General features: G+C 46.2%; 2 protein-coding genes across 2 annotated transcripts; both read right to left on the bottom strand.

Annotated features, from left to right (window-relative positions):
* Positions 1 to 10,906: 10,906 nt before the first annotated feature.
* Positions 10,907 to 22,214, bottom strand: LOC142249124 (CUB and zona pellucida-like domain-containing protein 1). The gene is made up of 5 exons (XM_075320720.1): positions 21,810 to 22,214; positions 20,826 to 21,019; positions 19,829 to 20,196; positions 14,123 to 14,379; positions 10,907 to 11,171 (listed from the first exon to the last, which is right to left on the bottom strand). Exons 1-5 carry the CDS (start codon positions 22,177 to 22,179, stop codon positions 11,038 to 11,040), a joined length of 1,323 nt encoding a protein of 440 aa, XP_075176835.1. The 5' UTR covers positions 22,180 to 22,214; the 3' UTR covers positions 10,907 to 11,037.
* On the bottom strand, positions 22,209 to 47,009 carry LOC142249993 (IgGFc-binding protein-like). Its single transcript, XM_075322056.1, has 4 exons — positions 46,922 to 47,009; positions 27,926 to 27,964; positions 22,315 to 23,054; positions 22,209 to 22,214 (listed from the first exon to the last, which is right to left on the bottom strand). The coding sequence occupies exons 1-4, from the start codon at positions 47,007 to 47,009 to the stop codon at positions 22,209 to 22,211; spliced, it is 873 nt and encodes a 290-aa protein (XP_075178171.1).
* Positions 47,010 to 72,089: the final 25,080 nt, after the last annotated feature.

A 72,089-nucleotide genomic window follows, 5' to 3' on the forward strand; every position in this document is an offset into this window, starting at 1 on the left:
CTACCACCAGCACTCACCCGCCCCAAGGAGAGTTAAATGAGTGGCACCAACAGCTACACGTGGGCACTGACGATACCCCTACACATCACAAAGAAGGGGTGTACAGGGTGGTGCGGGAGTATGAGCAAGTTTTCAGCAAACATCCATTAGACTTTGGGCAGATTAAAGGGGTCCAACACCACATCCCCACCGGTGAGCACCCCCCTATCAAAGAGAGGTACAGGCCTATTCCCCCTGCGCATTACCAATGCGCCAAAGATATGTTGAGGAACATGAAGGAGGCAGGGGTTATTCGGGACAGCTGTAGTCCCTGGGCCGACCCGTTGGCACCATGCGGATGTGTGTGGACTACCGAAAGATTAACCAGATAACGCATAAAGATGCTTATCCACTGCCCCGTATCGAAGAGTCTTTGGCCGCACTGAGAACTGCAAATTACTTCTCTACCCTTGACCTCACCAGTGGATACTGGCAAGTGGCAGTGGCATCGGAGGACCGGGAGAAAACCGCCTTCACCACCCCAATGGGGCTCTGTGAATTCAATAGTATGCCGTTCGGGCTGTGCAACGCCCCTGGAACCTTCCAACGGCTGATGGAGTGCTGTCTGGGACATCTAAACTTCGAGACCGTCCTGTTATACTTGGATGATGTGATTGTTTACTCCCAGACGTATGAAGCCCATCTTGAGCACCTGGCCGAGGTGTTCACGTCCCTTGCTAAATACGGGATGAAGTTGAAGCCCTCCAAGTGTCACCTGCTGAAACCCAGAGTGCAGTACCTGGGGCATGTAGTGATTGCAGAAGGTGTCGCCCCCGACCCTGAGAAGATCACTGCCATCCAAGGCTGGCCGAGACCAACCACAGTGAGGGAAGTAAGGCAGTTTCTGGGTCTAGTGGGGTACTACCGGCGCTTTATCAAGGGGTACACGAAGATGGCTGCCCCCATGCAAGATCTCCTCGTGGGACAGATCAAGGGTGGTAGACCCATCGGAGCCCCGCTGGTGTGGGAAGAAAGGCATGAGGAATCCTTCTGCCAGCTGAAAGCGGCCTTGACCGGAGAAGAGGTCCTAGCGTACCCTGACTATGGCTGCCCATTCATCCTATACACAGATGCCAGCAACGTGGGATTGGGGGCAGTCCTGTCCCAGGTCCAGGACGGAAAGGAAAAAGTGATTGCTTATGCCAGCCGAAAACTCCGGCCAACCGAAAGGAACCCTGAGAACTACAGCTCCTTCAAACTCGAGCTCCTGGCATTGGTATGGGCTATCACCGAGCGGTTCCGCCACTACTTGGCTTCAGCAAAATTCACTGCTTTCACGGATAACAATCCGTTGACTCACCTGGACATGGCCAAGTTGGGCGCGCTGGAGCAGCGGTGGGTGGCCAGGCTAGCCAACTATGACTTCACAATCAAGTACAGGGCTGGTCGTGTCAACATTAATGCTGATGCACTCTCTCGGATGCCCCACTTGTCAGAAAAAGGATGTGAGGATGACGACCTCGAAGAGATCGAGTTGCCTGCATTTCACCAGCCACCAACTGAGAAGGTACATGTCCACCAACAACGGGTGAACCTGGATCCACTGCCCAGTCAGGAGTGGCAGGAAGCTCAAAACCAGGCGCCGGCTGTCCGCCTTGTCAAGACCCTGGTGGAACAAGGCGCTGTTGGAATGGACCTTGCCGCCCCAGCTGAAGCCCAACGCTTGTGGAAGGAACGGAAACGCCTGTATCTACATCAAGGGAAGCTGTACCGTGAGCTGATCAACCCGAAGACTCATGAGAAAATCTGTCAGTTGGTTGTTCCCCAAGCTGATGTGGCCACTGTGTTGCGGGCATACCATGATGGTGCCGGACACTTCGGATGGAAGAAGCTGGAGATGCTGTTGAGAGAGCGGTTCTATTGGAGTGGGATGCGGGAGTCTGTGGAAGCCTGGTGCCGAGAGTGCGGTCCTTGCACGCTGAGGAGGAAGGACGAAGCCAGCCAGAGGGCGCCCCTACACCCGATCATCACACATCAGCCACTGGAGCTGGTCGCACTGGACCATGTCAAGCTCACCCCCAGCTGAAGTGGGTACGCCTACGCGTTGACCATAGTAGACCACTATTCAAGGTTTATGGTGGTTATCCCAGTCAAGGACCTAACTGGTCGCACTGCCGCTAGAGCGTTCCAGGCTTATTTCTGCCGACCACATGGATACCCAAAAAAGGTGCTTACTGACCAAGGCCCGGCTTTTGAAGCAGAGGTGTTCCATGAGTTCTGCCAGTTGTACGGCTGTAAGAAGATCCGGACCACCCCTTACCATGCCCAGACCAACGGCATGTGTGAGAAAATGAACCACTTGGTCCTGGGACTCCTCAAGACGTTACCGCTGGAAGAGCGGAACCTGTGGCCAGAGAAGCTACCCGACTTGGTCGATATGTACAACAACATCCCTTCCAGCTCAACGAAGTGCACACCAGCATATCTGATGAGGGCTCGCCCCGGCCGACTGCCGGTGGACCTGGAAATGGGATTGGAGGCCCCAGAAGCACTCCCTTCGACAGCTGAATGGGAAACTCGGCGGAGGGTACAATACCGGCAGATTCAAGAATATGTGGAGAAGAACTTGAGTCGGAGTCGGGAACTGCAGGAGCAGCGCTTCAATCAAAAGGCGTCTGCAGGCCCTTTTCAGCCCGGAGATGTCGTGCTGAAGCGGAAGAGGAGAACCCACAAGCTGGATGATCAATAGGAACAAACCCCGTACGTCATACAGCCCACGGGATGGGAAGATGGGAAGGCCTACCAAATCAGTCGTGACCAAGGGGGCACTTTGGCCACGGTTTCCCGGGACCATCTGAAAAGGTGCCCACCAGCCTTAAGAGCGGCGGCTGAAGTACCGGTTCCCCTACCAGTAGAAAAGGCAAAAGAGGTGATCCACACTGCAATGGGAGACTTCCCGGCGGACTGGCCTACACAGAACGGCGCGGTGATTCTTCCTGTGATACTGTTCCCACAACCCGTGGATGAAGAAGTGATGGAAGCGGTCAACCGTGAGTCAGTGCCAGTGCCCAGGGATGAACCTGTACCCAGCTCCCCTATGCCTCCGCCTGCCCCACACGATAGCAGGGAGGAGGAACTGATTGTTCCCTCTACCCCACTGCCCAGCCCTACTCACACCGGACCCCGGAGGTCCACCCATCCCAACCTAGGTAGACCCCCACTTAGGTACAGGGAAACCGTCCTTTAAAGGGGGGGGAGGAAATCTGAGTCTGTGTTTGAAAAGTTTGAAAGTTTGCAAATGTTGAAAATGAAAATGATAAGTAAATGGAACCGAACAGTTACCTGATTGTCTACCGTGATTGGGAAAACTGACCGTTGCCGACACCGTTGTCCCCGTGGGGACCGCTTGAAAAGTTGCATAGAGAACTTTCTATGGACAAGCCCGTGAACTTGCAGGGCAACCACAAACGTTAAGTGGAATGTAAATAAGTTGAGTTACCGTTACCGTTTCCGCAATTGCCGCCTCCGGAGAGGCAGATTGGAGGGAGGGCCCGCAGTAGAACCGGCTGGGGCCCAGCCACCACAGGAACCGGTGGCTACCCTCTGGAGGGGAAGGACATATCCCGCTCGGGTAACTTGGTGCAGGACTGGGGTCAAGGGGTGCTGCCTGTTTTCTTAGGGGCAGCATCAGGGCCAGGTTGCTTGGGTGGGAGAGAGCGGAGACCGTAACCGTTAACCGTTAAAACCGTAACGTTTAAGAAATGTGCCTCCCGATGTGGGATGATGTTTTTCTACTTGTATATATGTTACCGTTTTTTATCTTTACAGAAAAACAAAAGGAAAATAAAACCGGTGTTGGACGGGCAGCCCGAGGACGGTCTGCGTTTTGCTAAGGGGGAATGTGATGCCCTGGGCAAGCCAGGGGTCACAAGTCATAACACCACACGCACCCCACATTCCCTGCAGGGACAACTAGGTCAGACCAGAAACCCTTGTTGCCTTCCTCCAGGGGCTGATGTCCACACCAGGGGGTGGGCCAGGCGGTTGGCTCCGCCCACCGAGGAGTTCACAGCCCTGGAGGCGGGAAAACCAGGCAGTTTAGCTCAGGCAGAGCTTGAGTGAGGAGTAAACAGTTGCAGATAGAGTTTGGAGTTGAAGGAGAGTAGAAGGAAGTGGTAGAGGAGCAAGTGACAGTAGTGGAAGTAACAGGAGAAAAGTGACAGAAAAGAAGCCTGAAGTTGGTCCGGGTGTGTGCCCCGGACTGAGACAGCAAGGTTGACAGACGGCGGTGACCGTCTGCAGGAGAGATTGCTCGGAGGTTGCCGAAAGGACCGTGGACGGGTGGTGGCCCGGCGGTACCGGAGCGGTATACAAAGAACAGTCAGCACCAGGGCAGGGGCCTTTCGGATCCCGGCAAGGCTAGGAGTCGCCATAATTTGCCAAATCCGTCAGTGAAGGGGACCATTGGGTCTCCCAACAACCAAGTCCCGATTGAAGGCAACAGTCCGACCGTTAAGGGGAGACACCGCCACCGCCAAGGCACCAGTTTCCCAGGGCCAGCGCCTGCGGGCAAGAGTGGGGCTCCTCCGGCCCATATCCAAGTCGGGGAGCGGGTTACCGGTGGGAATCCATCGCTACCAACGTTGAACATAGGTGCAGGGAAGGGACTGTCACCGTTAACTGCAGGGAACATCAACACCGCAGCCGTCCGAGGGAACCGTCCAACCAGCCGTTTGTTTACCGAGAACTTTGTCATCATCTTTTGGCTGAGTGAGTACCTCCGTGCCGTGCGGCACAGCGCTGCCCCTGCACCTCCACAGGCCCCATAACCCGCATGTCCACCATCCCAACCCCATCACTGGGCCCCGGGACCTCCAATCCCCTACCCACGGAGGGGAGAACTAACAACTTTGCTGCTCCCTGTCACCGCTCCCGGGATCCCCATACAGAGCAGCGGTGGTGTCCCTACAATCACCACAACCGTGGGTGGCGTCACGGACAATAAACTATCCCCACAACCAAACCCCTTTCACTCAAGGGCGAGTAGCGCCGCTCGAGTCCCCGGGATCCGGCCCATCGCTCGAGCCACCGAGCAGCAGCAGGCCGCGGCAGCAGCGGCAGCCGGACCCGAGCAGTGGGAGAACGCAGCGTCCCCTCCTCCGTCCGCGACATGAGCATAGGCCACCGATCCCATATTATGTCACTTCATTACTAGACCAAATATACTGCTTTTTGTTGGAGCAGGAAGGTCTAAAAATTGATTACAGAATAGTTGTGTGTGTCTGTGTGAACACCGGCCTCTAATATCGTGTTCCACATACGACACCACCGCCCTCTGCAGAGAAACACACGACTGACAGAAAGGAGACCATGGCCTCAGTCATGTCATACACTGCTGAGGTAAAAGGAAAGCTGAGTTTTGATTGGTCGCTCTGGTAAAATGAAGGCTAAGCTCTGATTGGTTGCTATGGACAATAAATACAGTTTTACTGTAAGACACTTCTGATAAATGCGTCGTCCTGTACAGACTCTGGCAGGGGAACAGGCCTATATAATCATACATATGCTGCAATTCCTCAAATTACTAACATCACCACTGTTATGAACTACCTAACCGTCCCACATGCAGGAGGACAGTCCCAGATTTGAGGAGCTGTCTGGGCACTGGCGGACACAGACAGGAAAGGGCCCCTTTGTAAGAACAATATATGGGCCCCTACAACCCAAGAGCTCAGCAAAAAGCACAGTTCCACCTGCTTTGGAAGTAGAAATGGGCCCCATAACCTCTCGGACCCGTGTGCGGCCGCACAGGTTCGACCAATGATATGTCCGCCCCTGTGTCTAAGAAGTGTGACGCCCTGGACTAGCCAGGTAGTCACAGATAGCGCCCCGCATAACACCAGTCCCTCACTAGGTAACACCAGCCAACCACATTAAACCGTAGTCACCTCCCTCAGGGTTTGATGGACACACCAGGGGGTTGGTCACGCCCACCGAGGAGTTCACAGGTCCTGAGGCAGGAAAACACAACAGATCGGTTTTGAAGTTCAAGTCCAGCGGCAGGCCTGTGCCCAGGTCTGCAGCTGTCTATCAGGTGTCTGGGTTGGAGCCCAGGCACCTTTGGCTAGGAGGCATACGGTGGCCTCAGCCTGCAGGAGCCAGGAAGACGGCTAGGTGGAACCGTGGTGGACCGGGACAGGGTAGTGGCCCACCGGGACTGACCCGGGGAACCGACCCGGAAACCGGAGCACAAAGGGAGGTACTCAGACCCTGAAGCTAGGTCCAGAATCTACTGGGGACTAGCTAATTAACTGATTGAGGCTAGGACTTTAGGTCCTTTCCCACCCAAAGTCCTGACTGAAGACAACAGCCCAACGAGGGGGATAGAAAGCCACCGCACAGGCAGAGAGATCCCATGTGCCAGCATTTGCGGGCAACGGGCTCTCCCGACATCTACAAAGCCGGGGAGCAGACTCCTGACGCTGAAGCGCAGGCAGCCCACATCACACGACACGTTGCAAGAGAAAGGCAGAGACCACCAGCCGGGTGGGGGACCAGACGCAGCTGGCTGCGGGCACCGACCACCATCATCTTGGTTTACCAGAGACTTGTGTGTGTTACTAATCGTGAGTACAACAGTGCCCTCCGGCCACACACCTCCCTGCACCGTCCATCACACAGCACCTAACGGGTCCCGGGACCACCATCCCTACCCACGGAGGGGTTAACATGTTGCTGCGCAACATCTCCCCCGGGTGCCCAGTAACCGCTGCGGTGGTGTCCACCTTCACCACAACCCGTGGGTGGCGTCACGAACTTAACACACGGCTCCGGCCATACACCTACATCCCCTTTAAAAGCGCCAGTCCCCCTTCAGACCGAAGTGGACCATGGGGCCCCCGTGTCCGGAGACGCTCGAGCAACCACCCGACGAGTCCGGACCCGAGTGGCTCGGTTGCAGCCGAGTGTGGGGCGGTACAGAAGTCAGCAGCAATAAAGTGTATCTGAATCATTAGGATGTCGACGCAATTTATTATAACGGTGAAGTTGGATGGTGCCAACTTCCTGCTCCACCATTCACCTGATCCCTCTCAGGCTGGCACAGGAGGAGCGGTGGCATCAGTACATTGCACCTCTTGGTCCAAACCACACACAGCACAGAACAGAGATCTTCTCTTCTTATCAAGACAATCGGGCTAAATGTGTATTTTATTTGCCATTGGAGTGGAATAGACGGACTCCATACTGGGGGGAAGAGGGTTCTGTGGGTGCATTATAAAGTGTGTGGAGCATTATTGTGTGGGGGGGCACTGCAGGGGCATAATTGTGTGGGGCACTGTGAAGGTATAATTATTCTCACCAAGTATCCATGTGGCTTTCATATTGCTTCCGGCTCCGCTCTTTAAAGCTTATTAATATTCACTGCTTCCCCACCCTCTGTGACAGCGTCTGTGATTGGTGGCAGTCAGACTTCCGGTGTGCCAGTGTCTGTGATTGGGTGCCCTCACACACTCAGTCTGGGTCCCAAAGTGGAGTGTAAAAATTAATAAATAATTGGAAAAAATGGTGTAGGGTCCCCCATATTTTGATACCCAGTGCAGATAAAGCAGACATCTGGGGGCTTCAGCTCTCAGCTGTGTGTGTTACCTTGACTGTGTATCAAAATACGAGGGACCCCATGCGGATTTGTTTTAATTATTTAAAAAAAAAAAAATAATGTGGTGTCCACCCAATGTTGATACCCAGCCAAGATAAAGCAGACAGCTGGGGGCTGGTATTCTCTGGCTTTTGGAGGCCCATGGTTATTGGGCCCGCACCAGTCTAAAAATAGCAGCCATCATATGCACTAATCCTGGTGCTTACCCTCCACATCACGATTGCCATGGAGCTGTGGCCATCAAGGTAATATAAGGGGTTAATGACAGCTGTGATTTGTCAACAAGTCACAGCGGCCAAGAAGCCCTGGATTAGTAATATGAAGCGCTCTGCTTCCTTCCATTCTTTATCCCTGAAATCAGATACATCATCTACCCATTTAAAGTGTATTTTTTATCATAGGGCCAACTATAAAAAAACCTGAAAAGTGCATGCTATTTTTAATACAAGAAAAACTTTATTGCATCAGAGTCTTCCAGATCACATAAGATAAGCAAAAAAAACAAGTTAAAACAAATGTACCTGATTGAACTCAAAATGTAATATGTCAGTGCACATACATAATACTGTTAGGCCTCTTTCACACGTCCCTGTATTTAATGCATGTGTGATGGTCCGTGGGGGAGGTCAGTGTGTTTGTCCGTTTGTATATTCTCCGTTTGCTGTTCCTTTGCTATCCGTGTGACATCTGGATAGCACACAGACAGCATGAACTTGTATACTTACCTGTCTCCGGCGCTGCTGGATCACTTGCTTCCTGGTCTGTTGACAGTGCTGTGAATATTCATGAGCTTAATGAGTGTGCCCTGAAGCAAGTGTTACAGCAGTGACGGAGACAGTTAAGTACGAGGGGCTGCTGATAAGTCTTTGGATTTGTGATCTTTTCTTTGTTTCTATGGTAACAAATGTTACATCACATGAAAGTCTTATGTGTCTAATATATGTTTTCAAAATTTTGTGTTTGTTGGTTATGGCAACAGTGTTCTATGCATGCGGGGGAAAAAAATGGCGGAGTCTAATGCAATATTCACAGCAACTGAAAGCAGAGGATTGAAAATATTCTTGTTTCTGCAAGGAAAGTCCGCGAAGGATATTCATGGTGATATGTCACAGGCATTGGATGATCAATGCCCTTCATATTCCACAGTTAAAAACTGGGTTGCCAAATTGAAAATGGGCCACTTCAGCACCAATTATGAGAAACGTCCTGGAAGACCGAGAGTTGTTGTTCCAGAGATCGTCGATGCTGTACACAACCTCATACTGGAGAATTGACGAATTTAAGCTAAAGCAATAGCAGACACCATGGGTATTTCCCATGAATATGTTTGTGTCATTACCCATGAACATTTGGACATGAGGAAGCGATCTGCAAAGTGGGTCCCCAAATATTTGACAACAGATCAGAGAAGCAGCGAGTGAAATCTTCCCGGTCCATTTCTCAGCGTTTCTGGACTGATAAGAACTTCCTGGATCGACTGGTCACTATGGATGACACCTGAATTTATTTGTATGACCCTGAAAACAAGGAGCAGTCAAAAGAGTGGAGGCACAGTGGTTCTCCTCGTCCAAAGATGTTCAGGGCGCAAAAATCAGCCACTAAGGTGATGGCATCTGTGTTCTGGGATAAGTAGGATGTGCTGCTAGTGGACTACCTTCAAAAGGGTGCCACCATCAATGCAAGGTATTACATTAAAATTTTGGAACAATTGAAGGCAGCTCTAAAGGCCAAAAGGCGCAGCAAGCTGTCCAAAGAAATCGTGTTCCTGCAAGACAACGCCTCCGCTCACACTGCATAAGTTACCATGGCAAAACTGGCAGAGCTGGGCTTCCAGGTGGTTGACCACCAACCTTATTTACTAGATCTAGCTCCCTCCGAACATCATCTGTTTCCAAACCTAAAGAAACACCTCAAGGGACCAAATGTCACATCATTTCTAATGCCATGGCTGCTACGGATGCCTAGTTTGAGGCACAACCGAAATCCTTCTTTTTGCTAGGCTTACAGAACTTGGAAGACCGGTGTAAGAAGTGTGTTGACATCAGTGGAGAGTATGTGGAAAAAATGTAAAGTGTCATCATCCTATCTCGTTTCTTTCCTTGTAAAGATAAAGACTTATCAGCAGCCCATGATTTTTATTTTTTTTTAAGTGACATGTTTTCTCCGGTATATGTCACACTGATGTCACACGGATCACATCAGTGTGCGTTTGTGTGACACCCGTGCTGTCGCCGGACATGTCGCCGTGTGAAGCCCACGGACCTGCATGGGCTCTACATGGACCATGTTAAAACACGGACGTGTGCGCAAACCCATTGCATTTAACAGGTCTACGTGTGTCTGTGTCTCCAGTATGTGTGGAAACGGACACCACCTGTAACGGAGATTTGGAGGTGTGAAGAAGGCCTTTATAGTACTAACAATGAAAATAAATGTGTGTTATAAATACAAGAGTGAAATAACAAATGGATGGATGGATAGATAGAGGGATAGATAGAAGGATAGATAGCTAGATAGAGGGATAGATAGATAGATAGATAGATAGATAGATAGAGGGATAGATAGATAGATAGATAATGGATAGATAGATAGATAGATAGAGGAATAGATAGATAGATAATGGATAGATAGAGGGATAGATAGATAGATAGATAGAGGGATAGATAGATAGATAATGGATAGATAGATAGATAGAGGGATAGATAGATAGATAGATAGAGGGATAGATAGATAGATAATGGATAGATAGATAGATAGAGGGATAGATACATAGATAGATAGAGGGATAGATACATAGATAGATAGAGGGATAGATACATAGATAGATAGAGGGATAGATAGATAGATAGAGGGATAGATAGATAGATAGAGGGATAGATAGATAGATAGATAGATAGATAATGGATAGATAGATAGATAATGGATAGATAGATAGATAGAGGGATAGATACATAGATAGATAGAGGGATAGATACATAGATAGATAGAGGGATAGATAGATAGATAGAGGGATAGATAGATAGATAGATAGAGGGATAGATAGATAGACAATGGATAGATAGATAGATAATGGATAGATAGATAGATAGATAGAGGGATAGATACATAGATAGATAGATAGAGGGATAGATAGATAGATAGATAGATAGATAGAGGGATAGATAGATAGATAGACAAAGGGATAGATAGATAGATAGATAGATAGATAGAGGGATAGAGGGATAGATAGATAGATAGATAGATAGAGGGATAGATAGATAGATAGAGGGATAGATAGATAGAGGGATAGATAGATAGAGGGATAGATAGATAGATAGAGGGATAGATAGAGGGATAGATAGAGGGATAGATAGATACTGTAGATAGATGATATCTTCAGGAACAGCGGGTGTTGCTTTCTATCACCGCTTCTGTTGTCTTCTGTAGTATTCTTTCTGTATCACCAAAATCAGCACTGCCAAAATCATAGTTATACACAAGGCAATCAACAAAACCGATGTCAGGTTATAGAAGTGACTTTGTCTGGTCTTCTCCTCTGTGGGAATAAAAGAAGAAAACCATAATTTTTTAAATTTATGTATGGAGAACAAGGGATGGTGAATCAAACTTATTCTCAGATATGATGCAATTCGAAGCGTTTACAACTGATAGGAATACATTTCCATCACTATCCTTACAATCTATACTGTATACTTACTTGGAATTGTATGGCAGTATCACTTTTTATTAAATTACTGTATGATACTATTATTTGAATACCATATAGCAGTATTATATTAACACTGCAAAATGAATAGCTAACTTGATCTCCAATATCGGTAAGGGTAGTTTCAAACCTGTGGCTGATCGATTTCATCACCAAAGTTACTGCAGGTTTCTAAATTTAAACAATTTCAAAGTTGGCTATATTTCACTTTTTTATTATTCTATTGTTATTACTTATTACTCTATATTGAGAATCTTAGCAGTTTTTTAAACCCCTTAAAATGACATCTGTCGTAAATGTAAAATGCATTTTAGATATACAGTTGAAACCAGAAGTTTACATACACTATCTAAAAAGACACATCTGTAGGTTTTTCCCTTCGCTCTCTATAAAGACACATCTGCAGGTTTTTGCCTCTGTTCTCTGAAAAGACACATCTGCAGGTTTTTCCTCTCCGCTCTCTATAAAGACACATAGACATTATTTTCTCACTATCTGACATCAAATCAGAATAAACCTTTCCCGCTTTAGGTCAATTAGGAACCAAAATTATTTATATTTGCCAAATGCCAGAATAATGAGAGAGAGAATGTTTTAAGGCATTTTTATTACTTTCTGCAAAGTCAAAAGTTCCCATACACTAAGGGGCCCTTTGCACACTACGACATCGCAGGTGCGATGTCGGTGGGGTCAAATCGAAAGTGACGCACATCCGGCGTCGCTCTCGACATCGTAGTGTGTAAAGCATTTTTGATACGATTAACGAGCGCAAAAGCGTCGTAATCGTATCATCGGTGTAGCGTCGGTCATTTCCATGATTTAGGAAAGACCGATGTTACGATGTTGTTCCTCGTTCCTGCGGCAGCACACATCGCTGTGTGTGAAGCCGCAGGAGCGACGAACATCTCTTACCTGCGTCCCGGCCGGCAATGCGGAAGGAAGGAGGTGGGCAGGATGTGTACGTCCCGCTTATCTCCGCCCCTCCGCTTCTATTGGCCACCTGCCGTGTGACGTCGCTATGAAGAAGGCGGGTCGCCAGCCAGAGCGACGTCGCAGGGCAGGGGAGTGCATGTGAAGCTGCCGTAGTGATAATATTTGCTACGACAGCTATCACCATGATATCGCAGCTGCGACGGGAGTGGGGACTATCACGCTCGGCATCGCAAGCATCGGCTTGCGATGTTGTAGTGTGCAAAGGGCCCCTTAGAATACTATGCATTTAAACAATATGGGACAACCCATATGATGATGTTATATCTTTGGAAGCTTCTGATAGGTTTATTGGTAACCTCTGAGTTAATTAGAGACACACCTGTGAATGTTATTTTAATGCACATCTGAAACACACTGCTTCTATGTGTAGCATCATGGGAACGTCAAAAGAAATCAGACAAGATCTCAAGAACAGAATTGTGGACTTGCACAAGTCTGGTTCATCCTTGGGTGTATTTTTCACATACCTGAAGGTGCCTTGTTCATCTGTACAAACAATTATACGCAAGTACAAACAAGATGGGAATGTCCAGGGATCATATTCTGAAGGAGATGGGTTCTATGTACCAGAGATGAACGTGCTTAGGTCAGACATGTGCATATCAACCCAAGAACAAAAGCAAAAGACCTTGTGAAGATGATGCCGGAAGCTGGTAAGATTGTGTTATTATCCACAGTGAAAGGAGTATTGTATCAACATGGGCTGAAAGGCCACTCTGCCAGGAAGAAGTCATTACTCCAAAAGAAACATAAAAAAGCCAGATTAATGTTTGAAATTGGCCACAGGAACAAAGACCCTAATTTTTTGAGAAATGTCCTGTGGTCCGACAAAACTAAACTTGAAATGTTTGGCCATAATGACCATCGGGGGTGGCAGCATCATGTTGTGGGGTTATTTTGCTCCAGGAGGGACTGGTGCACTTCACAACATAGATAGCATCATGAGGAAAGAAGATTCTGTGGCAATACTGAAGTAACATCTCAAGACATCAGCCAGGAACTTAAAGCTTGAGTAGAAATGGGTCTGCCAAATGAGCAATGACCCAAAGCATACTGCCAAACTGGTTACACATTGGCTTAAGGATAACAAATCCAATGTTTTGGAGTGGCCATCAGAAAGCCCTGATCTCAATCCTATTGAAAATGTATGGGCAAAGGACGGTGCGAGCAAGGCAACCTACAAACATGGCTCAGTTACACCAAATCTGTCAGGAGGAATGGGCGCAAATTCTTACCAACTATTATGAGAAGCTTGTGGAAGGAGATCCAAAACGTTTCACCAAAGTCATACAGTCTAAGGGCAATGCAACCAAATATTAATGACATGGAGGGAAACTTTACTGTGCAGAAAGTAATAACAATGCCAAAAACATTCTCTCTCTTTATTCTGACAGTTGGCAAATATAATAAATAATTTAGGTATCAAATTGAACTAAAACGGGAAAGGTTTATTCTGATTACATGTCAGATAGTGAGAAAAACCTGCAGATGTGTCTTTATAGAGAGCAGAGGGAAAAACCTGTAGATGTGTCTTTATAGAGAGCAGAGGGAAAAACCTGTAGATGTGTCTTTATAGAGAGCAGAGGGAAAAACCTGCAGACGTGTCTTTATAGAGAGCGGAGGGAAACTTCTGGTTTCAAATGTATGTGTATCAAGTGGGCTCAGGAGTATGGGTCTTGAAAGAAAGGGAGGGAAAAACAAATGCACAAAAATAAGAATGGCTGTCTTGGTAAGGGATTAATACTATAATCCTAATTGTTAAAGGAAGAAGTACGCCAACTACTTACTAGATCTAAACACAATGGGGCCTTCAGATAATCTGGCAATGTCCAGTTCTTCCCTCGAGGTGCGGACATCACGCCTCAGTCTTGGGGTGATACAGCCCTGAGTGCAGCGATTCGGGGAGGTGGAGTTGTGACAGATGATCACATTGGCGGTCAGGTAGACTTCATGTAAATCATCAAACTTAACCACATGAAAACTTAAACGCTGTCGGCGCCGGTCTGTCATTGGGTGATCTTGCAAGGTGGAGTCTAGGTGGCACCTGAGAACAGAATAAAGACATTGATATAACATTTGTGAATTGGTAGACGAGGGACAGTATCTTGCTTTTATTTCTCTCTTTTTATGCTTTCAGGAAATGGATTCTGATCTACATTGGATTCCCTGGACTACATTGGATTCCTTTGACTATCTCGGACCTGCATGGGGTTAATAAATTGATGAACTAGGAAAAGAGTCTGGTAGTGTTTTTTAAAAAAAACATAAATAAGCTACTTTTGCGCTTGTTCTTTTTCTTTTCACTTACTGGGTTAGTAATGGGGGTGTCTAATAGACACCTCTCCATTACTAACACCAGCGCTTGATGCCAGCTGTCACTACACAGCTGATATCAATCCCAAAAAATATTACCCCAATTGCCACCGCACCAGGCCAATCAGGAAGAGCCAAGGCAAAGCATCAGAATTATTGGGTTTTATGTGATGTGCCATTTCTGGGGCAGCTGCGTGCTGGTATGTTTAGACTGGGAAGGACCCAATAACCATGGACCTTCACAACCTGATAATACCAGCCCCCAGCTTTCGGCTTTATCTTTCTTGGTTATCAAAAATAGGGGCGACCTCATGTAATTTTTTTTAAATTATTTATTTATTTATTAGACTAAAAAGCCTAAACACCCTTTAGTTCCACATGAAAGGCACTAAAGGATGAAAGTTTATAATATTTAGGGGGGAGGGGTGAAATTATATATCTGCATGATATTTATATCTATAGGTTTATATCTGATTAATTTATTATTTCTGACAATTAGCAAGAATTTACGTAGTGTAGTCTAGGATGTAAAAGATGATGTTAAAAAACACATTGCATACGGATGGCAGAAGCAAGAAGCAAGAAAAAAACCTGCTAGGGCTAGAGCTAGGGTTAAGATTAGGGTTTGGAATTGTGTTAGGGTTAGGGCTAAGGTTAGGTTTCAGGGTTAAAGCTTGGCTTAGAATTAAGGTTAGGTCTAGGGCAGTGATGGCGAACCTATGGCACGCGTGCCACCAGGGGCACGCTGAGCCCATTCTGGTGGCACGCGTGCTGTCGCCCGACCCTGCAGTTTTGATCTGCTAGTGCAGTCACGCCGGCAGATCAAATCTGTGTTGGAGCGGAGGAGACATTTCTCCTCCGCTCTGACACTCCTCCCCCAGGCTGCAGTGGGTTGCCTAGGAGACGGAGGAGCGTCAGAGAGCGGCGCCGGCGCCGTCTGCTGGCCGCGTGGGAACTGAGGACCCAGCAGCGCGCAGCGGGGGAGCGTGTGCAGGTAAGTTGTGTGTTGCTTTTTTTTTTTCTATAACTCGTGTGCGGCAGCGCCAGCATGGGGTGGGAGAGGGGGAACGCACATGGCAGCGTGGGGTGGGAGAGGGGGAACGCACATGGCAGCGTGGGGTGGGAGAGGGGGAACGCACATGGCAGCGTGGGGTGGGAGAGGGGGAACGCACATGCCAGCGTGGGGTGGGAGAGGGGGAACGCACATGCCAGCGTGGGGTGGGAGAGGGGGAACGCACATGGCAGCGTGGGGTGGGAGAGGGGGAACGCACATGTGGCGCCCTGGACAAGCCAGGGGCCACAGATAACAACACACACACACCCCCAGCAGTTCACAGCAGACATCCCCAAAGTGACCTGCTTTCTTCCTCGGGCTCAGACAGACACACCAGGTGGGCGGAGTCGGGAGATGGAGACGCCTACCCAGGAGTTTGGCTGGCCTGAGGCAGGAAACGAGCCCAGTGAAGTTCAGACAGAGGAAGAGAGAGGAGGTCTGCAGAGAGGCAGACATAGCCAGGGGCCTAGGCTGGAGCCTAGGGCCCTCGTACAGAAAGTCAGGCAGACGGTAGTGGCCGTCTGCAGGGAGCCGGGGAGACAGTTGGTGGAACCGTAGGTAGCCGGGGCTGGGCGGTGGCCCACCGGTACTGAACCGGGGAGCCAGCTGGAAGCCGGAACGCAGGAGGAGTGTGCACGGAGGCGAAAGAAAGGACTTACACCACCAAACTGGGTCAGGGGAGAAACAACAACCGCAGCCGTCTGTGGGACCCGTCCATCCAGCCGCGTGTTTTACTGAGAACTGTGCCATCATCATTGCCGGCTGAGTGAGTACCACCGTGCCGTTTGGCACCGCACTGCCCCCGCGACCCTGCACCTCACCAGGCCCCATAACCCGCCTGCTACCCATCCACCTACCTCACCGGGCCCCGGGACAAGCAACCCCCTACCCACGGAGGGGAGAACTAACATCTAGCTGCTCCATACCATCACTCCCGGGATCCCCGTCCAGAGCAGCGGTGGTGTTCCAATCTCACCACAACCGTCGGTGGCGTCACGGACAATCTCCATTACCAAATCCCCTTTTACTGTGGAGCCTGGGATCACAGACCGGGTCACGCCACCGTGATACCCACAGAAGTGACCCCGTGGCCCGGATCTGAGTACCCCCCTGATCCCCGGGTGACACACACATGGCAGCGTGGGGTGGGAGAGGGGGAACGCACATGCCAGCGTGGGGTGGGAGAGGAGGAACGCACATGGCAGCGTGGGGTGGGAGAGGAGGAATGCACATGCCAGCGTGGGGTGGGAGAGGGGGAACGCACATGCCAGCGTGGGGTGGGAGAGGGGAACGCACATGCCAGCGTGGGGTGGGAGAGGGGGAACGCACATGCCAGCGTGGGGTGGAAGAGGGGGAACGCACATGCCAGCGTCGGGTGGGAGAGGAGGAACGCACATGCCAGCATGGGGTGGGAGAGGGGGAACGCACATGCCAGCGTGGGGTGGGGGAACGCACATGGCAGCGTGGGGTGGGAGAGGGGGAACGCACATGGCAGCGTGGGGGTGGGGGAACGCACATGGCAGCGTGGGGTGGGAGAGGGGGAACGCACATGGCGGGGTGGGGGAACGCACATGGCAGCGTGGGGTAGGAGAGGGGGAACGCACATGGCAGCGTGGGGTGGGGGAACGCACATGGCAGCGTGGGGTGGGAGAGGGGGAACGCACATGGCAGCGTGGGGTGGGGGAACGCACATGGCAGCGTGGGGTGGGAGGGGGGAACGCACATGGCGGGGTGGGGGAACGCACATGGCAGCGTGGGGGTGGGGGAACGCACATGCCAGGGTGGAGGTGGGGGAATGCACATGGCAGCGTGGGGTGGGGGTGGGGCAATGCACATGGCAGGGTGGGGGAACACACATGCCAGCGTGGGGTGGGAGTGGGGGAACGCACATGCCAGCATGGGGTGGGAGAACACACATGCCAGCATGGGGGGGGAGAACACACATGCCAGCATGGGGGGGGGGGGAGAACACACATGCCAGCATGGGGGGGACATGCATGCCAGGATGGGGGGGATGACATGCATGCCAGGATGGGGGGGGAAACATGCATGCCAGGATGGAGGAAACATGCATGCCAGGATGGGAAAACATGCATGCCAGGATGCAGGAAACATGCATGCCAGGATGGAGGAAACATGCATGCCAGGATGGAGGAAACATGCATGCCAGGATGGGGAAAACATGCATGCCAGGATGGAGGAAACATGCATGGCAGGATGGAGGAAACATGCATGCCAGGATGGAGGAAACATGCATGCCAGGATGGAGGAAACATGCATGCCAGGATGGAGGAAACATGCATACCAGGATGGAGGAAACATGCATGGCAGGATGGAGGAAACATGCATGCCAGGATGGAGGAAACATGCATGCCAGGATGGAGGAAACATGCATGCCAGGATGGAGGAAACATGCATGCCAGGATGGAGGAAACATGCATGGCAGGATGGAGGAAACATGCATGCCAGGATGGAGGAAACATGCATGCCAGGATGGAGGAAACATGCATGCCAGGATGGAGGAAACATGCATGCCAGGATGGAGGAAACATGCATGCCAGGATGGAGGAAACATGCATGCCAGGATGGAGGAAACATGCATGCCAGGATGGAGGAAACATGCATGCCAGGATGGAGGAAACATGCATGCCAGGATGGAGGAAACATGCATGGCAGGATGGAGGAAACATGCATGCCAGGATGGAGGAAACATGCATGCCAGGATGGAGGAAACATACATGCCAGGATGGAGGAAACATGCATGGCAGGATGGAGGAAACATGCATGGCAGGATGGAGGAAACATGCATGGCAGGATGGAGGAAACATGCATGGCAGGATGGAGGAAACATGCATGGCAGGATGGAGGAAACATGCATGGCAGGATGGAGGAAATATGCATGCCAGGATGGAGGAAACATGCATGCCAGGATGGAGGAAACATGCATGCCAGGATGGAGGAAACATGCATGCCAGGATGGAGGAAACATGCATGCCAGGATGGAGGAAACATGCATGCCAGGATGGAGGAAACATGCATGGCAAGATGGGGGAAAACATGCATGCCAGGATGCAGGAAACATGCATGGCAGGATGGAGGAAACATGCATGCCAGGATGGAGGAAACATGCATGCCAGGATGGAGGAAACATGCATGGCAGGATGGAGGAAACATGCATGGCAGGATGGAGGAAACATGCATGGCAGGATGGAGGAAACATGCATGCCAGGATGGAGGAAACATGCATGCCAGGATGGAGGAAACATGCATGCCAGGATGGAGGAAACATGCATGCCAGGATGGAGGAAACATGCCACGATAGGGTACATTTACCTGGATAGGGTAAATTAACCAGGATTGGGAACATTTACCAGGAATGGGGTACATGCCGGGATGGGGGAACATTTACAAGGATGGGCAATATGTCAGGATGGGGTACATTTACCAGCATGGGGGAACATGCAAGAATGGGTAACATTTACCAGGATGGAGGACATTTACCAGGATGGGGCCATGATGGGGACAAATATACCAGAATGTAGGAAATAAATATCTGGATGGGGGACATGTTTACCAGGAAGTGGCCGAGGAAGGGGGACAGAACTACACAATGAAAGGGGAGGGAAGCAACTCCTACGTCTTTATGGGATTTCGAGATGTTCGGACTTTGAAATGTAGATGTGGATTACAGGGTGAAATCTGATTGCATTCCATGCTAAAATCTCTGTCTAATATGCTGCAATTTTTTTCCAGAAAGATCAATGCAACTGCTGTGTCTGGAAAGGGCAGGGGCTCAGCTTCAATGTGTGGTAAGCATGAGCGTGATGCCCCTGCTGAAGAGAAGACGGCAAAGGTAAGATTAAAATCAATTCTTTATATAATAGGATTGGTTGGCACTTCGGAAAAAAAATTGGGTTTAGGGCTACAGTTTGGGCACTCGGCCTGTAAAAGGTTCGCCATGACTGGTCTAGGGTTAGAGATAGTGCTAGGGTTAATACTATTTGACCATGCTTCGAGTCTCTGGCTTTATAGTACAGACGGCTGATCCTTGAGGTTCCACACATAATCTGAGAGCTCTGGAGAGACAGGTTATTTTCCTGTAATCTAAGACATGCTAGTTTCTCACCCATGGTGGATGATGTTGTATTTCTTATTTGTGTCCTCTAATGACCGGGAAGCGGTGAGGGATTCTGTGAATATCCGCAGCTCCTCATCCACCGACTCCACCACAAGCTCCACATGTAGATTGCTGTGCAGATCCACCTCATGAGGATACAGGGTGATGGGTTCAGTGAAGCTGTTGCTCTGGTAGAGTCTCATCGAGATGTTGTAAGAACCTTTACAGATGATGTTCTTCACTTTAGGGTTTATTATCAGCTCCAGAGTCTTATTACTCTCCATTTCGCATCTCACTGGGATCTCAATACGATGGACGTCTGTGTCAGGGATGGTCCCATAGATGGTGTTAACATAGAACATTTTTTCATCCTCATACTGAAAAAAAGAAATAAATAAAAAGAGTAGATTATCCATAGCCAGCAAAAAAAAACAAAAAAAGTCACAATTTAGATTCCTAAACTTATGTAGGTGATGTCATCTCTTCATTTTGATCTTAAAGGGAACCTGTCAGGTCCAATATGCAGCTAGAAGCCACAAGCAGCCAGAATTGTTTGTGGTTCTGGGTGCATATTGAACCTGACAGGTTCCCTTTAATTCTATTTTAGTTCATTGGTCATGAATCCTATCAGCATCATGTTATAGAGTAAGAAAAGCCAAGAGTCCAGGGGGTGGTGTCTTAAGCTATTATAATGACTGTCTGCATTAAAAATGACCGCCCACTGGACTAAAAGACTCATTCGGAGAAGATATGTTAATCTGTAGATATCTCTAGATACATAGTGATGGTAATAACCCAAGAGAAGTGATGGAAATTATTAAGTACATGTTTTCTCTTGGTGTGAACATTACCCATGTATTGTTTGGTCTCCAAGCTTCTACCCATGACTCATACCGGTAGCTAGAATAATATATTTCAGTGATATATCGGCTCATTTAATCAGAAGCTGAAATATTATTTTTATATTTAGATTTTGTATAAATTTCTTATATGTCGGAAAACCCACCAGGACACTGGACCCGCATCTGTTGAATGGTATCTTGATGATGTAGTGATCCTTCTCCTTTTCTGCTCGGCACAGTGGATCTTTGAGATGAATATTCATTACATCTAGTTGAGCCCCTGATACCAAGCTGTTTGGTAAGATGTACTCCGCTGCCGCATCCGGGAGGCAACGTAATGAACATGTTGGTTCTGAAACTAAAAAAAGTTTATAAACCAGATGCATCATTATTTCCTTAAGAATGTATGTAATATATTATACTAAAGGGCGGCAGTTCTACATAACCCACTCTTAAACCTTTGACCTCCCCCCTCAAAAAAACCTCTCCTAGTTTGTGGGGTTGGTTTAGTAAAGTCATTTTCAAATATTCCAAAGATGAGGAATCTCATAAAAAAGTTTTTATTATTGCAATAAAATTAAAACCCCATGATAATGGGAATTCAAGCTTCTACGTGTTTCTGGCACTATGCGCCCTTAATCACTGAATTCATTGACTAAGGGCACATAGTGCCAGAAACGCGTAAAAGCTTGTATTCCCATTATTATGGGGTTTAGTTTAATTTCAACGATAATAACTTTTTTATGAGATTCACCATCTTTGGAATTGACTTTATTTAGCCCATGGTCCGGGCATTTTTTTGGCTGGAGTCTCACAAAGATATGAACCCGACCAACGTTTTCTATGGTTACACGGTAAGGCTTAAATTCTTTTTTCTACATTCATTTTCAAATAGTTTTAGATAAAATTATAAGATAATAGTTATGGGGATACTTAACTTAGGACACCAATTTATTGGCCAAACTATTTGAACTTCCCAAATGTGCATCCAAACTGAACTCTTGTTACCGGATTTTGACTCTGATCCCTGAATAATCTGTGTTCTCACAATATTGCAACTAGACCACACAATCATTTCCCATTTTCTATACTCTGCAGAAGTTAAATAGCAGACGTCGCATATACTGACAATATAGAACATCTCTCACCTGGATATGGTCCACCCTCGCCCACTGAATATCCATAAGAGACAGACCTTCCAGTGCCAAAAACATAAAGTGTGAATGTGGAGGTCTCGTGGTAGATCTCATGATCTCCCTCAGTTTTTCCCAATGTGACTTGCCGACCTATAAACCCATTGAATTCTTTCCTGGTCATTGTATAAGAACTTAGTGGCTTTTCATCCAGGTAGAACCCCGAGTCTGAAGACACTTGGGAAACGATGAAGATGAAATTGTCGTAGGAAAGCTGAGTTACAAACTTATAATATCTTCTTCCCAGTAATGATGGTGGTACGATTGTAAGAAATGGATCAGACTTATGTAGTGGGCTTGATTCATGGAATAAATATGAGACCATCACGGGTTTGGTGGCATTAATGAGGAAACCTATGTCTACAGGGATTACAGGGACATAGCCACCTTCCTGTAGACGATGATGGTTGGCACCTCCTGGGCTATAAATAGTCACACGGGTATCCGGACTTCCCCCAACTATAGTGATGACATCCTGAGTGTGGGTAAAGAATGGGAACACGGCAAAGATGTTCCCCCAGTTATTCACAGGATGGAGCTGCTCCAAGAGGGTGTCAGAGCCTGTGTTAATGCCCGTATAACAATCATGACCTGCAAATACGGCTACTGGGGCTGAAGATGAAACCTTGGTTCCCGTGAGGTCATCAGTGCTTTGAAACTGAACGACTTGTTGGTTTCCCAGAGACAATGTGAACAAATCTCCAGTTTTGTAGGAAATCCCATTATATGTGATGGATCCCGAAACTGTAATGTTCACCTGGACTTCAAATTCAACTCCATTGACCACTGCAAATTGTCTTCGCTTTGTTAATTCCTGTACTTGTTTCTCCCCCCCAGTAGTAATGATATAATACTCCACACCCAGTTCTTCTTGTGGTAGACAGGTCATCGCGTCAGCAGAGATTGAGTGATTGTTGAATGCAAATACAGATATGGCCACATCGGATGTCACCATTATGCCCTTGGAAGTGACGACGTCCTTCTCAGTGATCATATACGTGTGGTCCAGGATCACCCGCCTACTACTATTTGGGGGAACACGAACCGTCTGATTGAAGAACGGCCGAGACATCGTCACCGTGACTGTAGCGGCTTTATCACAGGTCACAAGATACAACTGGAAACTTATTCCTGAGTTTCCTAAGTTTCGGGATTTGGAGTTGTCCAGAAAAGCAGTTACAAATGTTCTTTGTATCTGTCCTGGTGAAAAAGGTGAAAAAAAATCTGTTAATACGGTAGTAAATTGTACAATTCTGAGCGGTTTGAGTAATAATGGATGATGGCAGCCGGCATTTCCCCTTTATAATTGCTGTTCTCATATGTAACAGTGGATTCTTGAGACAACAGTAGCGGTAAATTATATATGAGTTATAGATTAAGTTTCTTATGGGTTTGTGCTCACAACCCTTACCTTATAGGGATATATATATATTTATTTGTTCATTTTCTACTTATGTAATACAACTTCACTGCTTTACCCTTATATCTCTGGACATGTATACTACTGTATACGTCCTCTCCTGCTGGTTAGGTTGCTATTTTTTACTGAATTGTCTATCTCTTTATGCTTTACCAATTGTTTCTTTAAATACAATCTGTAATTTATTGGCTTATGACTAGGGATGATCGAATACCTCAAATATTCGGGTTCGCGAATATTTTCCAAATAGGTCGCCGCTATTCGACTATTCGCGAATATTCGATGCGCAATGTAAGTCTATGATAAACCCGAATAACAACTATTCTGAACTATTCGGGCTTCCCATAGACTTACATTGCGCACCGAATATTCGCATAGCGGCGATTTATTAGCGAAGCCGAATATTTGAGGTATTCGATCATCCCTGCTTATGACCTTTTTTTCCTTGCCTGTTTTGATGATTCCTTTGGTTTAACCCCAAATTAAATCCTATATTTAGTTCCTGATAAATATTTTCAGTCACTTTGACATTTATATTGAATTGACGGATAGCTCCCTGATACCTAACTGCGGGGAGCTGGCCCAGCTGTCAATCAGCATGATGTTGGCAATCTGTCATGATGGCTATGGGATAGCAGGGAACCGGTGCTCCTAAGCTGTCCCTCACAGCAAGGGGGTCCTAGACTATCCCTAATCTCAATGATACTCCTGATGGTGGGGATGCCCGAGTGTCCTTCCTGGCCCTATTCCTAACTAAAGATGGGCAAACTTTTGGAGGTTCGGTTCACTGGCAGCAAATGAACTGAGCCTCCACGTGTACGAACCTTGCCTGAGATGGTTTGGAAACACTTATTGGTAGTTTGAGTCTCGGCCTACATAGTGCCAGCCATGAGCAGATCACTTCCGGGAAAGGATGGGCGGGCATTTTCAAAATTTTTTGAGAGTGGCACACTACATTAGGACCCATATAAGCGCATGGTTAGCGCAAAACGGCCATAGTCCTGGGGGAGCTCTGACCCAGCTCTGCCACTGCCTTTTTTATGCACACCTTTTTGTATTAACAAATCCATTTCATGGACCTTGGAGTGGAGCCAGTTTTTTTCTTTTGTGAGTTACTTGCACACTACCAGTGATCACACTGTTGTTACCCCCAGTGAGAGCCATTCAAACACTGCAAGCGGCTCGCACAGGGCTGAGCACAGTGTTGCTCATGCGAGTTAAGGTCACACGTAAAGCACCCGAACTCCAAACCCCGAGCCCTGTTTTATAGTTCGTGTTTGTATCAAAAACCGATCCTCATGTTCGCTCATCTCTACTCCTGATGAGTCCTGATCTGATTCCCTCTCCCCCAGGGGAGGGATAGGACAGGAGTGTGATGAAACCCACTGATAAAGACAGAAAAAGAAAGACCAAAACTGTGTCAAACAGCACACACACACATAAGGTAAAGACAATAAGAGAGTCAAGAGGAAAAACAAGAGCAGGAAGGAAGCTACAAAACAACAGGGATAAATTCCAGAACCGCATAAAGCAATAAGCATAATTTTCACCAGAGAGTCTATTATACCACATCTCACAGACCAGCACAGAATAAACTATAGCTGGCATGGGTGGAAGGATTCAACCAACATAAATAGGAGAGGAGCAGATGTGATAGGTCTCTACACAACATGTGATGAAAGGAGCAATCAAACCAGTAAAGATTAAGGGCTACTTTGCACGTTGCGACATCGCTACTGTGATATCGTCGGGGTCAAATCGAAAGTGACGCACATCCGGCGCCGGTAACGATGTCGCAACGTGTAAAGCCTAGATGCGCCGATAAACAATCGCAAAAGTGTCATAAATCGGTGATCTGTGTAGTGTCGGACATTTTCATAATGTCGCACCGATAGGAGATACCATGTTGTTCCTCGTTCCTGCGGCAGCACACATCGCTGTGTGTGAAGCCGCAGGAGCGAGGAACATCCCCTTACCTGCCTCCACTGGCTATGCGGAAGGAAGGAGGTGGGCGGGATGTTTACGTCCCGCTCATCTCCACCCCTCCGTTTCTATTGGCCTCCTGCCGTGTGATGTCGCTGTGACGCCGCACGACCCGCCCCCTTAGGAAGGAGGCGGGTCGCCAGCCAGAGCGACGTCGCAGGGCAGGTAAGTCCGTGTGAAGCTGCCACAGCGATAATGTTCGCTACGGCAGCTATCACAAGATATCGCATGTGCGACGGGGGCGGGGACTATCGTGCTCGGCATCGCAACAATCGGCTAGCTATGTCGCAGCACGCAAAGTACCCCTAACTCTTGCTAGCCTGACTATGAATCAGCACACAGCAGGTCAATGCCCGAGTCTGCCTGTGTTGATCCCAGACACCAGAGAAATCATCGGGCGGAGTGTCAAAATCTGCAATCTGAACAGAGCTCAAAGTCACCATGACAGTCAGCGAAGTTTGTGCAAAACTCCGTGTGACAAAGTAATGCCCTGTCCATAGAGCAGCATGAAAGAAGAAGCGTTGCTCTGTGCTGGGACCGGCTGCAACAAGCCAGTAATTGCTTCTGTTAGAAACTACTTGCCCAACAGTCTTGAATGTTACCATTCATTTTACCGTATCACACACTGAAAAAGATTAAATAAAACATGGAATGTAATCTTTTGTCTTTGTGGTGTTCATTGTGCAGTAAAAAAAAAATTATTATCTTGGCCAGCACGAAATTCAGAAATTTATAAAAAAGAAAATAATTGGTTTGTGTCACCATTTTCTAGGAGTGGTAACTTTTTTGTTTTTTTGTCACTGGAGCTGTGCGAGGACTTGTTTTTTGAGCGTCGATATGATATTTTTTTTAGACCATTTTGGTATGTCCCACGGCACCTATGGAATGCTAAGGAGTCTCATTCTGAAAACATTCTGAGAATGAGGCTCCATAGAATCCATTGGACGTCGTGGAACATTACACCATTGGATTACGTCAAATCTTCATGAATTTCTTTTTAATGAATGAAATGTTGAATAAGGGCATGTGGGGAGTCTTTATCCAAAAAGCTATTTTTTTTTTTTTTACTGTGTGCGGATTTTTTAACTGTACACTTACCAAGTTAGTAATGGGGCTGTCAGATAAACGCTTCTCCATTACTAACCCCTGGGCTTGATGCCAGCTGTAAATTCACAGCTGACATCAACCCCAAAAGTATTAACCTGATTTCTACCACACCAGGGCAGTTGGGAAGAGCCGTGCAAAACGCCAGAATTTGCACATCTTATGAATGCGCCACTTCTGGGGTGGCTGAGGGCTGAAATTTTTAGACCTGGGGATGGCCAAATAACCATGGGCCTTCCCAGTCTGATAATACCAGCCCCCAGCTGTCTGCTGTACCTTGGCTGATTATGAAAAATAGCGGTAAACCCACAAAGTTTTTTTTTTGTTAATTAGTTATGTAAAGAAATGATTAAAATAAAAAAAAAGGCATGCCCCCCCCCTTATTTTTTACAACTAGCTAAGGTAAAACAGACAGCTAAGGGTTGCAAGCCAGCAGCTGTCTGCTTTACCTTAGCTGGTTATCAAAAATAAGGGGAAATCCAAGTAATTTTTTAAAAAATGTATTTTGTTCACAGCAGCGTACAGGCATGTTTCCCATGCCAAAAAGCTTGTTGAACAAATTTTATCCTTATTCAACATCTAAACAACTCTCGAACTCCGGACTTGGACATGGACGTCCGTGAAAAGTCCATGTTTGAGTTTGAACCCTGGGCACCCGATGTCTAGTACAAAACCTGAACTTTACAGTTTGGGTTCACTCATCCCTACACTTGATATCTATTTCTTTTTTGTTAAAAAATTACTGCAAAGAACAAATGTACCTGTTTTTTCTCTGTTTTTATTTAGTAAATATACAATTTATTATGTGAAAATAGTTACTATTTCTATTTTAATATTTCTATATATTTAAAGCTAAAATGTAGTTTTGGAACTGCATACAATTAAACTTTTAAGCTGCACTTGATATGAATCTACGTGATAGAAATCCTCCTTAGTTTATAGTAAATATATGTTACATTTTTATTTTTGTTAAAGTCAATTGTGATGTGATATATATACATATTTAAAAAAATAAATAAAAAAATAAAATATGTGTATATATACCGCATATATATATATATATAGAGAGAGAGAGAGAGAGAGAACATCTTTGTTGAGATATATATATACATATATATATGTATGTATATATATATGTAAAATATAAAAGCAAGCAGCTTAGAAAGTAAAGTGACACAGAAATGTGCAGAAATCAGAATCTTACACTGTTTTCAGATGGACTTAGCAAAATCCTGCTGACAGATTGTGTTAACCTACATTATTTATATTCAGCAACTTCAAACAGATTTTTTTAAATTAGTTTCTCAATACTTAATAGACATCATCACTGTCCCCATTGGGCCTCACAATCTACATCCCCTATCAGTATGGCTTTGGAGGAAACCCACGCAGACAGAGGGATGAATATAAACTATTTGCAGATGTCCTTGGTGGGATTTGAACCCAAAACCCCAGCGCTGAAAAGCAAAAGTGCGAACCAATGAGAAGGAGAGATGGATGGATGGATAAATAAATGGATGACCATTTTTACATAGAGCAAATGAATACAAAATACATGCATTACCTGGTTTTAACAAGCATTTCTCAGATTTTGGGGTGATGCCTGCAGACAGAAGAGAAATTAAAACCTCAGGTCAGACATAGTAATATATTATATTTTCCATATCCTCAGGTCGGGTTCATACAGTGCAGTTTGATGCAGTTATAAAACATTTATCAGAATTTACAGTGTAACAGCCGGATGTTTTATAAAATTAGCTTAATTCACCAAAAAAGCAGCAAAAATGCAGTGGTTTCGTGTTTGCAGCATTTTCCACTTTCTCATTGCCTTCTATGGTGAAAAAAACACTGCAAAAACCCTAAAAAAATTACCACGATGCAGTTTTAAAAAAATGCAGAACTTTTCCATTTCAGTTACGAAAGATAAAGTAATCGTGTCCAGGAGATTTCTGGAATCTCAGAGCTTTTCTTGGTACGATAAAAAGCAGCTTTTAATGTGCATTAAAAATAAAAGCATTAAAAAGTGCTGCAAAAACGCAACATATGAACATGGCCTAGAAGTTCTAGTTTTGTTTAAATATACAGTACCGACCAAAAGTTTGGACACACCTTCTCATTCAAAGAGTTTTCTTTATTTCATGACTCTGAAAATTGTAGATTCACATTGAAGGCATCAAAACTATGAATTAACAGATGTGGAATGAAATACTTAAAAAAGTGTGAAAACTGAAAATATGTCTTATATTCTAGGTTCTTCAAAGTAGCCACCTTTTGCTTTGATTACTGCTTTGCACACTCTTGGCATTCTCTTGATGAGCTTCAAGAGGTAGTCACTGGAAATGGTCTTAACTTCACAGGTGTGCCCTGTCAGGTTTAATAAGTGGGATTTCTTGCCTTATAAATGGGGTTGGGACCATCAGTTGTGTTGTGCAGAAGTCTGATGGATACACAGCTGATAGTCCTACTGAATAGACTGTTAGAATTTGTATTATGGCAAGAAAAAAGCAGCTAAGTAAAGAAAAACGAGTGGCTATCATTACTTTAAGAAATGAAGGTCAGTCCGAAAAATTGGGAAAACTTTGAAAGTGTCCCCAAGTGCAGTGGCAAAAACCATCAAACGCTACAAAGAAACTGGATCACATGAGGACCACCCCAGGAAAGGAAGACTAAGAGTCACCTCTGCTGCGGAGGATAAGTTTATCCGAGTCATCAGCCTCAGAAATCGCAGGTTAACAGCAGCTCAGATTAGAGACCAGGTCAATGCCACACAGAGTTCCAGCAGCAGACACATCTCTAGAACAACTGTTAAGAGGAGACTTTGTGCAGCAGCCTTCATGGTAAAATAGCTGCTAGGAAACCACTGCTAAGGACAGGCAACAAGCAGAAGAGACTTGTTTGGGCTAAAGAACACAAGGAATGGACATTAGACCAGTGAAAATCTGTGCTTTGGTCTCATGAGTCCAAATTTGAGATCTTTGGATCCAACCACCGTGTCTTTGTGCAACGCAGAAAAGGTGAACGTATGGACTCTACATGGCTGGTTCCCACCGTGAAGCATGGAGGAGGAGGTGTGATGGTGTGGGGGTGCTTTGCTGGTGACACTGTTGGGGATTTACTCAAAATTGAAGGCATACTGAACCAGCATGGCTACCACAGCATCTTGCAGCGGCGTGCTATTCCATCCGGTTTGCGTTTAGTTGGACCATGATTTATTTTTCAACAGGACAATAACCCCAAACACACCTCCAGGCTGTGTAAGGGCTATTTGACTAAGAAGGAGAGTGATGGGGTGCTACACCAGATGACCTGGCCTCCAGTCACCAGACCTGAACCCAATCGAGATGGTGTGGGGTGAGCTGGACCGCAGAGTGAAGGCAAAAGGGCCAACAAGTGCTAAGCATCTCTGGGAACTCCTTCAAGACTGTTGGAAAACCATTTCCGGTGACTACCTCTTGAAGCTCATCAAGAGAATGCCAAGAGTGGGCAAAGCAGTAATCAAAGCAAAAGGGGGCTACTTTGAGGAACCTAGAATATAAGACATATTTTCAGTTGTTTCACACTTTTTTAAGTATTTCATTCCACATGTTTTAATTCATAGTTTTGATGCCTTCAATGTGAATCTACAATTTTCAGAGTCATGAAATGAAAGAAAACTCTTTGAATAAAAAGGTGTGTCCAAACTTTTGGTCTGTACTGTATACCAAAATTAAAAAGACTTCAGGAGACATTTTGTAAAGTTAACACAAAACTCGACAACTTAGAATCTATCGCTTATTAAAATAAAAATGACTTTTAAAATGGCCCAATATTAAGTACAGAACCTCCAATGTGCGTCTCCTCTCTTTCCTCCTTGTACCCTATTTCCTCGAAAATAAGAGCTACTTTGCAAATAAGCCGTAGTAGGATTTTGGCGGCTTTTTTGAGTATGCTTAAAATATAAGCAAAATTCCAATAATAAGCCCAAGCTGCGGTTTATAAGGAAGTGTCCAAGCAGCTAAAAACGGTAAAGAATAAAGCAGGAATCTTCATCATAGAAAGCAGACACGACACCTTCAAAATAAAGCAGTCACCCCCCCCCCACCCAAAAATAAATTAAATTGCACTTACCAGACCCCTAACAATTACAGTTGACAAGTGCTGGTGGTAGATGGGCTCTCACTCAGACATTTGCATTGCTGTCAGTTACCACGCCATTCCAGCTGCATTACACTCCAGCTCTTAGACCCACAACACACATCCGTGTAATTTGTACGTGTGCGGTACGTATTTGCACGTACCAGAGACACGTACACACGGAGACCCATGTTATTCAATGGTAGATGGCACACACACGTAAAATCACACGGAACGTGTGTCCGTGTGATAAGTACGTGTGTGCGCTTTTCTGCACGGACGACATGTCCGTTTTTGGACGGCAGCACGCAGGCACGGACCCGCTAAAGTCTATGGGTCCGTGCCTGCACGGATTGCACACGGAGTATGTCCGTGTTCAGCACGTTTCGTGCGTGTGCGCTTTTACACTAGCGATCTTATTTTTATTTTTTTTTAAATTAAATTCAGTCTACTTACCTTTTTTTCTGCTGTTTTCAGTCATACTTACATTGGCGCTCGTTTTTTTTCTTCCCCCGGCTCATACCGCTCCCCGATCACCAGCGCGGCGAGGAACAGCTGTGCAGAGAATACGCGGCAACAATTACTTTGAATATGCCGGCCGTTCATTAATCCATCTCGTATTCCCTGCTTTCCCCACCCACAGACGCCTGTGATTGGTTGCAGTCAGACACGCCCCCCACGCTGAGTGACAGGTGTCTCACTGCACCCAATCACAGCAGCCGGTGGCCGTGTCTATACTGTGCAGTAAAATAAATAAATAAATAATTAAAAAAAACCGGCGTGCGGTCCCCCCCAATTTTAAAACCAGCCAGATAAAGCCATACGGCTGAAGGCTGGTATTCTCAGGATGGGGAGCCACATGTTATGGGGAGCCCCCCAGCCTAACAATATCAGTCAGCAGCCGCCCAGAATTGCCGCATACATTGTATGCGACAGTTCTGGGACTGTACCCGGCTCTTCCCGATTTGCCCTGGTGCATTGGCATTCGGGGTAATAAGGAGTTTTTGGCAGCCCATAGCTGCCAATAAGTCCTAGATTAATCATGTCAGGCGTCTCCCCGAGATACCTCCCATGATTAATCTGTAAATTACAGTAAATAAACACACACACCTGAACAATCCTTTATTAGAAAAAAAAACACTAACAAATTGCCTTGTTCACCAATTTTATAAGCCCGAAAAAGCCCTCCATGTCCGGCGTAATCCTGGATGGTCCAGCGTCGCATCCAGCTCTGCTGCATGAAGGTGACCGGAGCTTCAGAAGACACCGCCGCTCCTGTCAGCTCCACGCAGCTAATGAAGGGAATAGCGCGATCAGCTGTATTCAGCGTTGGCCGCGAGTAACCTCAGTGACAGCTCAGCTGATCGCGCTATTCCCTTTATTAGCTGCGTGGAGCTGACAGGAACGGCGGTGTCTTCTGCAGCTCCGATCACCTTCATGCAGCACAGCTGGAAGCGACGTTGGACCATCCTGGATTACGCCGGACATGGAGGGCTTTTTCGGGCTTATAAAATTTGTGAACAAGGCAATTTGTTAGTGTTTTTTTTTCTAATAAAGGATTGTTCGGGTGTGTGTGTTTATTTTCTGTAATTTACAGATTAATCGTGGAAAGTATCTCGGGGAGACGCCTGACATGATTAATCTAGGACTTATTGGCAGCTATGGGCTGCCAAAAACTCCTTATTACCCCGAATGCCAATGCACCAGGGCAAATCGGGAAGAGCCGGGTACAGTCCCAGAACTGTCGCATATAATGTATGCAGCAATTCTGGGCGGCTGCTGACTGATATTGTTAGGCTGGGGGGCTCCCCATAACATGGGGCTCCCCATCCTGAGAATACCAGCCTTCAGCCGTGTGACTTTACCCTGGCTGGTATTAAAATTGGGTGGGACCGCACGCCGTTTTTTTAAATTATTTATTTATTTGTTTTACTGTACAGTATAGACATGCCCACCGGCTGCTGTGATTGGGTGCAGTGAGACACCTGTCACTCAGCGTGGGGGCGTGTCTGACTGCAACCAATCATAGGCACCGGTGGGCGGGGAAAGCAGGGAATACTAGATTGATTAATGAGCGGCTGGCATATTCAAAGTAATTGTTGCCGCGTATTCTCTGCACAGCTGTTCCTCGCCGCACTGGTGATCGGGGAGCGGTAAGTATGAGAGAGGGCTGCTCACTTCAGTCACTCGGGGGATTAGCGGTCACTGGTGAATCCTTCACAGGTGACCGCTAATCAGTACGCGGCACACAGACAGAGCCGCGGCATGACAATGAAGTCGGGTGAAGTTCACCCGAGTTCATTCTCATCGCGCAGCTCTGTCTGCTGTCAGCCGACATGTATCAACGACATTGTGCAACACACAAACGGACATTCCACACGGACATTCCACGTACACATACACGGGCATTTTACACACAAACTCGGACATTTTACACGTACACACGGCTCGCATACGCCATCACACGGATGCCATACGTACCGGAGAAACGCCCCAAAAAAACGAACACGGACCCGAAAAACGGACCGTGTCACACGGACATTTTTTATGCGGAAGTGTGTTTTAGGCCTTACAAACAGATCGGATACTAGTAACACTCTGCCAACCGCTGTAAAACGCAGGGGGACCTGACAACGACGCAGATCTGTATGTGAGACCCCATTCACTTGCGAACTCTAATTGTTTGGGGTCTGGTGAGTGTGATTCTTTTAGCGGGTGTCTACTTTCTTGTGGGGGTAAATTTAACAGTATATAGAGAATAATAAATGTAAACAGGTAATTTACACCTTTGTAAATATGGTCTGTACCCACCACTATAGGACGGGTTCTGCACTATGAGAATAACAGATCAGATAAGAAAATGTGCATCTGAGCCAGTAATAGGAGAAACACAAAATGTTGATGTTCCAGAATGTGATGATGATTAGATTTGAATAAATGTTGATTTTTTTGTTCAAGAATAAATGTTGTTCATGGGAAAATACAACACATCACCTGAAAATAAGCCATAGCAAAGAATAATATAAGACCCTGTCTTATTTTTGAGGAAATATGGTAGTTAGGTAGGTAAAATTATAGCTAGAGGGATACATACGGATGGATTAGATAGATAGATGGATAGATAGATAGAGGGATAGATAGATAGATAGATAGATGGACAGACAGACAGACAGACAGACAGATAGATAGATAGATAGATAGATAGATAGATAGATAGAGGGATAGATAGATAGATAGATAGATAGACAGATAGATAGAGGGATAGATAGATAGAGGGAGGGATAGATAGATAGATAGATAGAGGGATAGATAGATAGATAGATAGATAGAGGGATAGATAGATAGATAGATAGATAGATAGATAGATAGATAGATAGATAGATAGATAGAGGGATAGATAGATAGATAGATAGATAGAGGGATAGATAGATAGATAGATAGATAGATAGATAGATAGAGGGATAGATAGATAGATAGATAGATAGACAGATAGAGATAGATAGATAGATAGATAGATAGATAGATAGATAGAGGGATAGATAGATAGATAGAGGGATAGATAGATAGATAGACAGATAGATAGATAGAGGGAGGGATAGATAGATAGATAGATAGATAGAGGGATAGATAGATAGATAGATAGATAGACAGATAGATAGAGGGATAGATAGATAGAGGGAGGGATAGATAGATAGATAGATAGAGGGATAGATAGATAGATAGATAGATAGAGGGATAGATAGATAGATAGATAGATAGATAGATAGATAGATAGATAGATAGATAGATAGATAGAGGGATAGATAGATAGATAGATAGATAGATAGATAGAGGGATAGATAGATAGATAGATAGATAGATAGATAGAGGGATAGATAGATAGATAGATAGATAGACAGATAGAGATAGATAGATAGATAGATAGATAGATAGAGGGATAGATAGATAGATAGAGGGATAGATAGATAGATAGACAGATAGATAGATAGAGGGATAGATAGATAGAGGGATAGATAGATAGAGGGATAGATAGATAGATAGAGGGATAGATAGATAGACAGATAGATAGATAGATAGACAGACAGATAGAGGGATAGATAGATAGAGGGATAGATAGATAGAGGGATAGATAGATAGAGGGATAGATAGATAGATAGAGGGATAGATAGATAGATAGATAGATAGAGGGATAGATAGATAGATAGAGGGATAGATAGATAGATAGATAGATAGATAGAGGGATAGATAGATAGAGGGATAGATAGATAGATGGATAGATAGATAGAGGGATAGATAGAGGGATAGATAGATAGAGGGATAGAGGGATAGATAGATAGATAGAGGGATAGAGGGATAGATAGATAGAGGGATAGATAGATGGATTCTATAGTGAAGTGAAATATACTCACTCGCATTGGAGAAGGAACGAAATTGACTCCAAACAGCAGAAAGCAGCAGAATCATCACCAAGTGAAAAAACATCTTGAAGAATCAGATAAAACTGTTACCAAATCTTCTCCAGGAGCTTAAATACCCTGCACACGTCTCCTGAAATTCTCCAGAATCTACTGCATTCGCCCCCTCTTGTTTGGCAGAAGAGCTGATTATTTGTTACATTATGTCTGGTAATAATCAGAATGATGTAACCTCTGGGGATTTATCTTTTTTTTTTTCTTTTATTGAATATCAAAAAGATGCAATTGAAACAAAGAGAAAAGCATTATATACAAACTTGACCAAGACGATCAGGAGAAAGGAGAGGTAAGGAAAGCAGCTAGCTTTATAAATATGATTAAATCTATTTTGTTGGGTTTTTTTGCTTCTTGATACCATTGGAAACAATTGACAAATTCTTATAATCATAAATGCTTTTTGGCAGCTTAAAAAGAGTGTGTCTACTAAAATCAGCAATGTATATTTTCATAACATGTCTGGTTATATTCATATTACTTTGTGTTAAATTAATAAAAACATTTAAAAGAAAAAAAAAGAGTGTGTCAGCCCAAACTGATGGTATAAACTAAGCATATAGCCTTGTATGAGATATTGTCTCAATAAATATCACACATTTAGTGCTTTACTTTCTGCTTCCGTTCTACTCAGGGGCAGCAGCCATGGGCGAGGGGTTTTGCTTCTTCCTCCTGTCCCCTGGGTATCTAACCACACATGTCAATGTGTATCAGTGTGATTAGAGTACCCTACGGCCTCTTTCACACATCCGTGAAAACCACGTACGTTTTGCACAGACGTGTAAAAGTTGAGTATGGCCCTCCGTGCAGACGCATTGTGCCCATGTCTCCGGTACATGTGAAAACAGACCTCACACATACCGGAGACATGAATATGTGAAGGGGGCCTATAAGGGGAAATCCAAAACCTACAGGGCCCTGTGTGGAAAAGTGATTGCCCCTTAACCTAATAACTGGTTGGGTCACCCTTAGGAGCACCAACTGCAATCAAGCGTTTGCGATAACTGGCAATGAGTCTTTTACAACGCTCTTGAGCTATTTTGGCCACTCATCTTTGCAGAATTGTTGTAATTCAGCCATATTGGAGGGTGTCCGAGCAGGTTCCATCTCTTTAAGGTCATGGCACAGCATCTTAATCGGAATAAATCGTGAACAAAACATCTCAGTACGCTGAATGTGAGCCACATTTGACCCCAAAAAAACACGTCTCGCACCTCGCAGGATGCAAATGATCACACACACACACACAAGTGCAGCGCAATACTCATTTGACTGATTTTCTCTTCTTTTCCCAAGCCCGAGCCCAAACCCCAAGCCTCAAGCCTGAGATTCGCTCATCTTTATTCTTTACAGTTAGAGCAGTCAGACTGTGGAATGCCCTACCACAAGAAATAGTAATGGCAGATGCTATAATAGCTTTTAAAAAAAAAAGGGCTGGATGATTTCCTCAGTGCACACAACATTGTGGGTTATAAATGATTTAATGACAAAATGTAGAATTGGTGGAGGAAGATTGAACTAGATGGACCTAGGTCTTTTTTTCAACCTACAGTAAAGGAAATAAGTATTTGATCTCTTGCTGATTTTGTACGTTTGCCCACTGACAAAGATATGAACAGTCTATAATTTCAAGAATAAGTTAATTTTAACAGTGAGAGATAGAATATCAAAAATAAAATCCAGAATATCACATTGTATAAATTATGCATAGATACTTGCTGATCTCATATAGGTTTTTAAGGAGCCCATACAAAGGCAGTATAGAGTAGGACCCAGCAATGGAGGTTGCCGTGACGTGGTTGTTGGGCAGGAATTACAATGGCCATTCTAATATGCCAAACACCTCTAAAAAAACTCTTATTTGGTCTTGATTAGTCTGCCATTATAGTGTGTGACTGTTTTTTTCTCTTAAGGCCCTGTCACACACACAGATAAATCTGTGGCAGATCTGTGGCAGATCTGTGGCAGATCTGTGGCAGCAGTGAAATTGTGGACAATCAGTGCCAGTTTTGTGGCTGTGTACAAAAGGAACAATATGTCCATTATTTCACTGCAACCACAGATCTGCCAAAGATTTATCTCTGTGTGTGACAGGGCCGTTAGGGGTACTTTGCACGCTGCAACATCGCTAGCCGATGCTAGCGATGCCGAGCGCGATAGCACCCGCCCCCATCGCACATGCGATATTTTGTGATAGCTGCCGTAGCGAACATTATTGCTACAGCAGCTTCACATGCACTCACCTGCCCTGCGACGTCGCTCTGGCTGGCGACCCGTCTCCTTCCTAAGGGAACGGGTCGTGCGGCGTCACACGGCAGGCAGCCAATAGAAGCGGAGGGGCGGAGATGAGCGGGACGTAAACATCCCGCCCACCTCCTTCCTTCCGCATTGCCGGTGGACGCATTAAGGAGATGTTCCTCGCTCCTGCGGCTTCACACACAGCGATGTGTTCTGCCGCAGGAACGAGGAACAACATCGTATCTGCGGACGCACCAACATTATTAAAATTAACGACGTGACACAGATCACCGATTTTTTACTGTTTCACGCTCGTTCATCTTCTCTCTTAGGCTTTACACGTTGCGACATCATTACCAGCGCCGGATGTGCGTCACTTTCGATTTGACCCCAACAATATCACAGGTGCGATGTCGCAACGTGGAAAGTACCCCTTAGTCTCATATATATATTCCAAAAATGGGCCGATAAAATTGTTGTCCCCCTCAACTTAATATTTGGTTGCTCACTCTTTACCCTTTGGAATAAATAACTGCAATCAGTCGCTTCCTATACCCGTCCACAAGCTTCTTACTCCTCTCACCTGGAATTTTGACCTCTTCTTTATAAACTGCTCCAGGTCTCTCATATTTGAAGGCGTCTTCTCTTCTCCCAACAGCAATTTTAAGATCTCACCACAGGTGTCAATGGGATTTACATTCAGATTCATTGCTGCCACTTCAGAACTCTCCAGCGCTTTGTTTCCATCCAAAGTGCTGGAGAGTTCTGTCGTAGGACTATACCCAGCTTTCTGACACTGGACACTACATTGCACCCAAAATCCTTTGATAATGTTCAGATTTCTTGATGTCTTGCACACAGTCAAGACACCCAGTGCTAGAAGCAGCAAAATAGCCCAAGAACTTCCACCATGTGTGACTGTAGGTCCTGTGTTCTTTTATTTGTAGACCTCATTCCTTTTTCGGTAAACAGTAGAATGATGTGCTTTACGAAAAAGCTTTATCTTGGTCTCATTTATCAACAAGACACTTTCCCAGAAGGATTTTAGTTACTCACATACATTTTGGCAAACTGCAGTCTAGCTTCCTTCTGTCTCTGTGTCAACTGTCTCTGTGAGGTCCTCCTGGGTCTCCTCCATAGCATTTAATTTCATTCTAATGTGGACGGAGGATACTTCAACCTGATACTGATGCCTCTGAGCCTGCAGAAAAGCTTGAATTTCTTTGGAACTTGATTGGGGCTTATCCACCATCTGGACAATTCTTATTGCAATCCTTTATTAATTTTCGTCTGACGTCCACATCCAGGGAGATTATCTACAGCGCTGTGGACAAAAAAACTCTCAAGATCTCTGGAGGTGGACTTGTAATCTTGAGATTGTTGATATTTTTCAACAATTTTAGTTCTCAAGTCCTCAGACAGTTCTCTTTCTCTTCTCCATGTTTAGTGAGGCACACACAGATATACAATGAAAATATTAAGTAAACTTCTCCCCCTTTTGATTTGATTCAGGTGTGATTTTAATATTGCCCACATATTTTACTTAGTTTTCTTTAACAATTTCAAGGCTGCTAACAGTTTGGTCCACGAGTGTGTGTGTGTGTGTGTGTGTGTGTGTGTGAATGCAATAATAAAGAAATACCCTTGCACTTATCCCCTAACCCTGGGACAAGCTACAGATGCATGGCAGTCAAGAGCAAACTTTCCCCTGACCATGGAGCTACAAACACAGCTGGATGTCCGCAGCTTCCAGCGGCCTTAACACAATAGTGCGCATAGTACACAACATATTAATGAGAACATTTTTACATAAACAGCACAAGGATTACATCTGTCCAGCACACAACCCATGATATATCTCAGTAGTAGACCCGCGGGGATGCTTCTTCTCTTCTTTCATTACACATTCGATTGGTTAGAGTCAAAATGAAACATGATAAAATGAATACGAAGCTTTGGTTGTCAGACACAGGAGGGAAAACTGACGTTCAGGAGAATTTTTCCAGAAGTTCTGTGCTTGAAACTAATTATTGTGCAAGAACATATTGGCTATCACCGAACAAAACAAACAAAAGTATCAATGAAACAGAGTGTCAATACAGAAGATTGCCCTGGGTTAGTGATGGCGAACCAAAGGTGCGGGTCAGTGATGACACACCAAAGGCGCGGGTCAGTGATGGCAAACCAAAGGCGCGGGTCAGTGATGGCAAACCAAAGGCGCGGGTCAGTGATGGCAAACCAAAGGCGCGGGTCAGTGATGGCAAACAAAGGCGCGGGTCAGTGATGGCAAACAAAGGCGCGGGTCAGTGATGTCAAACCAAAGGAGCGGGTCAGTGATGGCCATGCAAAGCCGCAGGTCAGTGATGGCCATGCAAAGCCGCAGGTCAGTGATGGCCATGCAAAGCCGCAGGTCAGTGATGGCCATGCAAAGGCACGGGTCAGTCATGGCCATGCAAAGGCACGGGTCAGTGATGGCCATGCAAAGGCACGGGTCAGTGATGGCCATGCAAAGGCACGGGTCAGTGATGGCCATGCAAAGGCTCGGGTCAGTGATGGCCAACCAAGAATAAGTTGTAATGATGATGAAGATAATGGTTTCTGAAGATCCTGAGTAAAACGGCTCATTCTATCACGTCTGAAAGCTGACCATTTTGCCCGCTATCTTTATGTTCCTTTTATCCCTTTTTCCCTCTTTCCTAAACCCTCCCCCCCTCTCTCCACCCTTTTCCCCCCCAGCCCCCCTTAATCATTCTTTGGTCCTTATCTTTGAATACAATTTCAATATCATTACTTTTGCAATTTTGTATATCGGGTATAAATTTTGTAAAAATTACTTGTCGCACCATATATTACCGAATATGTACTTTTAGGTCCTCTTCTCTGATCCACTGATACACGAGAAGTCCGATCACATATGAAATCTCTTTGCTGACTTCGTGGTTATCCTGTATATTGTCACGTATGGACTTGGGAAAGGTCCGGCATGGGCAAAACACACAACACACAGGGATTTCACCACGATAAGCACTGGGTACTTTAGGGACACTATAACAATGGTGGGCCTTGATGCTAGTGTGAGGGAAGATGCATACATCTTCCACTTACCTGCCGCTGTACCCTTCACTCCTAGCCAGTCCCTATAGAGGTTTCTCAGCTGTCGTCGAGCAGCAACCTGTATAGTCCTGGCTACTGAACGGGTAGGTAAGAGACATTAGCCCCACCGCTGCACTAAAACAACACACCAGGGAACGAAAACAGACAGAGGGAAACACAACGATAAACTGTGGCAGTCCTTGCCAAGACTGCAGCCACATCAGTAACTTCAACAGAGGATTACAGCAGCTCCTTCCACCTCTTGGCCCAGCTTCCAAATGGCAGAGTCTAACCGATATATAACTAATATAAAGGGACTGGTAGTCATCCCAAACCGGAAACACCTGACCGGGAGTCAGAAGCTGCTGGCAAGGAATACTGACATTAACCCCATGACTGCCAAAAGAAAGTAATCATTTAATATTGAGAGTCAAGAATGGAAAATGACTCTCAAGTCCTGGATCTGTCACAAGTCTCATATAGCAGAGAGACGCCCGTGACATATATACCCAGTGCTCTATTTGCGGTGGTACGTGCCGGTACGGCATACCGAAAAATCTGAAGAGCACTGAGGGCCAGCACCTCTGGCTCTGTCCACATGGCTAATTTGTAAACTATACAAATTAGCCATGTGTGGAGTGGAGGCACAAGCAGAGCAGCTACTGGAGCTGCAGGACCTGTGATGATGTCACGTACATGTGACTCAGGTGGGCGGAGCCATGGAGTTTTGCCCAGCGGGAAAGAAGCTGGAGAAGATGGAGGAGTGCAGGGTATGTGAGAGAGGGGTGCAGAGGGCGGCAAGCTGTGCAGGGGGAAGAAGGATGCAGGGGGGATAGATGAGATCAGGGGTGTGGAGAATTGAGAGACGAGGGGGATGGAGGATGGAGAGATCAGGGGGATCGAAGATGGAAGGAGCAGGGGGATGGAAGATGGAGAGACCAGGGGGATGGAGAATGGAGGGAGCAGTTGGATGGAGAATGGAGGGAGCAGGGGGATGGAGGATGGAGGGAACAGGGGGATGGAGGATGTAGGGAACAGGGGGATGGAGGATGTAGGGAACAGGGGGATGGAAGATGGAGGGAGCAGGGGGATGGAGGATGGAGGGAACAGGGGGATGGAGAATGGAGGGAGCAGGGGGATGGAGGATGGAGGGAACAGGGGGCTGGAGAATGGAGGGAGCAGGAGGATGGAAGGAACAGGGAGATGGAGAATGGAGGGAGCAGGAGGATGGAGGATGGAGGGAACAGGGGGCTGGAGAATGGAGGGAGCCGGAGGATGGAGGGAACAGGGGGATGGAGAATGGAGGGAGCAGGAGGATGGAGGGAACAGGGGGATGGAGAATGGAGGGAGCAGGGGGATGGAGGATGGAGGGAACAGGGGGCTGGAGAATGGAGGGAGCAGGAGGATGGAGGGAACAGGGGGATGGAGAATGGAGGGAGCAGGAGGATGGAGGGAACAGGGGGCTGGAGAATGGAGGGAGCAGGAGGATGGAGGGAACAGGGGGATGGAGAATGGAGGGAGCAGGAGGATGGAGGGAACAGGGGGATGGAGAATGGAGGGAGCAGGAGGATGGAGGGAACAGGGGGATGGAGAATAGAGGGAGCAGGAGGATGGAGGGAACAGGGGGATGGAGAATGGAGGATGGAGGGGGATGGAGGATGGAGGGAACAGGGGGCTGGAGAATGGAGGGAGCAGGAGGATGGAGGGAACAGGGGGATGGAGAATGGAGGGAGCAGGGTTCATTGAGTTTTGTTTTGTCAAACTTGTTTTAGATAAAATAACACACTATTTCTCGGTCGGTGCGGCTACGCAAAAGACCCCGAACAGACGTGGAGACAGAAACAAATCAGATGATAGAGCAGAGCATGGCCACCGGTTCTAAAACTATCAAACCTGCATCAGCTAGTGTTAATGATCCTGATGAATTTGGTTGAAATTTGGTGTTTCTTAGAATTATAAAGTATTAGTCATTTTTTATTTTTCTTTTGAAATCTGAATTACATAGTTTTTGATTGAAATTAGTGTACAGACTACAAAACTGAATAATGAGAAACAGGGCCGCACCGTCCATTGGACAAGTTGAGCAGTTTACCCAGGCGGCAATATTTTCAGGGGGGCGGCAATGCGGCCAGGGGGGCAGAGCTGTATGGGGACTGCCGTTTTCCGCCGCACTGTGCCTCAAAAGGTAAACCGTGCACAGGATCCCCGACAGCACACCCCCCAACTCCTCAATCTCGGTCGCTGGCTAACAGATCCTCCCCCCCCCGCTCCTCAATCTCGGACGCCGGCGCCCAACAGCACCCCCCCTGCTCCTCGCCTCAGAGATGCGTACCAGCAAATATTTTTTTTACAAAACAAGCACTGTATATACCTATATATTTGCTCTGAAGCAGTTAATAATTAACCATCTTACCTGATATCCTTCTGCTCCTTAGGGGTACTTTGCACACTACGATATCGCAGGTGCGATGTCGGTGGGGTCAAATCGAAAGTGACGCACATCCGGCATCACTGGAGATATCGTAGCGTGCAAATCCTTTTACATACGATTAACGAGCGCAAAAGTGTCGTTATCGTATGATTGGTGTAGGGTCCGACATTTCCATAATGCCGCTGCAATGACAGGTACGATGTTGTTCCTCGTTCCTGCGGTAGCACACATCGCTGTGTGAGAAGCCGCAGGAGCGAGGAACAACAGCTTACCTGCGTCACCGCGGCTCACGCCGGCTATGCGAAAGGATGGAGGTGGGCGGGATGTTTACGTCCCGTTCATCTCCGCCTTTCCGCTTCTATTGGCCGCCGGCTGTGTAACGTCGCTGTGACGTCGCACGACCCGCCCCCTTAGGAAGGAGGCGGGTCGCCAGCCAGAGCGACTTTGCAGGGCAGGTGAGTGCGTGTGAAGCTGCCGTAGCAATAATGTTCGCTATGGCAGCAATCACAAGATATCGCACCTGCGGCGGGGACTATCGCTGCAGCGTCGGTAACACATTGTTACCGATGTCGCAGCGTGCAAAGTACCCCTTAATCCTCCCTTCCCTCTCCACTCTCCCTAAACCCCCTCATTTCCGTTTCCTCCCACATCCCCTTCCCTTTACCCCGTCTTTGATAATAATCTTTGTATATCATTTTATATTATTATTTTGTGGGCTTTTTTATATTTTATGTACATTGTTTTGTAAATAACACATATAATGTATCTATTCTGTACTTATATGCACCTTAGATGTCCCTCAAAAAGACCGTTTTTGGTCGAAACGTTGGATCATATCTGTTCTGATTCCTTGCCGGATCAAAATAATATACACTCATTGCAGCAAGACCCATTTTTTTTCTATCTTCTTCTGTGCTGAGGTTTTCACCTTGATTTCTTAAGTTACAACCAATGACTTAAAGCGCACTAATTACCAGGATTTTTGTATATAACCTAAAGCCAGTGCTATACTGGCACTATCAGGCTGATTCTATACATACCTTTTAGTTGTCAGCTCGGATGTATAGGTTTTGAAACACAAGCAAGTAAAGTTTGTAAAATGAAGTTTCTTGATTGGCAGCAGCTACTGATCAGCTGATAGCTGGGGTGGGTATTCATAGTGATTCCTGCCCATTCCCTGCCTGTCCATCCTTCTACTATCTATTATTTATGTTAATTCCAGGTTGTGGCTATAAATCATGGTGGCTAAAAGGACCCGTGCTGATGTCATACCCATGTGACCAGAAGGGGTGGGGCCTCAGTCAACAGAAAAATAATGTTGCATCCTAGTATCAGCTATGTTGGCTGAGGCCCCGTCCCTTCTGTTTTACTTGGGTATCACATCAGCACATGTCCTTTTAGCCACCATGATTTATAGGCACAGCCATTAGTAAAACGGTAACGTCTAAATCCCAGTGGCCTGAGGGACCTCTGCTGACATCATGCCCATGTGATCAGAAGGGGTGGGGCCTCTGCCAACATAGCTGGTACCAGGAAGATATAGTATTCTTTTTAAGTCCACGTGGGCATGGAGTTGATTATAATAGAAGCGGGGGTCTGGGAGTAAGACCCCCAGATGGAGGGTGCAGGGGGAGGCGAGGCCCCCCTTGTATGATTATAGTGGATGGGAGGAAATATCACCATGCCCACTATGCAAGCCGGCCACGCCCAAGGTCCTTCTAGCCACTGGGATTTAACCGCAACCTTAGTAAAGCACTTCTATAATGGAATTAGCATACATAATAGTGGGATGACGCACAGGCAGGGGACGGAAATCACTATGAATACCAACCTCAGCTATCAGCTGATTGGCAGCTGCTGTCACTCAAAAAGCTGCTCATTTTCCAAACTTTACTTGCTTGTGTTTCAAAACCTATACATCTGAGCTGACCACTAAAGGTATGTATAGAATCAGTATGATAGTTCCAGTATAGCACTGGCTTTAGGTTATATAGGAAAATCCTGGTGCTTGGTGCGCTTTAATAGACAGACAGCAAGAACTGAGCCCCGGAGGAGGAGCGGAGCATAACCTACCTAAGTGCTCAGTCAGGGAACTGCACGGCTACTTTGGCTCATACATGTGCGCTAAAAACCTCAAATTTATAAGTATAGCCCATATATTAGCAATAAAAAGAAAAAAACATTAATTCAATGTTTTATAAACCTCAGCACCCAGTTGTATTTTTTGTTATATCACTTGCACTGTTTAGCTTCTTCTACAAGAGTCATTGCAAGTTGCAACACTAGGGGGCAGTGTGGTAATGCATTTCTCAGTGGTGAGCCTGAGTGAGGCTGATAATCCTCAGTGTAGTCACTTTTAGGCTATGTGCTCACGGGACTCTGTACCCGCTATATATCCGCAGGTATGTCCGCAGGTTTCCCGCAGCAGCTCCCTGGAATCCGTAGCTTTACATAGCTGCGGGATTCCAGCAAAATATCTGCGGTAAACCTGCGGACAGTCCCGGCCTCTATCTCTATGGTGGAGGGCCGGGATTTCCGCAGGTATTTCCGCAGGAATAATTGACATGCAGTTACGTGCGGCTGCGGGACATCCACAGCATATTCCGCGGCCGCACATACCGCAGCATTGATACAGCACTCCCCAAATTCCACAGGATAACATGGGGAGTGTCTGTACTTGCTAAAACCTGCGGATTTATCTAGGGTGGGACGCCATGTTGGTAATGTGTACTGGCGGCATAAGGAGCCTGACATTAGCCCAAGCTGAGTAGAGCAATGAACTGGTCCTGCTTTCACGACCGCCCAGGTGCCCACACATAGCTGCAGAGCAGATCTATACCAGGTGACCGGTTCCGTCCCACAAGAAATGACAAGGCAAGGATTGGCATCCCACAGAGCAAATAGGCCACGGTTCAACAGAAGGCACTAGTCTTTTTGCCAGCAACCTGACTCTAGGGGCATTTCTTGGCTCACAGGCCTGGCCCTGGCAGACCAATGTTCAAGATTTAAGGTACAGTAGAACCAAGTTCTGCAACCATCCAGCGTGTTGCGCCAAGTGTGATCTGTAACCAGCAAAGTATTTACGACCAATCTCATGAAGAAACTTGTTTTTTTTGCTGTGACACCATTTACACTGTCTTACACACATAAAACCAATACAGTTCTTGGCTCCAAACAAATAGAACATTTCATATTACCCCCAAAACATCTGACGGAAGACGGACAGGTGTCAGAAAGCGTATGATCAGATCTGGTGTTGTGAAGACCACCAAGAATTGATTGCAGGGTCAATGAGACTGCCGCCTCACGTCAATACTCCTACTGCAATGTTTCTGAGGTTGCATAATTTGTCTACTGTGAAAATTTCAGATATTTTTGAATATAGCACCATGGTGTCACGGGTGACAGATAGTCATGTGGTTTCTGGCCACAGAAGGTCACAGCGTTTAGCTGTGCAGATGCTCCCTGACTTTCCATTGTTCCTGCTGTTAGTATTTATTGGTATAAGCAGCTTTCCTGCTGGATTCATCTCTTTTCTTTTGGACCCAGCAGGAGCTCGTCTTCCACCCATTATCTTGGTGCTTATTAACCCCTTCCTTCCTTGGACTGGTGCTGGTGATATTTTCAGTTCATTCAGGCCTTGGTTGCAAGCAGGAGGTTTGTACTCCTCTGTGGTATTGTTGCTGATAACTTTGCTGAACCACTACCTGTGTCATCTGTCGATAAGTAGTTAATGCATTTTCCCCGTGTGTCCTCCTTAATGTCTGCTTTAGTGTTTAGTGGGGTTGACGAAGAGCTCATCCCATCCATTCCCTATTTAGGGCCCAGCACTAGGGGTACCTGGGGTCAGGTATCCGGCTTGGCGCTTGGGTGCGGAACCTATCTAGGGTGGTGAGGGACCACAGGGACCAGCAGTAGGTTTGGTCAGGGGTCACCATCCTCCCTTTCCCTAAACACAAAGTTTTCCTTCCCTTTCGTCGTTCGCTTGGTACTTCCCGGTACCTAGCATGACACATGGTCAGTGGTCTCGAAACTGTGGTTCCCTATTGGAAAACTACGACTCTCAGCCACAGCTCAATATCATAGAATCGTAGAATCATAGAATATTAGAGTTGGAATGGACCTCCTGGGTCATCTAGTCCAACCCCCTGCTCAAAGCAGGATTCACTAAATCATCCCACAAAATATGTTGACCCTTGTACTAGCGCTCTCTTACCATGATTCATACTTGCCAACTTTCCAAGGCAACGTTCCAGGAGGAACCACCCAACAATATTCATCTGTAGGCACACACTTAGGTCCATCTGTGCCTCTTCCTCCCCCTTTGTACCTCTCCTTGGCCCATTTCAAGCCTTCCATCCAAATAATGGTTTCCGGGCATTTTGGGTAATTTTAGCAGAAACTGTGAGAACTGACGACTCATAGGAGAACAGGTGGAGGAAGGTTGAACTAGATCGACCTAGGTCTTTTTTCAACCTAAGTAATTATGTAACAGGACATCTTCCTTTATTCCGTGACCGTGTTCCAGGAGAGTCGGCAGGTATGGTTTAAGCAAAGACCACTAAAGCCAAGGGGGCCCTGAAATTTGGCCAGGAGTACCTGGCAATGTTGGGGAGACTAGATATGAATCAGATTATCAACGTAGAAGAAGGTGGCTCAAAAATAAAGACAGATGGGCACAGCCCAACTATAGGAGCACCAGAAAACCATGTCCAACAATATAAAGCTGTGGTCGAAATTTACTCCTTCTATGCCTCTGGAACTCCAAATTAATAAGATTTGTTTTACGAGCGCTCGGGAAATCAATACAGCACACACTTAGTATGCTGTACTCAAAGATTGGGGTTTACAAAAGGTTGGTATGGGCAATACCAATAAAGGGTCCCTAAAGAGAAAAGTTGTATAAATAAAATGTTGTTTTCTGGAGTCTCTAAGTCTTCTGACTACTTGTTTGGTGGAGGATGGTGGTGGTTGTTGTAGTCATTAGTAGTCATCATTTTTGTGACTGATAGAGATACAAAAATAACAATTAAAATAGGTGAAGGAGCAATCATGGAGGAATGTCTGCCCCATTAACGTGCCACCTGGCCGGGGTGATGGAGAGCTCCTCGCTGCAGGCACTTGTAGAGTGTAATTGTATTAGTGCCCGTCCTCCGTGACCCCGGCCGCTGACCCCACTGATTGAGACACATTCCAACCCAGCAACTCACCTGCAGCTCACACAATCCCTTCTTTGCTTCTTCTTAGGAGTCTTCGCTCCTTAAAACACTGGGACCTTCTGGGAAAGTTGTATCTGGAGACCCTGAAAATAAAAATAACATCACATTACCAGAAACTGGAGCCCGGGCTGTAGGGTGTTTACCGCCATATGGTGTCCATATAGACAATCAGTAATTGTGCCTTTGTTTTCATGACCTGAACATACCCCAGATGTCATGTTTGTCTGTTTTTCAACCAAAACACCTCTAAGGGGTATTAACACAGTTCAACGTTACCCATAACCTACAAACTCTACTGGATACCGAGTTTAGATAGTTTTTCTTATAGTATAAACGTTTCCCTACTACTATGAAACCGATAACCAATTACAATGGCCTATGTCTCATGATTATCAGTGTCAAGAGAAGTGCCCGACACAACCTTAGACCAATTTATCAACAGATATCCCAGGGTTCACACACGGTCAACCATGACATGACCATACAGTGGTAATATACCCAGTAGCGTATCTAGAGTTTGATGGGCCCTGGTGCAAAATTTGGACCTTGCCCCCCCCCCCCTATTTTGGTCAGATCTAAATTCTATAAAGACATACAAGTTGTGCTCCCCCATTATGTAGTAATGTCCCCCATCCTGGGCTACTTCCTGGTAAATATGTCCACCATTCTGGTATATATGTCCCCCCCATCCTGATATATGTCCCCCATTCTAGTATAAATGTTCCACATTCTAGCCCACATCCTGGTGTATATATAACCCCATCCTGGTAAAAATATCCCCCATCCTGGTATATATGATGTCCCCATCCTGGTATATATGTCACCAACCTGGTATAAATGTCCCCATCCTGGGACCCTCCTGGTATATACTGTCCCCACCAGGGGCCTTCCTGGTATATACTGCACCCCTCCTGGTATCTACTCCTCCTGGGGCCCTCCTGGTACATACTGTCCCCCTCCTGGTATATACTGTCCCATTCCTAGTATCTACTATCCTCCTCCTGGTATATATGTCCCCATCCTGGTAAATATTTCTCCATTCTGTCTAATGTAAAAAACAACAACATTGTACTCACCGTCCCTGGCTTCCATGTCGCTCAGCATCCTTCTATATAGCCAGCTTTCATTGGCGTCGGTGCTTTTGTAACACATGACGTCATTGTGACTGGTTCGCAAATGAAAACTCCTCTTTGGCTGGCAGTGTGTATCGCAGTGCAGGGACCCGACAGATCTCTGCAGACAATGCATTTAAGCTGGATGTCCAGCCTCGGACACACATCCAGCTGAAGCAGGGGCTGGGGCCGGTGGGCCCCCTGCACCCACGGGCCCGGTTGCAGTTGCGATCCCTGCGACTATGATTGTGCTGCCCCTGAATATACCCTATATGGAGCTCCAAATGCCCTGTATCAACTTAGATCTTAATAATTAAATTATGTCTTCCAGAAACGACCACTAGAGGGAGCTCTCTGTATACCGCTTTATTATTGAGTTCAATGTATTATGTGTATGCAGTGTGACCCTATACGGAGCTCCAAATACCCTGTATCGACTTAAATCTTAATGATTAAATTGTATCTTCCAGAAACCACCACTAGAGGGAGCTCTCTGCATACTGCTTTATTATTGAGTTCAATGTATCATGTGTCTTCAGTGTGCTCCCCCTAGTGGTGGCTGCGAGAAGACAGAGTTTTATCATTCAAATATTTAACATTACTGAACAGAATTTTAGATCTATTTGGATATAGAATAATTGTGGGGAACAATCACTTAAGAAAAATGAAAAATGTTATCATAATTGTTGGTGATAGCTGATGGTAATGCCGCTTTTCTGACTATAGGAAGTCATTGGGGACATCTAACTGTTGTTACTGCAGCTTCTTCGTCACTGAATGAATTAAATGATGAAAGTGATAAGTGTAAATGTTTAATGGCACGTCTGTCATAGAGGATACATAATTAAACAGCACTGATAATTAACGAGACACAACCGGTATAGATAATTAATCAGAAATTAATTTGGGTTTAGGTGGCTAAGGTCTATAACCTGTGCACCACTCCCATATTAATCATGTTATATATTGCAGTGATGCACAGTCACCACTAGGGGGCCAATAGGAATCATGTGCAGCTCTATATAGATATAGAATGTGCACCTTATACATTATATATGCTATGTGTGGGCCGCATAAAGAAAAAAAAAATTGAGAAGGGCCGCATTCTTTGCAGGATAAAGTGACATGTTTAATGACTCCATGGTTTCTTTCTATACACCTTTGGATCACGTTTTTGAACATTTTTTGCTTGTTTAATATAACAAACCTACATTTTTTTGTTTAGTTAAAGGGAACCTGTCACCACTTTTTTGGCCTATAAGCTTCGGCCACCACCACTGGGCTCTTATATACAGCATTCTAACATACTGTATATAAGAGCCCAGGCCGGGAGTATAACATAAAAAACACTATATAATACTTACCTAACGGTCGCGCGGTGGGCCATATGGGTGTCTCCGTTCTCTGGTGCCGGCACCGCCTCTTTCGGCCATCTTCGTCCTCCTTCTGAAGCCTGGGTGCATGACGCGTCTACGTCATACACACTCGCCGGTCCCACATATGCGCACTACAATACTTTCATCTGCCCTGCTCAGGACCTGAATGCCAGCGAATGTGGATGACGTCGGACGCGTCATGCACCGCGGCTAGAGAAGAAGGAGCACAAAGATGGCCGAAAGAGGCGGCGCCGGCGCAGGACAACGGAGACGCCCATTAGGCCCACCGCACGACCGTAAGGTAAGTATTATAAAGTGTGTTTTATGTTCTCACACCGGCCTGGGTTCTTATATACAGCATGTTAGAATGCTGTATATAAGAGTCTGGCGGTGGTGGACGCAGCTTATAGGCCAAAAAAGTGTTGACAGGTTCCCTTTAGGTTTATATATAAAAAGGCATTTTTAATGGCAAAAAAAAAATAATTTCCATGCTTTATTTTGAATTTTTTTTACATTTTATCACCTTCTTGTAATATTGTTTTACAATTAGCAGCATCATATAGTAATCTCAGCCAACATCTTGTAGTAATATCCCCATCTGTGTGCCCTGTAGTAAGGTACTCATCCTTGTGATATTGTGCCCATCCTTGTAGTATTTTGCCCAGTAGTATTGTGCCCATCCTTGTGCCCTGTAGTATTTTGCCCATCCTTGTGTCCTCTAGTATTGTGCCCATCTTTGTGCCCTGTACTATTGTGCCCAGTAGTAGTGTGCCCATCCTTGTGCCCAGGAGTATTGTGCCCATCCTTGTTTCCTGTACTACTGTGCTCATCCTTGTAGCATTGTGCCCATCCTTGTAGTAGTGTGCCCAGTACCTTTGTGCCCATCCTTATAGTAGTGTGCCTAGTACGTTTGTGCCCATTCTTGTACTGTGTCCAGTACATTTGTGCCCATCCTTGTAGTATTGTGCTGAGTACGTTTGTGCTCATCCTTGTAGTAGTGCTCAATAACTTTATGCCCATCCTTGTAGTATTGTGCCCAGTAACTTTGTGCCCATCCTTGTAGTATTGTGCCCAGTACTTTTGTGCCCATCCTTGTAATATTGTGCCCAGTACCTTTGGGCCCATCCTTGTAGTATTGTGCCCAGTACCTTTGGGCCCATCCTTGTAGTATTGTGCTCAGTACCTTTGTGCCCATCCTTGTAGTATTGTGCCCAGTACCTTTGGGCCCATCCTTGTAGTATTGTGCTCAGTACCTTTGTGCCCATCATTGTAGTATTGTGCCCAGTACCTTTGTGCCCATCCTTGTAGTATTGTGCCCAGTACCTTTGTGCCCATCCTTGTAGTATTGTGCCCAGTACCTTTGTGCCCATCCTTGTAGTATTGTGCCCAGTACCTTTGTGCCCATCCTTGTAGTATTGTGCCCAGTACCTTTGTGCCCATCCTTGTAGTATTGTGCCCAGTACCTTTGTGCCCATCCTTGTAGTATTGTGCTCAGTACCTTTGTGCCCATCCTTGTAGTATTGTGCCCAGTACCTTTGGGCCCATCCTTGTAGTATTGTGCCCAGTACCTTTGGGCCCATCCTTGTAGTATTGTGCTCAGTACCTTTGTGCCCATCATTGTAGTATTGTGCCCGGTAGTTTTGTGCCCAACCTAGTAGTATTGTGCCCAGTAGTATTGTGCCTATCCTTGTAGTATTGTGCCCATTAGTATTGTGCCCATCCTTGTAGTATTGTGCCCAGTAGTATTGTGCCTATCCTTGTAGTATTGTGCCCAGTAGTTTTGTGCCCATCCTTGTAGTATTGTGCCTAGTACCTTTGTGCCCATCCTTGTAGTAGTGTGCCCAGTACCTTTGTGCCCATCCTTGTAGTAGTGTACCCAGTACTTTTGTGCTCATCCTTGTAGTATTGTGCCCAGTACCTTTGTGCTCATCCTTGTAGTATTGTGCCCAGTACCTTTGTGCCCATCCTTGTAGTAGTGTGCCCAGTACCTTTGTGCTCATCCTTGTAGTATTGTGCCCAGTACCTTTGTGCTCATCCTTGTAGTATTGTGCCCAGTACCTTTGTGCCCATCCTTGTAGTATTGTGCCCAGTACCTTTGTGCTCATCCTTGTAGTAGTGTACCCAGTACCTTTGTGCCCATCCTTGTAGTATTGTGCTCAGTACCTTTGTGCCCATCCTTGTAGTATTGTGCCCAGTACCTTTGTGCCCATCCTTGTAGTAGTGTGCCCAGTACCTTTGTGCCCATCCTTGTAGTAGTGTACCCAGTACTTTTGTGCTCATCCTTGTAGTATTGTGCCCAGTACCTTTGTGCTCATCCTTGTAGTATTGTGCCCAGTACCTTTGTGCCCATCCTTGTAGTAGTGTGCCCAGTACCTTTGTGCTCATCCTTGTAGTATTGTGCCCAGTACCTTTGTGCTCATCCTTGTAGTATTGTGCCCAGTACCTTTGTGCTCATCCTTGTAGTATTGTGCCCAGTACCTTTGTGCCCATCCTTGTAGTATTGTGCCCAGTACCTTTGTGCCCATCCTTGTAGTATTGTACCCAGTACCTTTGTGCTCATCCTTGTAGTATTGTGCCCAGTACCTTTGTGCTCATCCTTGTAGTATTGTGCCCAGTAGTTTTGTGCCCATCCTTGTAGTAGTGTACCCAGTACCTTTGTGCCCATCCTTGTAGTAGTGTACCCAGCACCTTTGTGCTCATCCTTGTAGTAGTGTACCCAGTACCTTTGTGCCCATCCTTGTAGTAGTGTGCCCAGTACCTTTGTGCCCATCCTTGTAGTAGTGTGCCCAGTACCTTTGTGCTCATCCTTGTAGTAGTGTACCCAGTACCTTTGTGCTCATCCTTGTAGTAGTGTGCCCAGTACCTTTGTGCTCATCCTTGTAGTATTGTGCCCAGTACCTTTGTGCTCATCCTTGTAGTATTGTGCCCCCAGTACCTTTGTGCTCATCCTTGTAGTATTGTGCCCCCAGTAGTTTTGTGCCCATCCTTGTAGTATTGTGCCCAGTAGTATTGTGCCTATCCTTGTAGTATTGTGCCCAGTAGTTTTGTGCCCATCCTTGTAGTATTGTGCCCAGTACCTTTGTGCCCATCCTTGTAGTATTGTGCCCAGTACCTTTGTGCCCATCCTTGTAGTAGTGTACCCAGTACCTTTGTGCTCATCCTTGTAGTATTGTGCCCAGTACCTTTGTGCCCATCCTTGTAGTAGTGTACCCAGTACCTTTGTGCTCATCTTTGTAGTAGTGTACCCAGTACCTTTGTGCCCATCCTTGTAGTAGTGTACCCAGTACCTTTGTGCTCATCCTTGTAGTATTGTGCCCAGTACCTTTGTGCTCATCTTTGTAGTATTGTGCCCAGTACCTTTGTGCCCATCCTTGTAGTAGTGTGCCCAGTACCTTTGTGCTCATCCTTGTAGTATTGTGCCCAGTACCTTTGTGCTCATCCTTGTAGTATTGTGCCCAGTACCTTTGTGCCCATCCTTGTAGTATTGTGCCCAGTACCTTTGTGCTCATCCTTGTAGTAGTGTACCCAGTACCTTTGTGCCCATCCTTGTAGTATTGTGCTCAGTACCTTTGTGCCCATCCTTGTAGTATTGTGCCCAGTACCTTTGTGCCCATCCTTGTAGTAGTGTGCCCAGTACCTTTGTGCCCATCCTTGTAGTAGTGTACCCAGTACTTTTGTGCTCATCCTTGTAGTATTGTGCCCAGTACCTTTGTGCTCATCCTTGTAGTATTGTGCCCAGTACCTTTGTGCCCATCCTTGTAGTAGTGTGCCCAGTACCTTTGTGCTCATCCTTGTAGTATTGTGCCCAGTACCTTTGTGCTCATCCTTGTAGTATTGTGCCCAGTACCTTTGTGCTCATCCTTGTAGTATTGTGCCCAGTACCTTTGTGCCCATCCTTGTAGTATTGTGCCCAGTACCTTTGTGCCCATCCTTGTAGTATTGTACCCAGTACCTTTGTGCTCATCCTTGTAGTATTGTGCCCAGTACCTTTGTACTCATCCTTGTAGTATTGTGCCCAGTAGTTTTGTGCCCATCCTTGTAGTAGTGTACCCAGTACCTTTGTGCCCATCCTTGTAGTAGTGTACCCAGCACCTTTGTGCTCATCCTTGTAGTAGTGTACCCAGTACCTTTGTGCCCATCCTTGTAGTAGTGTGCCCAGTACCTTTGTGCCCATCCTTGTAGTAGTGTGCCCAGTACCTTTGTGCTCATCCTTGTAGTAGTGTACCCAGTACCTTTGTGCTCATCCTTGTAGTAGTGTGCCCAGTACCTTTGTGCTCATCCTTGTAGTATTGTGCCCAGTACCTTTGTGCTCATCCTTGTAGTATTGTGCCCCCAGTACCTTTGTGCTCATCCTTGTAGTATTGTGCCCCCAGTAGTTTTGTGCCCATCCTTGTAGTATTGTGCCCAGTAGTATTGTGCCTATCCTTGTAGTATTGTGCCCAGTAGTTTTGTGCCCATCCTTGTAGTATTGTGCCCAGTACCTTTGTGCCCATCCTTGTAGTATTGTGCCCAGTACCTTTGTGCCCATCCTTGTAGTAGTGTACCCAGTACCTTTGTGCTCATCCTTGTAGTATTGTGCCCAGTACCTTTGTGCCCATCCTTGTAGTAGTGTACCCAGTACCTTTGTGCTCATCTTTGTAGTAGTGTACCCAGTACCTTTGTGCCCATCCTTGTAGTAGTGTACCCAGTACCTTTGTGCTCATCCTTGTAGTATTGTGCCCAGTACCTTTGTGCTCATCTTTGTAGTATTGTGCCCAGTACCTTTGTGCCCATCCTTGTAGTAGTGTACCCAGTACCTTTGTGCTCATCCTTGTAGTATTGTGCCCCCAGTAGTTTTGTGCCCATCCTTGTAGTAGTGTACCCAGTAGTTTTGTTCCCATCCTTGTAGTAGTGTACCCAGTACCTTTGTGCCCATCCTTGTAGTAGTGTGCCCAGTACCTTTGTGCTTATCCTTGTAGTATTGTGCACATCCACACACACAGCGAGGAGACTGCAGCGCTCCGAACCCTGATCATGGGCAGCTGTGGTCTCCTTGAGACATGCGGCCCCGCAGGTCAAGGCCCGCCATGTCCAGGACGCAGCGGGTCCTGATCGTGAGCAGGTACCTGCTTGTTGCGGCCCGTGACGATTGCAGCTCTATGCCCGGAGGTCGGCGCCTGCAGGACTTTACTATGATTGAATCATTTGCGGTGCCGCACAGAGGAGATGCCCGCCAATCAGATGCAAGGAGGTGAAATCATACAGCGACGCCACTTCCTTGCATCTGATTGATGGGCAGCAGTGGTCATTGGTATAACGCAGACAGCTCCTCTGCGCGGCACCACAAATGATTCAATTGTAGTAAAGTCCTGCCAGCGCCGGCCCCCCGACATAGGGCCACAATTGTCACGGGGTCTGCGGGCCGCCACGTGTTTGAGACCTCTGCTATAGAAGTTGTGCCTAGCTGCGCAACTGATCGCAGCCATCCGCTGCTGGCACCGGGAATAGCTGATCACCGGGGGTGTCGGATATCGCACCCCAACTGATCTGTTAATGATGACCTATCCTAAGGCCATCAATATAAAAATAATGGAAAAGCCCTTTAAGAAAGAAGTTCTCCAGCAGCTGCAGTATGTACTCTTCAGATATTGTCTGATTCTGCAGAACCTCATAATACATCTAAGCTGCTGCAGAACCTCATCATACACTTCAGCTGCTGCAGAACCTCATAATGCATTTCAGCTGCTGCAGAACCTTATAATAAACATCTCAGCTGCCTCAGAACCTCATAATACACACCTCAGCTGCTGCAGAGTCTCATAATGCATTTCATCTGCTGCAGAGCATCATAATATACCTCAGCTGCTGCAGAACATCATAATATACACCTCAGCTGCCTCACAACCTCATAATGCACACCTCAGCTGCTGCAGAATCTCATAATACACCTAAACTGATGGAGAACCTCATATTGCATTTCAGCTGCTGCAGAACCTCATGATACACCTCAGCTGCGCCTGCTACAGAACCTCATAATAAACATTTCAGCTGCCTCAGAACCTCATAATGCATTTCAGCTGCTGCAGAGTCTCATAATACGCCTCAGCTGCCTCAGAACCTCATAATACACACCTCAGCTGCTGCAGAATCTCATAATACACTTGAGCTGCTGAATAACTCAAAATACATCTCAGCTGCTGCAGAACCTCATAATACACCTAAGCTGATGGAGAACCTCATATTGCATTTCAGCTGCTGCAGAACCTCATAATACACCACAGCTGCTGCAGAATCTCATAATACACTTGTGCTGCTGAGTAACTCAAAATACATCTCAGCTGCTGCAGAACCTCATAATACACCTAAGCTGATGGAGAACCTCATATTGCATTTCAGCTGCTGCAGAACCTCATAATACACCACAGCTGCTGCAGAATCTCATAATACACTTGTGCTGCTGAGTAACTCAAAATACATCTCAGCTGCTGCAGAACCTCATAATACACCTAAGCTGATGGAGAACCTCATATTGCATTTCAGCTGCTGCAGAACCTCATAAGACACATGCCTTAATGTGATCTCAAAAATTTGCTGGCCTCTAATACTATCATTTCCAGACGACGCACAGCCCCCCACATATTATATGTTATTAACAGCAGGTGGCGCTGCTTCTCGTCCGGCCACCGATCCCCACTATCAGAGCCATGATGTGGTTAATCTCACTCTTAATACTTTACTAATGGTGTCGTTTCTCCCCTGAGACGGGCGAATAACCTAAACATCACATTCCTGGCATAGCTGTACTATAACCCAAACATATATGGGAGCGTTAGGACAACGGTTTATAAAAGTTTCGGGACGCGGTGATGAAAACCATTACACCCCGAGGTGATGAATTAAAGTGTTATCAGCCTTGACTTGGACACAACAAGTGCCGGCACTGAGCTGCAGACCCACATCCAAGAAACTGCGTAGGCTAAGAGGGCAAATACTTTATATAGATATATATAGCCGGATATAAACACTCTGTATGGCAGAACATGGAGTCCCTACAGTTCTACACTAAAGAGCGGTGTGGTGGCATCTTCTCTCACCACCTGGTTCTTCTGATCTTCTACCTGTGGTCTACTCAAGCACCACAATCCGGAAGTCAATCATCACCTCTTTTATATCATACTATATATATATATATATATATATATATACTAGCTGTACAGTAACTGTGTCTCTGTCTCTCTCCCAGTCTCTGTCTGTGTGTCGCTGTCTGTCTCCCTGTCTGTGTCTTTCCTTGTCTGTCTGTGTCTATGTCTCTGTCTGTTTCTATCTCTCTGTCTGTATTTGTATCAGTCTATCTGTCTCTATTTCTGTATCTCTGTCTCTCTCTATCTCTCTGTCTGTCTCTATGTCTGTGTCTGTCTCTCTCTTTCCCCGTCTGTCTCTTTCTCGGTCTGTCTCTTGCCCCATCTGTCTCTTGCCCCATCTGTCTCTTTCCCCGTCTGTCTCTTTCCAGGTCTGTCTCTTTCCAGGTCTGTCTCTTTCCCTATCTGTCTCTTTCCCCATCTGTCTCTTTCCCGTTCTGTCTTTTTCCTGGTTTGTCTCTTTCAATTTCTGTCTCTTTCCCCATCTGTCTCTTTCTGTCTCTCTGTCTGTCTCTTTCCCCGTCTGTCTCTTTCCAGGTCTCTCTCTTTCTCCGTCTGTCTGTCTCTGTCTCTTTCTTTGTCTGTCTCTATCTCTCTGTTTCTTTCCCCCTCTGTCTCTTTCCCCGTCTGTTTCCCTGTCTCTTTTCCTGTCTCTCTCCCTGACTGTTTTTGTCCATCTCTTTACTGTGTCTTTTTCTGTCTGTCTCTTTCCTTGTCTGTCTCTATTTCTCTGTCTCTTTCCCCGTCTGTCTCTATCAAGGTCTGTCTCTTTCCCCATCTGTCTTTGTCTGTCTCTCTGCCTGTCTCTGCCCCTGTCTGCCTGTCTCTATCTGTCTCGTTCCTCATCTGTCTCCTTCACCGTCTGTCTCTTTCCCCGTCTGTCTTTTTCCCTGTCTGTCTCTGTATGTCTCTTTCCCCATCTGTCTCTCTGTCTGTCTCTATCTCTCTGTCTCTTTCCCTGTCTGTCTCTTTCTATCTCTCTCTATCTGTCTCCCCACCGACATCATATTACCTCCCACATACTGTAAGCTTCCTATACTAACAATGTTTTTGTTCCTATTATCAACCAATCACAGCTGCTATTAATGACCTGTAGTTCCAGGCTCCATTCCCTTTAATGGAGGCAGGTTTTTTGGAGAGTAACTGTAAAGCGCGGGCTTAAATTTTCCTGTCAAAACAAAATCTACGACGTTCCCTGGGTCACATGAGGCATCTGTGCATAATTTCGTGATTGTAATTGCGATGGTGCGGATTCCTTTAGCGGACACACACACACACACACACACACTCACTCAGCTTTATATATATATATATGATTTGTTTTCCAACCACTGCCCCCCACTGGGGATCGGTATACACAATAGAGGCATTGCACTAAAAAAACAAATACCCAAACCAGGCCCTTCAATAGTTTGCATTGTAGAGTATTTCCATGTTAAGACATATCTGTATTATCTCCTTGAGGTTGATACTTGTAACTACACAGAGAAGCCTTTAAATATTTGTGATAGCAGATTATTGTCTCGGTGCTCTTAAATCTTAATGACTTAATCTCCACCACCTCCAAAATGTGAGATTTTGTAAAATTTCTCAATCCAGCTTCCAGGAAAACATCTGACAACCAGATCTGCGGGGAGTGAAGGTTTAGAGAAATGTGACCGTCTGACAACTGAACGCATCTGTCAGCAAACAGATGTCCACATCAAACGGCGAAACCGAGACAATTGGTGTTAAGTGATAGTTGTGTTAGTACATGATGGGGATGTGTGCGAGACATAACTGACTACAGCACCGAGATAATGGGAACCAGAGAGAGAAGACCACCGGGGTCATCTATTGTGTGTCAGGAAATGTCAGTCATAAATCACAGGCAGACAGATGGAAGGATGGATAGAGAGACAGAGAGAGGGATGGATGGATGGGCGGATGGACAGATAGATAGCAGCGGTGTATCTAGAGGAGGCAGGTGGGGCGCCGTCAGGCCACCTGATGTAACAGTCCTCGGTGGCTTCTTTTTGCTGTCCCCCGTAGTGGGAGTCGGCTGTTTTCTGAGCCAGCTGTCAAGCTGATAGCAGGCTCAGAGAAGGTTCAGCGCCAGCTCCAAGTGATCACTTGTACTCAGGTCTTTTAGATTCATGTACAATTGAAGCCCTGACCCCCGGCACCTCCAGGTCAGGGCGACGTCAGCAGCGTGATCAGGTCAGCTGATCACGCTGCTGACGTCACTCCTCGGCATCACATAGGCAGCAGAAGTTTGTTGTGGTAAGTGCTCCAGTGGAGCTGAAGACATCAAAGAGTTATTGTAATTTGGGGATGAGCAGAGGAAATTTGAGTATACAGTATAAGAAGAGAGGGTGGAGCCTCAGGAGTGAATGTATACGGACACAGTATGGGGTGCAAACAAAGGGGTAGAAATGGAGTACACAGTATGGGGAGAGAAGGTGGGGGGAATGTATAAAGACACAGAATGGGGAGCAAACAATAGGGAAGAAATGTGAGTACACAGTATGGGGAGAGAAGGTGGGGGAATGTATACACAGTATGGGGAGCAAACAAGAGGGAAGAAATGTGAGTTCACAGTATGGGGAGAGAAGGTGGGGGAATGTATAAAGACACAGCATGGGGAGCAAACATGAGGGAAGAAATGTGAGTACACAGTATGGGGAGAGAAGGTGGGGGAATGTATACTGTCACGAACCACCGGGGGGTCACTCCGAAATCCCCCCGCGCTGGCTACCAGTACGTCACAATCGGGGTGTAACAAGTGGGGGGTCACCCCTCCTTTATACCTCCCGACCGACAGACAGAGCACGTGACGCGCTCTCTAGCGCCCCTCTTATAGTCAGGCCAATTATGGAATTGCCCGACCATAAGCAAGGAGGCCGCTATACTACTTATGCCGATTATTGAAGGGTCCCCGGTGAGAGTAAGGTATATATTCCCCCGACCTCCGCGGGCGGAATATATAATATCTTCCCGAATCTCACTGGCCTCCCCACAATAATCCTTGGCACAACTCGCTGCCACCAACCGCTTCACGGTAACTATTAGCCGAACACACAGACGTGGGATTCAAGATCGAGATAACAGAACAGCCCAAGATTAATTATATAATTTAATCAGCCTAAAGCACACTAGAAACTACAATATATACAATAGGGAATCTACAGAATATACATATGTCAGAGTACAGTTACAATCAAAGCATGGGTTACAAACAGGCATACACAGTTCCAGCAGTTACCTTGTTGCGTCTGGCCACAGGGGGGCGCTGTGCCCAGGTTTCTAGGATCCTTCCCACAGATGTTTCCTACACGTGACCCCCAGCGAAAGAACACTGGAAAATGGCCGAAGTAGGGTTATCAACCTGGGCAAATCCAGGTCCCCTCCTACCTTCGTGACCTCAGAGGGAGCACTGCTCCACCCCTGGCTGGAGTTATGGACAATCCACAACATGGACTATGGGCCATAACTTTGCCTGGGAGCGTCGTAGGCGGACGCCAATGCTCTCATTGTGACAGTTATGAATTTAGCTACAGAACGAGGGGACTCATGACCTGTCTGCCAGTTCCCCATTGGCTGATATCACGCCTGGGGCATTTCCCAATGTCCTGCTCCCATAAAAAGGGTGTGCCGGCATCGTCCGCATGCGAAAACACCATTTTTATGGTTGCCGTATTTATCGGAAATATGGCTTGCGAGATATGAACCATTTTTTACTGGAGTCGTTCTGTCTAGCTAGTTCCATAGCCTTGCTAATGAGATACAACTCTTGTTACAGGGTGACGGCAGGGAGTCATCCTGTGTCCATTGTTCCCACACCACCTCATTTCCATATCACAGGAGATGGCCATGGAGGTGTAAGTGGAACACTGAGAACAAGAAGGGAGGGGGCACTGCCAGGGAGTGATGAGGGATTATGACTGGAGTCATAATTCATCTTCATATCCCGGGATTTGCCTCACATATACACAGTATGGGGACCAAACAAGGGGGAAGAAATGTGAGTACACAGTATGGGGAGAGAAGGTGGGGAATGTATACAGACACAGTATGGGGAACAAACAATGGGGAAGAAATGTGAGTACACAGTATGAGGAGAGAAGGTGGGGAGGAATGTATACAGACACAAGATGGGGAGCAAAAAAGTGGGAATACATGTGAGTACACAGTATGGGGAGAGAAGGTGTGGAATGTATGGGGAGCAAACAATGGGGAAGAAATGTGAGTACACAGTATGAGGAGAGAAGGTGGGGAGAATGTATACAGACACAGTATGGGGAACAAGTAGGGGGAAGAAATTTAAGGACACAGTATGGCGAGCAAGGGGATTCTCTGATGCCGACGGTGAGAGTTTGAAGTCACGAAATCACAAGTATGTGATTTACATACATGCGGTCATGTGTCGACAAGACCTAGACATGCTTGGCCTCATTCAGTGAAATGAATTGAGTGAGACCTGGCACATCTAGTCAAAAGGTGGCCAGAAGTATGCAAATAGCATAATTGTGCTCACATGACCATTCACTCTTGCCACTGACCGTGGAGAAATCTAAAAGTGTGCAGTGCGCGTGTTGTGAGAATTCAGAAGTCTGCAGTCACATAGAGGAGATGTAGAAACTTGGCACTCGAGATCAATGTGAATAGTGGTGTTTATTGTGAAGAACTTGTAGGACCAGCACAAGCACAGACTTTGATGGGTGTGCGTGCAGAAGGTCCTCAGAAAGTATAGTAGTGTGGTGCGCGGCATAGCTGGGTATATGGCACTGGTCCTGCAAGTTCTTCACAATAAAAACCACTATTCACATTGATCTTGAGTGTCAAGTCTCTACATCTACTTGAGACGGTTTTGGACCCAACTTGTGCATGTATCAACTCTCTGCAGTCGCATAGACTCACTGCAGACTTTCAACATAAACCTGGATAATCTCTGTAAGTATGAAATTAAGCACTGCAGCATGCCCAATTATAACACAGTGTAATATACTCACTGTCAGGATTCAGCTCTGCTTACTGGTTACAGCAGTCATCACATGGCCACACCACTCATATACAATTTTCATACTTTTCATACTAGTAATCAGGATGAAAGTGAGGTATGAATGGAGATGTCCTTTAAGGACTATTCTCTTCTGGAGATAGGCATTACGGAAGTTTGTAAGACTTAAAGGGATAGACCCGTCATGACCTATTAAAACATATGTACATCACTACAGGAGGTGGAGGGGATAATGTGATGGAAGAACTATTTGGCTGTGGGAGAGGATTTGGAGCTTTGGGTCAGAAAATTGAAGCTCCAAGATTTATATAGATGTCTACAGACAAGGGTGTAACTATAGCAGGTGCGGGGAGTTGCAGTCGCTCCCGGGCTCGAAAGCTTAAAAATGGTTCCTTTGGTCCGTATAAGACCAATACTTGATATGTAGAGGCCATGTTGGCGATTTTGCATTGGGAACCACAAGCTTGACGTTACAGCAATGATCACATTATTTTGGACACTTCTTTGTATGTATCTGTGTTGGGGAGATACAGTACAGACCAAAAGTTTGGACACACCTTCTCATTCAAAGAGTTTTCTTTAATTTCATGGCTCTAAAAATTGTAGATTCACATTGAAGGCATCAAAACTATGAATGAAAACATGTGGAATGAAATACTTAAAAAAGTGTGAAACAACTGAAAATATGTCTTATATTCTAGGTTCTTCAAAGTAGCCACCTTTTGCTTTGATTACTGCTTTGCACACTCTTGGCATTCTCTTGATGAGCTTCAAGAGGTCGTCACCGGAAATGGTTTTCCAACAGTCCTGAAGGAGTTCCCAGAGATGCTTAGCACTTGTTGGTCCTTTTGCCTTCACTCTGCGGTCCAGCTCACCCCAAACCATCTCGATTGGGTTCAGGTCTGGTGACTGTGGAGGCCAGGTCATCTGGCGTAGCACCCCATCACTCTCCTTCTTAGTCAGATAGCCCTTACACAGCCTGGAGGGGTGTTTGGGGTCATTGTCCTGTTGAAAAATAAATGATGGTCCAACTAAACGCAAACCGGATGGAATAGCACGCCGCCGCAAGATGCTGTGGTAGCCATGCTGGTTCTGTATGCCTTCAATTTTGAATAAATCCCCAACAGTGTCACCAGCAAAGCCCCCCCACACCATCACACCTCCTCCACCATGCTTCACGGTGGGAACCAGCCATGTAGAGTCCATCCGTTCACCTTTTCTACAAAGACATGGTGGTTGGATCCAAAGATCTCAAATTTGGACTCATCCGACCAAAGCACAGATTTCCACTGGTCTAATGCCCATTCCTTGTGTTCTTTAGCCCAAACAAGTCTCTTCTGCTTGTTGCCTGTCCTTAGCAGTGGTTTCCTAGCAGCTATTTTACCATGAAGGCCGGCTGCACAAAGTCTCCTCTTAACAGTTGTTCTAGAGATGAGAAGGTGTGTCCAAACTTTTGGTCTGTACTGTACATTGTTGCCACTGACCCCGCGCACTGGATACATTGTCAGCGTATCTCATTGGATTGTGCATCGTCTCCCGCTAATCCACAGTCGTCTCACCAGTATAATTATATGATTATTGCAGCAATTACACCTCTGTGAGCGCCGCCGTCACTTTCGCTGGATCTGTGGCTTTACATTCCACGAGTGCTGACGCTGCGGCTCCTTTTAGGATCGTGGGCACATTCTTTGAATTTTGCTTTTACAAGATGAAGCTTTTACCTACAAAATATGTGTGAAAGAAGAACGCCAATAACTATGTGGGTTACATAAATGCTCGGCGCAGATTCCTCACGTGTGCATTACATTGTGACGAGAGGGGTTGACAGCTGCAGTTAAACATCCAGACTGAAGCGTGTTTAGGCACCGTCCTTACCAGTTAATGACTGGCTGACTTCTCGGGAAATATCAGCTGCTGCCAGAGCCCTGGCCCCTGGATGGAGGCTATGCTGTACAGCCATTAGAAATACATTACGACTAATATTCAAAATACCGCCATCTAACTACAGTATATATCTTCTAAGGATTCAGTAAGCTGGCGGTGTGAATTACCTGTATATACAGTCATGCAGTATACAGAAACCATGATACAAATCTATAGTCTAATCCTAAGTAAATATCTAGTTTTAAACCTCATAACAAATTGAGGTACATCCTGTATTATACTCCAGAGCTGCACTCACTATTCTGCTGGTGAAGTTACTGTGTACATACATTACATTACTGATCCTGTACTGATCCTGAGTTACATCCTGTATTATACTCCTGAGCTGCATCCTGAGCTGCACTCACTGTTCTGCTGGTGCAGTCACTGTACATACATTACATTACTGATCCTGAGTTACATCCTGTATTATACTCCAGAGCTGCACTCACTATTCTGCTGGGGCAGTCACTGTGTACATACATTACTGATCCTGTACTAATCCTGAGTTACATCCTGTATTATACTCCTGAGCTGCACTCACTATTCTGCTGGTGCAGTCATTGTCTACATACATTACATTACTTATCCTTTACTGCTCCTGAGTTACATCCTATATTATACTCCAGAGCTGCACTCACTATTCTGCTGGTGCAGTCACTGTGTACATATATTACATTACTTATCCTTTACTGCTCCTGAGTTACATCCTGTATTATACTCCAGAGCTGCACTCACTATTCTGCTGGTGCAGTCACTGTGTACATACATTACATTACTTATCCTTTACCGCTCCTGAGTTAGATCCTGTATTATACTCCAGAGCTGCACTCACTATTCTGCTGGTGCAGTCACTGTGTACATACATTACATTACTTATCCTTTACCGCTCCTGAGTTACATCCTGTATTATACTCCAGAGCTGGACTCACTATTCTGCTGGTGTAGTCACTATGTACATACATTACATTACTTATCCTGTACTGATCCTGAGATACATCCTGTATTATACTCCAGAGCTGCACTCACTATTCTGCTGGTGAAGTCACTGTGTACATACATTACATTACTTATTTTGTATTACACTCTGTATTATACTCCAGAGCTGCACTCACTATTTTGCAGGTGCAGTCACTGTGTACATATATTACATTAGCAGAGGTGTTGTTAAAGTGCTATAAGCCCCATAGAAGAGGCTGCACATCAATCCTACAGTACCACCATGAGGGAGTGGGTGATTGATGGTGTAACCGGGCACCAATGAGAAGCAGGCAACGTCGGAGAGCAGATCAGGATGTAACCATCCATGCATTGTCTTCTCACTGATCTTGGGTGGACTCCTACTCATATACAGCCAATGGGGAATATGGCGGCAGCCTAAGCCTATAATGAGTTCTAGGAAATGACACAGAAACGGTTGTAATATTGCGGTCACCCCCCGGGTAGATCTCAAGGCAACTATTACAGTCTTGTGACATTCTTTCACAGTACATTTCTCACATTTATCAGAAAAGGTATGAAACCACTGTCAGCGCTCTGAAGGCCTCTCTCCTCTGTAGACTTTTTATGATATTTGACCAACGGAGACTCAATAAGGAACACTCATCTATTAGCCAATGCGAAGAACAAGAGTGCGAAGAGCATCCCTTTCATCGGACACATCCAATCATTATTAAAATAACCATTTTATTCAATATGCACATGTAATTCCACATTTTTCCAGTGGGGGTGCTGCAGGCAAATTGAACACTTACTGTCACACAGAGTTTTGGTCATCAGACGCTGTTCACACTACATATTCTTCTGACACTCGACACTATGATTTCTTTGGTGTTTCTGAGTTACACAAAGGAGACTCTGACATTGACCAGCTGTGTGCTCATTAATGGTCAGGCTAGTAAGAGTTATCTTCTGCTAGCCTGTTGGTTACCTCTGGGATCATATGTTGTCGAAAACCTATCACATTTACTCTCCACCTTTTTAAGATGGTTCAATCTGTCTTCCCACGCCAACTATAGTTTATTGCTGTGTTGGTCTGTGTGCTGGTGTGTCCCAGTCCTGCTGGTGATTATTTTGTGTAATGCTTGGAGTTGTTGTGGAATTCTCTCGTTGTTGTCTTGTTGTTTCATCCTTACCTCTTATTGTCTTATACCTCTGTGAGCATGCTGTAAGATAGAGTTTTGGTTTTATCACACTCCTGTCCAGGACCCCCCCTGGGGTAGGGAGAGAGATCAGTGCTGGTTAGGAACAGGGTCAAGAAGGTGGCTCAGACCTCTCCACCTTCAGGGGTATCTCTGAGATAAGAGACAGCTAGGGTCCCACTAGTCTGAGGACAGTTTCTCTCCCCGATCATTGTGACACTTATACTGTATATCTACAGATCACAGCTGATTGCTGGTGGTCTCAACAGCAGGAAACCGTATTGTAAGGGGAAGAATAGTAAAAAAATGGAAATAATCAGAACTACAGATAAGGATCCCTGCAGAAGCAAATGTAACAAATAATTTTATTTTGGTGGCAATAAGCACATAGATCATTCTGAGAATAACATTCTTAGGTTTTATTATTAAAGGACGAAGACCTCAAATTCGGGGAAAAGGAGTGTGTGGGAAAGTAGGCAGATAGGACATGGTGTGATCTTATGAGCTCAGGAGTAAAGTACGCTGTTACAATGGGCCACCGGGGAACATTTCCTCAAGTACAACACAAGCAGCCGCGATACACCCCTGAGCAAGAACGAATACACGATTTATTCCAGTGACGAGAAGGAAAACAAAAAAAGGATCTGTCCGGGTCGCATGTCGCCCCCTAGGGGAGCACCGGCATGTGTTTGGCAGATGCTACACTTCTGTAACTTGCAGCAATTCCCGGTAAGTTGTTCGGGAGAACAGATGGTTCTGTACAAAATTTTAAAAATGAATCATTATTATTATTTTCCTTTATTATTGTTTTGTAGCATAATGGAGAATTTTTATACAAAAAAAAAGAGCAAAACTACAATATTAAAGGGATTTTTGGTTTGTAAAACCCATCATACCCTATATCTAGATCTCAATTATAGAGAAGGGGGGAGGACTAATAGCCAAATTGGAAAGTGACCACCAAGAGTGTCACTCAGCAAATTCATGCTCTACTCTACAGCCCATTTGTTTTATAGTGTAATACTCCATTTCCCCTGTGGGGGTGCTGCAGTATAAATGAGCACTTGCTGCTAGGCATCAGCTGACCGGTAGGTGATCTAATAGCAAAACACTAAGTGATCAGATATTGACGACCCTTCTAAGATATAATGATGATCTAAAGTGAGTATCTGAATGCTTTTCCCATGTATAAGTAGATAACGGAATGAGAGCATAACCTTCTTGGGTAGACCCTCTTCAGCTGTGGTCAGCATGGCGTCTACTTATTAGAAGGGTCTAGCCCCTTTTTGGAACCATCAGATATTTGTGGGAGAAATCTGATAATAAGTGTTCTTTCTACAGCGCCACCCCTGGTGAAATAAAGCATTACACATTACCTATTCAAATAGTGTAACACGGGACAGGACAGGTCCTCCAGATCAAAGAGCACTTGTAACATCGGCCGCGAGCGGGATTAGTTGACCCACTGGACCACAAGGGGACACGGACTTATACTTTAGTGGGAGGGTCATAAATAAAGCACCCACCATGAGGCAGACGCCAGGTACCACTCCCAAGGCAGAGACCGACACTGTGGCAGCCGACCCCCAAGAGAGGAGAGAGACTCAGGTACAGGCAGGTACAGGTGAAATGACCAGGGAAGAAAGGCAGGCGGGTATGGACTGGTATGGTAGGCATGGCAGGGACAGACAGGTATGGAAAGGCAGGTACAGGGTGACAGACACAGGGATAACAAGGCAAGAGCTCAGGACCTGACAACTAGCTAGATAGCAGACTGACTAACTAAAGGTGTTGTGCAGGCATCTCCCCTAATGGGAGGGTGCCTTAAATACACAGTGCCTCTCAGCCACATGTTAGGAGGCATTTCCTGGAAATGACATGCTTGCCCTTTAAGAGGAGTGCCAGTGTGTGTGCACACGCATCTTAGGTGCACTCCCGGGAACACTGTGCGGCATGTGGGGGAGGGGAAGGAGGCAGCAGCACACGTGGGTGGCCGTGGAAGTACGGGAAAGGATGCAACCCAGCCTTAAAGGCCGCTTTATACGCTAGCGATGTCGTTGCGGGTCACTGAATTTGTGACGCATATCCGGCCATGTTAGCGATGTTGTTGCATGTGACACCTATGAGCGATTTTGAATCGTCGCAAAAACGTTCAAAATCGCTAATCGGTGACATCCCCCCCTATTCCCAATTATCGTTGCTGCTGCAGGTACGATGTTGTTCTCCGTTCCTGCGGCAGCACATATCACTATGTGTGACACCGCAGGAACGAGGAACCTCACCCTACCTGTGGCCGCCGACAATGAGGAAGGAAGGAGGTGGGCGGGATGTTACGGCCGCTCATCTCCGCCCCTCGGCTTCTATTGAGCGACCGCTTAGTGACGTCGCTGTGACGCCGAACGAACCGCCCCCTTAGAAAGGAGGCAGTTTGCCGGCCACAGCAATGTCGCTAGGCAGGTAAGTAGTGTGACGGCTCCGCGCGAGTTCAGCATCCTCCTAAAATAGGATAGTACAATGTTTATTTTTTTTCCTTTTTTTATTCCTTGGTAGCCCCTTTTTAAAGGTTTATGACCTCATGAACACCTAAAATTATGGGTCCATATTCTTCACTTAAAAATCCAATGGTGATCTAAATTTTCTTCTCTCTGGTTCTACAGAGGTTAACTTCCCGCCATTGGGTTTATAATGACATCAGTTTGGCCCACTAGAACCACAAGAGTCCAGGTACTGCGCGGTTAACACTGACCCTAAAATGGATCTGACCTTGGGAAGATTCTAACATCTCCAATCTAAGTTCATCCTTTCATTCTTCTATCTGAAAGGGGTTGTCCACTACTTTTACATTGATGGCCTATCCTTAGCATGGGTCATCAACATCTGATCGGCCGGGATCTGACACCCTGCACCCCCACGATCAGCTGTTCTCCATCCCAGTGGCGGCAGCAGGCAGCCGGAAATGCATGCTCAATTCCGGAGCTGCCCCAGCTTCTGATAGTGGCTGCGGCCAGGTACTGCACATTAATGAGAAGAGGATGTGCAGTACCTGGCCGCGGCCACTATGAAAAGACAGAGCAGCTCCAGAACTGAGCATTTCCAGCCATCTGCTACTGCCACCAGGACTGAGAACAACTGATCGTCAGGGAGTATGGTCAGGAAGGTGGCTCAGACATCCTCACCTTCAGAAGTAACTCTGAGATAAGCGATAACTAGGGTCCCTCTAGTCTGAGGGCCAGTCTAGGAGCCCTGGTCTCCTGCTCTCCCTGATCATTGTGACGACCCCGGCCGATTAAACATTGATGACCTATCCTAAGAATATCCTAAGAATATATTGGACAACTTCTTTAATATAATTTTGAATCCAATAGATTGTAAACTTTCAAGCAAGGTCCTCACTACTCTTGCTATCTGTTGAATTGTTTTATTCTGTAATGCCTCAAATTGTCTGTATATGTCCCCTTTGACATGTAAAGTGCTGCAGAATATGTTGGCGGTATATAAATAAAATTTTATTATATTAATGAGTAAACCCCCTCTGTGCCACAACACAGCACTAATTATCCCAGCAGGGGTCTAGGAATGTTGAGCCCTTTAAAAAAAAATCCCGAAATAATGCAACCCCACACAAAAATGTAAAGAGCAATGACTGTGGCGTAAAATACGTAGCTCAAAAAATCTTGAAGTTTTTGATCAGGCAAGGACAGGCCTGTTGCAAACATTAATCCTGCGCAGCGTGCCCTTGATGTGCCTTGATTTCTGGCAGGAGCAGCTGTCTACCACGGCCACAATGGGCACTTTCTTCTGCAGTGAGAACAGGATTTGGAATTTGTTTCTGGCCCCCGGGGCTGTAGACAAAGTTTTGCACCCAGCTGTGTGACTCAATAGGTGCCTCTCTCGCTCCCCTCACCCTGACTCACCTTTTATCCCTGTGGCCTACAGCTGTCCTGCCAGAGCAGACAGAAATCATTAAGGATATTAGGTATTTGTGGTCGGGGGATCAGCTCCAGATAAATCACGGAATTATCCATGACATTAGCGAAAATGAATTCCCTTTTCAAGACCTAAATAGTTGTAATTATTGAGCACTTTGTTAACAAAGGCAAAGAATTTGCAGTCGTAATTTCCCGGGTAGGAGAAGAAATGATGTAATGTGAGATTTCCCATTAAGTATTAGCAAACTGCTTATATATCAATTACTTAACATCTAGGTAGGATTAGAATTTCTCAATTTATAGGGTTGGGAGGGTCCGGAGTATTTTTTACTATCGGAGAATATGTCCAATTAGGAGAAAAGTGAAAAGTTGCTAACCACCATGTGGGAATTTTGGTAGAAATGTTAAATGACCCCTCTCTGGGACTTCTAAGGAATATGTACCGCTCCAGCGTCAGCAGCCAAGACTGCTCGGATCCGGATCCGCGGTGGCTCGAGGGGTCTCCGGCCACTCGAAATAAAAAGGGTGGTATTTACAGGGGGTTGTCTGTTTAGAGTTCGTGACGCCATCCACGGTGTGTGGTAAAGGCTACTTTACACGCTGCGATATCGGTCCCGATATCGCTAGCGTGGGCACCCGCCCCCATCTGTTGTGCGACACGGGCAAATCGCTGCCCGTGCCGCACAACATCGCGCAGACCCGTCACACATACTTACCTGCCCGGCGACGTCGCTGTGACCGGCGAACCGCCTCCTTTCTAAGGGGGCGTTCCGTGCGGCATCACAGCGACGTCACTGAGCGGCCGCCCAATAGAAGCGGAGGGGCGGAGATGAGTGGCCGGAACATCCCGCCCACCTCCTTCCTTCCTCATAGCGGCCGGGAGGCAGGTAGGAGAGCTTCCTCGTTCCTGCGGTGTCACACGCAGCGATGTGTGCTGCCGCAGGAGCGACAAACTACATCGTTACTGCTGCAGTAACGATAATCGAGAATGGACCCCCATGTCACCGATGAGCGATTTTGCACGTTTTTGCAATGATGCAAAATCGCTCATCGGTGTCACATGCAGCAACATCGCTAATGCGGCCGGATGTGCGTCACAAATTCCGTGACCCCAACGACTCCGCATTAGGGATGTCGCAGCGTGTAAAGCCCCCTTAAGATGGAGTACCACTGCTGCTGTTGGGAGCGCCCGGTGGCGATGGGATGGCAGCCAGGTGTTTAACCCCTCCGTGGGTAGGGGGAATGCCCCGGGGCTCGGTGATGGTAGTGAGGGGATACCGTTGGGGAGGAAAGGGTCACTGCGTACTCACTCAGTCCAATAAAGCTGACACCAACAACTTGTAAACCGAAATTCTGACCACCGCTGCAGCAGGGAGGGAGCACGCCTGGATACCGTGCCCGATGGTGTTGCTTGTTAGCCTGTGACCTTTCTCTTGGCACCTTCTTTACTGGCTGGCCCCTGTTTTATAGAACTAATCGGGTCCCGCTCACCCATATGGCTAACGGAGTGAGCTTGCTCTCAGGGTTCATGCTTGGGATTTTCTGGACTGTGTATTGGGAAAGTCCT

The sequence above is a fragment of the Anomaloglossus baeobatrachus genome, chromosome 8, assembly GCF_048569485.1.
Source record: "Anomaloglossus baeobatrachus isolate aAnoBae1 chromosome 8, aAnoBae1.hap1, whole genome shotgun sequence".
Lineage (NCBI taxonomy): Eukaryota > Metazoa > Chordata > Amphibia > Anura > Aromobatidae > Anomaloglossus > Anomaloglossus baeobatrachus.

What these genes read in the sequence shown, in the direction of transcription:
- LOC142249124 (XM_075320720.1), bottom strand. Translation starts at nt 22,179, where the DNA reads ATGGTCTCATATTTATTCCATGAATCAAGCCCACTACATAAGTCTGAT. An exon ending in CGAGGGTGGACCATATCCAG is followed by an intron (nt 21,020 to 21,809) that starts GTGAGAGATGTT and finishes AACTTTTTTTAG; the next exon opens with TTTCAGAACCAACATGTTCA. An exon ending in GATGCGGGTCCAGTGTCCTG is followed by an intron (nt 20,197 to 20,825) that starts GTGGGTTTTCCG and finishes TCTTTTTTTCAG; the next exon opens with TATGAGGATGAAAAAATGTT.
- LOC142249993 (XM_075322056.1), bottom strand. Translation starts at nt 47,009, where the DNA reads ATGGACCTAAGTGTGTGCCTACAGATGAATATTGTTGGGTGGTTCCTC. An exon ending in GTTGGCAAGTATGAATCATG is followed by an intron (nt 27,965 to 46,921) that starts GTAAGAGAGCGC and finishes TTCTGTCTGCAG; the next exon opens with GCATCACCCCAAAATCTGAG. An exon ending in GAAATGCTTGTTAAAACCAG is followed by an intron (nt 23,055 to 27,925) that starts GTAATGCATGTA and finishes CTTTTTCACCAG; the next exon opens with GACAGATACAAAGAACATTT.